At 40.9% G+C, this 72,089-nt stretch overlaps 2 protein-coding genes and 1 long non-coding RNA gene across 6 annotated transcripts; all 3 read right to left on the bottom strand.

The window, feature by feature from the left end:
• Positions 1–1,208: 1,208 nt before the first annotated feature.
• SNAPC1 (small nuclear RNA activating complex polypeptide 1) lies at positions 1,209–11,488 on the bottom strand. The gene is made up of 10 exons (XM_005149618.3): positions 11,223–11,488; positions 10,421–10,580; positions 9,069–9,209; positions 8,502–8,606; positions 7,683–7,841; positions 7,160–7,234; positions 6,434–6,496; positions 5,216–5,357; positions 3,656–3,736; positions 1,209–1,868 (listed from the first exon to the last, which is right to left on the bottom strand). Exons 1-10 carry the CDS (start codon positions 11,408–11,410, stop codon positions 1,834–1,836), a joined length of 1,149 nt encoding a protein of 382 aa, XP_005149675.2. The 5' UTR covers positions 11,411–11,488; the 3' UTR covers positions 1,209–1,833.
• A 3,331-nt stretch (positions 11,489–14,819) lies between these two features.
• Positions 14,820–47,393, bottom strand: HIF1A (hypoxia inducible factor 1 subunit alpha). 3 transcript variants are annotated; one of them, XM_034061291.1, is made up of 15 exons: positions 47,172–47,392; positions 33,152–33,342; positions 32,265–32,410; positions 32,082–32,166; positions 29,270–29,382; positions 28,000–28,202; positions 26,450–26,556; positions 26,119–26,266; positions 25,051–25,271; positions 24,590–24,870; positions 23,945–24,067; positions 23,344–23,738; positions 22,413–22,521; positions 19,855–19,981; positions 14,820–19,690 (listed from the first exon to the last, which is right to left on the bottom strand). In XM_034061291.1, exons 1-15 carry the CDS (start codon positions 47,204–47,206, stop codon positions 19,539–19,541), a joined length of 2,436 nt encoding a protein of 811 aa, XP_033917182.1. In that variant the 5' UTR covers positions 47,207–47,392; the 3' UTR covers positions 14,820–19,538. The 3 variants fall into 3 exon arrangements, 2 of the variants coding, with proteins under 2 accessions (XP_033917182.1, XP_030905356.2); XM_031049496.2 differs by lacking the exon at positions 47,172–47,392 and adding an exon at positions 45,362–45,476; XR_004549524.1 differs by lacking the exon at positions 22,413–22,521 and having other exon boundaries at positions 47,172–47,393.
• Positions 47,394–55,437: 8,044 nt separating this feature from the next.
• Positions 55,438–65,466, bottom strand: LOC115946600 (uncharacterized). 2 transcript variants are annotated; one of them, XR_004080648.2, is made up of 2 exons: positions 65,342–65,466; positions 55,438–58,110 (listed from the first exon to the last, which is right to left on the bottom strand). It is a non-coding gene; the product is annotated as an uncharacterized lncRNA (long non-coding RNA). The 2 variants fall into 2 exon arrangements; XR_004549525.1 differs by lacking the exon at positions 65,342–65,466 and adding an exon at positions 58,823–58,925.
• Positions 65,467–72,089: the final 6,623 nt, after the last annotated feature.

Here is a 72,089-nt window from a genome sequence, read left to right as displayed (position 1 = left end):
ACAAGAAGAGAAGTTAGAACCTAGAGAACAGTATTCTTGGAAGTCTAGATTTACTGTTTGGGTGGGGGAGAAGTAGTTTTGTTTGTTTTATAATGACAGCTGCTGGCTTCAAATTAAGCAATTAGGAAGTCCTGTTTGTAAAAGTCTGTAATTGCCCATCAGACTACAGCAAGGGATTTATTTTTAAGATTACACCAGCATTATGAAACTTTGCTTACTGCTGCCTCTAAATTCTCAGGATTACCATTCTGAACTATTACCACTGCATACAGTCAGCGGTTCCAAGTCTATCTTTAAGCATAACTTCCATTTTAATTTGTGTAATTTTATAAACAAATTAAAGAATGCTTGCTTTCATAATTACAACATTAAACCCATCTTTGAGCCTAGTCAAGCCTTTGCATGCTTCCAATGTGGATTTGCAAATCATTTTTAGAAGTGTGTGCAGGGAATTTAGCTGAAAATAACCTGTCAAGAAAGTAAAAAGGAATTTTTTGTAGCTGTGTTTCCTCTTAGCTTCCTTGGGAAAGATACCTGCAAGTTGGAAGGAAAACAGAAAAAGAGAAGTCACTTTCAAGTTTCTCTTCAAGGGAAAAACACAGTACCATGTAGCTGGAAGATCTAGCTTAACCTTGGTGCCTAGAAAAAGCAGAAGAGGACTGGTGCTGTATAGCTCATCCTTAAGCAATTTCCAAAGTGAAGAAACTCAAGAAATTATGAATTTGAAGCTGTAGTCCCACTATCTGCTAGAAAGAACTCTCCATCTGTATCTTTTTTAGCCAAGAAGAGATTCAAGTGCTCCACTGCATCTCATCATCACATTGCTCCACTATTACACCTCTCCTGCTATCCATTCCCTGCAATGTGAGGATACTGGAAAGCTTCCTCTATACCCACACTCAAAGCAGCGTCTGGAATTGACAAAACTGACAAACACAGTATTACCAACAGGATTCTAACTGCATCAAGATGAGCAGAAAATACTGATCAAGAAAGTCTGGTTAAGTTTTCCTTAAGAGGTCTCTTCATGTTTCTTGTATTTGCTTGCCAAAAATTAGGAGCAGAAATGCATAGAGGCAGAATGAGTTTAAACTGACAACAGAAAACCACAAGTATCAGCTTCTTCCATGCCTCTCCAGTTTATAAAGATCATTTTGAATTCCAGTCCTGGCCATGTACAGCTTAGGGTCATCTGCAGAATTAATAAATACACTTTACATTTCTTTATTTGAATACACAATGATTCCGTATCTGCTGGAGACAGAGTATAATAAAAGGCTTATCATCAAGTACACTTCCTGCACCTGTGGGATCAAACCACAATAAACATTGCTGAAGTTACACACTATAAAATGGAGCAAGCAAACCGTGAAAAATACTTTATTGTACTAATTTTCAACAGTCAATAACCTTAATTTTATGTTCAGAGACAAAAGATTACAAACATGTCTCATTTGGGGAAATATTGTGAGCTGTTCTTTTAGTGTCTCAGCTAAACCCATCATTTTAGATCAACCTGAGTTCCAAGCAATAACTCACATTATACAAACTAAATACAACAAGCAACCATGTTCTCTTTCAATCTCAAACAGAGCACAGCAACTTTGTCTCCCAAAAGAAGCATTCACCAGGTAAACAAAAGGCACCAGAGGCTGTACCAAGAGGCAGCTAAGGTATACCACATGCTACCGGTATTCCAGCATCACCTGTATTTCTGGTCCCAGACGCCTCTTGTTGTACATTCAAAGACATCCAAAACAAGCATTTTGTGTTACCTCTGACATTAACATTTTGTCATTAAAATTAATGTTAGCTTTTCTCCAACTGGATCCTCTAACATCTTCTTTTCCTCTTGGGAAGAGATACTTCTGAAAGGAAATAAAAGAGATTTTCTGACAGGCTTTTCAATCTGTCTTCCTTCATGGGAATTATTAAAGTAAAATTAACTCTGCCCAGCAAAGGAAATTAATTAGATGAGCTCTTGAGATCCCCTCCCAATTCCTCTCCCCAATGTTTTAAATATGAAAAAAATAATCTTACTGGATTATACAGCACACTATCATTCCAAGTGTCAATTACAATTCCATTGATAAACAAAATACTGTACTTCACAGCTTTCTGCTTCTCATGAACGCCTTCAAGATTTCATTGCAAGTTTGTCAAATTGAATACTCACAAAATTAAGCACAGAATACTTGAAGAGATTGCTCAGGGGTATTCTTAAAGCCCCAGAATTTTCTGGGAAATAGAAAACGTAAGAAACTTTTTGTCCACGACATCTTGAAGAATAAGTAAGTAAGTAAAATATGGTATTAAATGCTAAATGCACCACTGTGACTTCAATCTGACCATTTAAAATTTAACAAATTCATATTGTCCACAACTAAGCTGATCAGAGAATGCGGTCTCGTTTCAGTATCACAAAGCACACTTTGCTTTTAAAAAGCACAAACATAAATGTGCTACCTCACTACAAAAGTATTTTAATAATGATCATGCTTCCTTGTATGAAATATCCTTCCATTACACAAAATTTTGGATAGCAAATTAACTCCAAAAGATATACTCCTTACACTTACCTATGTCCTTCAAGATTTCCAGAAGTTGTTACTAATTCTTTGCCCCCACTTTAAGTAACCTAAGTAAACCCTAGTCTTTCAGGTTAAGAACCAGAACCTCTGGTCTATCAAATCTGCCTTCCACTCTGTAAGCAAGACTAAGCCAGTCTTAGACCAGCCAGAACTGCCAGCAGAAATCCTGCCTTTTGCTGGCCAGCTACTCTCCCAAGAACACTATCCATCTTTTGAGACATGGCAGCAAATCAGTACCCTGGCTCTTCCCAGAGCACAGCTAAACCAGGTACCTCAAGATAAGGAGGGTGCAGCATCTGTTCCATGGTGTTTATGTCCTCCTCAAGCAATACTGAGAACAGACCCTGAAGCTTCTAAAACCTCAATTTGTACTACATGCATTTGATACTTCTCAGACCAGCTCCACCATCAGCTTTGAGAAACCTGCTTTACTATTGCTTCCAAATAAAAATCACATTATTTCTAGTAACATGAGTGATATAAAAATCATCCACTCTTCTGCTGTAGTCCTCAGAATCCCATCCCAACTATGTCAGACAACTTCTAATACAGCAGAGGACACTTACTGTACATGTCTACTGGAACATAATCCTTGAAGTACTACCCAGCTGAGAGGGGGAATTACAATGCTCCCTCAGTTCCACAGAGTTGAAGCTTGAGAGGCAGGTTACATAAATTCCCAGAGCTACTAGATCAGGTATCTTCTGTGAGTGGGAGAATGACCAAAAAAACACCACTTTTCCCTATACCTTGGAACATTTCAAGGCAGACTTTCTTACAGAAGAGTAAATCTCCTTTTAACTGGACCACTTTTAACTCTGAATGCGCTATAATGCAATCTATGTTGAAAAACATGACTAGGAATTTTGCCACCATGTGAATGCACAAAGACTCAAATCAAAGCTTCAGTTTTCATGCTACAACTTACAGGCTAAAACTAATACAGATTTTGTAAGGCAGCAACACATGGTCCAAAATATCAGCTTTAGTTTCAAAAAAATATAGCATGCAGAGAACTATTATAATCCAAGTCACTGGTTTTGTTAAAATTTCAATCACTGTACCTTCTTCATCTGAGTTTTCTTCTGTGATTACAGGCATTCCAATATGCTGAGTAACAGTTTCCTTTGCCACTTGCATTTCACCTGCAGACAGATATTTAGGAAGAACTGTCATCTTTTTTTGCTTCTACATCTCAGGTCCAGCAGTTAAGATTGCTCACTTGCTCCTCTCTTGACTTTCTAGTCAAAGGCTGTAGAGAAACACCTATGTGCCACAGCACCGTCATACAGCTCCCTAAAGAAGCCCCCAATAAAAAGGAGTTAACACTATAAGTATAAAGTGTATTAATCACCAACTCAGTGCAGAGGTAATTCAAAATGCCTTATTCTGCCTCAACACTTCATCTACTGTTTTAGAATGAAGCAAAGGCAGCACTGTGTAATGCTCACATCTGAAGAGGGATTTATTTTCTCAGTGAGTTTTTTTTTCTAGGAGAAGCTAAGCAAGTCAGAAGAGAGTCTGTAACTTTGAAATTAAATCCCTGTGTTCAAAATAAAGTTAATTCAAAACTATCTTGCTGTTCAATTTTATTTAAACTTTAATAAGTAAAAACTTAAATGGCAGAACAGCTTCTATCACTTTAAAAGCTATTTTTAAAAAGTCTGCTCCTTCAATTTATTTTTATTCCTAGCTAAAATTACAGTGCTCATAAGAAAGAAAACAAAACACAAAAACAAAAAACCAGAATTGTGGAACAGAATCAAGTAAGAAACAGGCCATGGGTGTATAAAAAACCCTTCTGTCAAGAAGCGAAAAGTTAAGCCTACCTATAAACTAGACAAGTCTGGAACTATTATAATGTAATAATTGCAATATTGGGATTAAGGAAACAATTGGAAGAGAGTTTTGAAACTACAAGAGTTATTGACAAAAGATTTGTGTTCATATGGGAGGACTAAAAATTTCAGTAACAAAAGGACAAGATAAATATCAGATGGAAGGAGAATGACTGATGTGATAGTCTAAGACTACTGATGTACTAGTCTTACAAAGCAATCATTGTCATTAAGACATCAATATTATTTTCTCTTGAGAAGTATTGGAGAATATTCCTTTCAAAAGGTCACAAACAGAATAGAAACAGGCAAGTTTTACTTTGGATTTCATTAAAATAGTATAAACTATTAGAATAATAGGAAAATTACCAGATAAAGTGATTTTTATCAAAAAGATAGCTTCAAAAGGAGAAGCTGTCAGAAGAAAAAACTGACATATATCAACCTCTAATATGTCTGTTATATGGCAACAGGAGAAATTTAGACACTGCCACACAGATCATGTTTTTCCAACGTCAAGCTTTTCCAGAGAAAAAATTAGCAGAGGCATATGTGTATGAGAGAGACTACAGATTAACAAGAAACTGCATGTAATCACATTGTTAGGTAGAAACCTAACCAGACTATGGAAAACAAATTTTAGTTACATACTGGTATAACAAAGTATTTCTTTATTCTTCTACCTCTACTAATCAACAGTAAAATTTAACCCAGCTACCTCAGCTAGCAAAGCAATGGATAAACTTCTATAGTTGCTTCAGGTTCACAAATGCAATGGAGAAATACCTTTGATTCCCAAAGAATCTCTTTTCCTTGCTAGCTGTGGTCTCCTACTGGCTTTTTTACTTCGGCTTGGAGATTTCCCGTAATTCGATCCTGATTCAGAAGATTCCAATTTTACTTGTCGATGTCTTCTGGATTTGGAAGCCTAAAAGCCAAACGTACATATGAATGATACAAAAAAGCTAAACTTCTACAGCCAGATATTACTGTATGTCACCCAGTACTTTAGATATCAGCGAGGACCACAGCATCAACTTCCATGTCAGGGTGGAGGAAAAGATTGAAGGTGTGTGGGTGGATTGCCACCAGTTGCTGATCTTCAGTTTTAACAACGCAATGTGCTTCTATGATTTAATGGGTGTATCACTTAAATTCAGGCAATTAAACATTCATTTCTTTTCAAACCACTCTCTGTTGGCATCAGCCTACATTATGTTGGACACTGCTGTCCGGAAGCAAAAGGAGCACCTCTGAAAACTGTTACACCATAAAGCCTCCTTACTGTCATATTTTGCTTAGGGGCCTAGAAAACTGCCTGTTATACATTCAAGAGCTCTGTTTCATTTAATAGCGCACTTTTCAATATGAGATTTTAATCAACAAGCAAAGTTTTGATGTTTCTTGCAGGCCTGACATAAAAAAGACAAATCAACAGTATTTTTCAAGTAGCAATTATTGAAAAAATAACTGCATTGCACAAGCTACTAAGAAGGAGAAAAATAATTGTTACAGCTGAACCCAGGACATAATGTTTCCAAGACCTTCCAACTGACTTTAAAACCCCAAGATCCATTTTAACAAGCATCATTGGAGATTCCAATGTCTAAGCTTCAAGGAATTTGAGCAATAAAACTTGTAAGTATTTTTATTCCACCTACTTGAAATTCCATCTACTTAAACAGAGCATAGGCATTAAAACATACCTTGTAAATTAAAATTCCCCAAGCATAGACCATATCTGCACTGTTACCATAAATCTAACAGGAACAATAAGAGCTTCAGGTTTCCACTATGTTTTAGGAAAAGTAGAACATTCAAAGATTGAATTAAAGAGCACAATCAAAAAGATTAAATTAAAGAGCACAATTTTAACTAATTCCTTTCTAATTCATAATTTACATTTAAAGTAAATTTTATTTAAAATGCTAATTTATTAATGTAATAATTCACTACATACAAGTTTAAAACAAATACACCCCAATCCTCAAATTTTGTACCAACCTCAACAACCGCAGAATAAGACTTGTATTTGATCCTAGCCAAAGCATTTGCTCTTTCAGAACCCTGCAAAGAAACAAGAGATCAGTCAGAAAATTTTCATACCTATTATAGCAATATTTAAATGAAATTCCACATCAGACAACCACTTGAACAATATCTCACTATCACTGTTATTCTGTAACTAGTTCTATATTATTAGAATGCTGCCAAACTGTTACTTTAATAGAACAAACAAATACATTTCAAATTTCACAAAAAAGACAGCATAATTTTGATTGTCTTCACTGTTACAAAGCCCAAGAGAAGTAAACCAGCTTTAAAACTTCACATCTTACTTAAATTCAAAATTGAAATAAGCAGCCAAGTACAAGAAGAGAGATAATTCTGTAACAAAAAAAACCCATGGGTATTGCATTTAGTTGAAACTTCAGGAACCATAAAGAGTTTGACCAAGAACAAGCTCTTCCCCTCCTTATGTGAAACGGATTTTTTACTATGAGCATCTAAGAGCTATCACAGCAGTGAATGCTCAAAGATTAACACAAAACAATCTGATTTAAAAACAAAACCAGCCAAACAAGAAAAACCAACCAGCCCCATCAGCTATTCCTGGAAGTTACTTTGACACTATCAAGCCCTAACATCCACTGCTTAGCCTGTGATTTGAAGTAAAAAAAATATCAGATCTGCCTTGTGCATCATAGCAAACTAGTTAATTTTTCTTACCTCTGATTCTAGCAGATTCCCTTGTTCCTTTTTATTTAGCATTTCATCGGTTTCTTTAGCATTTAGGAATAATTTCTGGGGGGGGAAAAAAGTGGGGTTTTTTTAAATGTCTATCATATACAAGACAGCTAAAATCCAAGAATTGTGAAAAACTAAACTAATATTTACACACGTGTCCATTTTCTTCATTGATCTTACGCTATGGCCTATCCTTGATTCAAGAATAAGTGTTACAGAGGTACTTCTAGGGTCATTCTAACACCACCCATAAGTCACATCTTCCAGGGCTTACCTCTCAGCAATCATTTACATGAATATAGAGGCAGTACCACATTCCACATCCTTCACCCCATACCATAACTGCCTAGGGCTTTACTCATTCTGTGTCTTCAGTGTTAACAGTTCCTTCTACTTAAGTCTGAGATTTGCAAAGTATGCTCATAGGTAATTACACTAAGAAAGACAGCTCTTATGTTCACACAATCTGTTAAGCCGCCATAGAATAATGGTTGATATTACCTACCATTCTGTTCTGCTGCCATTCCTGATGTTCCAAGGTTATATCTTTAAGAGTAGCTACAAAATCATCTTTTATCAAGCTCAGAGCCTTGTCTGGCTGGGATTTGTCAGCTGAAATGACACACTTCATTTTCTGATAGTGGTCATGAATATTCATCAGTTCCTAAAAATAAGAGAGAGGCTCTTTTCAGGGGAAAAAAAAATATTCCAGCAATAAAGTAATATTAGACCGCAAAGAACAAAATGAGGCTTATACAAACCATTCTAAAGAGACCATTGAACTAGAAAGAGTATTAGAAACAGATTCTGTTTAGATCAGTTCAGTTTTAGGGAGCCTAACAATACCGCTACCCAGCACTGAAGAGTATCTTGCATTACGCAAACTGAGAAGGAAGTATCAATGATACTCAGGATCAGCGCTCACAGAGGATTCACTCTGATATGGTAATCTATTTTCACCTCTGAGGAAGTATTTTACTTCCTCCTTTCAAGGAAGCAGGTCTTCTCACCCTGCTGTCTCCCAGATTACTGATTTTTGTACCACTGTAGTCAGCCTTAGTGATGATACATATCTGGTTGCAGCAACTGGAAAAACCCGTAAACAAAAATCTATTATTGAGTAATAATGAGCAATAGAAGAACTTACACCTGGCTTGAATTACTCCATTTTTTTATAAAATTTAAGGCTATTACCCTAGTCTGCATTCCATAAGAAGATTTACAAAGAACAAGACTGTGCTGATTAGAGAAGCTGTACCTCTTAGACAACATCAGAAAAACAAAACAAGCCCCACCGATTAATCTGTAGTTTAAAAGTATGTACCTCCAATACATCATTAGTGATAAGGCTGTTTACTCTGTTACTCGGCTCCTTAAATTCTTCTTTAAATTCGTTTTCCTGAATCTTCTTCTTAGTTCTGTAGTTTAGCTAAATCAAAAGATAATATTTAGTAACCTAAAAGCAGACTGAAAATGCCACCTCCTCTTGAAAATTCTTACTGCATATCCAACAATCAAGAAATGCTGAAGGGCATAAAACCATCTCATCAGCAGTAATATACAGCTTTACTGTCAAGTGCTTGGAGTCAGCATTTAAATAAAAAAGATGCCCTAGTCAATAATGTAATCCAGCATCCAGACTCACTTCCACTAATGGTAAGACATCTCAGCTATAGTAAGAACATTAGATACTGAAAAAATACTTTCAGGTGAGAAACATGCTACATTCAAACATCCTCCAAGCTTCACGTCACATACCTAGCTACTTAAAGCAAGATATTACATTTCAACATAGCCTTAAAGCTAAATTAAGTGCTATTGAATTGTTAGCCATTGAAAGCTATTTTATTAAAAATTGTAAGTAATTAATTTAGTAAATGTAATAACTCACAAGCTTTGGCATTGCTGTGAAATGGAACGCTCTGGCAAGTCGCAGTGCCCTAAAAATGTATGCTGCGTCATAATGCTGGGAGTTTATCAGATCCTGTTGAAATTTATGGATTTCAGGCCAATCCTTTAGAGCGATTCTGATCTGCAACAGAACAGTTACATATTATCATACCTACCTGCGTATTTCAACTAATAAAAATTAATCCAGCTGACAACTGTGATCATGCTATAGTATACAAAATGCCTGGATGTCCAGGGTGTAGCATGTCATATGATCACAGAACTAAAGAAAGGATCCTACTATAACATGTTATTATTATCAAGATGTTAAGCAGATAAGCTTATTATACCGATATGTTAAATATTCTGACTTTATCTTCGACAGTGACATGTAACACAAGCCCTTTTTTTACACTTGCAAAAGTTAATTCTTCACCTTCTGAAATGTCTGAAAAATAATACGCACCTAGGAAAGGAGACTCCCATGTATCAGGAAACAATACTTGTACCATGGTTTGCTGCTAGTGAAATGCTCATAAAAGTATCTCTCCATTATTTCATGCTTTTGTTCTTCTCACACCTACTCTTCCCACTTCATTTTTAGTCTTTGTTAGTTTCTTTAGTAATTCCTATACTCTCTGCTAGTTGGTATACAGCAGTGGTTTTAAAAATTGCCTAAATTCATATCCATAAAAGGTACTGACTTCTCTGAAATCAAGATATGAGGCATAATGATATCCCTGTAGACTACTTAAACTTCAGTTTCTTACTTAAAGAATCTAGACTCAACTGTGAATGTGCTCAACATGTATCACATGGTTTCTAAGTAAACCACTTCTTACACGGTTTCCAACTCCTTTACATACTTGTCTCCTGTCCTAAAAGCAGCAAGGAGGCATGCCATTCCGGCATTCACACTTTCAACCTATTTATGAATTCCACTTCTGGAAATAATTCAGTCAGTCTTCATTATGTTGAAATTCTGAAGAATAACTGGGGCTGCAATGGTGTTCATCGTACAGCTGATGAGCACATCATCTGTTCCCATTTTGAAAGTTAGTAGTCTTAATTTCTTAAAAGAGAACAGCTTCCTATCTGGTAAACAAGATATCCAAGATCACAGCTACAATTTAGCAGGCATAAGCAATATTTTAGTCACCACCCCATTAAGTTCTCAAGCCCAAGGTGTTTGAAAGGATACCTTTTCCAAAGGGACCATCTGTTTCCAAATATTTTTATTTTAAAAAAGCAAGAGGAAATGCTCTACCCATTCATAATGACAAAGTAGACAAGAGACATACCATGTGTCTTATACCTAGCAACTCCTGAGAATAAAACATCAAGAATAGTTACCTTCTGTTTTGGCTGACAGAGCTGTGTACTATAGAGCCCATACAAAAGGTACAGAGCACCAACTCGAATCTGGAAAGCATACGGGGGCAAGAAGTACTGCTGTGCCACTTCTAAAGTCTTCTTTGTGAGCTTATTCCTCTCCAACGCTCTTATTCTACCACTAAAATAAATAAAAGGGAAGGAAGTTAAAGCAAGTAAAAATAAAAGTGCAGGCTTCAGAAAATCTGTAATGCACAAACATACTTTAGATATTTTAAAATATATTACCATAGGACCAACGTCCTGGGAAGTCTTGAAAGACAACCAGCCCTTAAGCTCTCACACTGTACTGCATAAAATTCTCTGTGCTAAATTAGATTTACAGCAAAAATCCAACATCCACCAATCATTTTTTAATCTTATGAGGACTGCACCAAGCTCCTAGATGTCAGCGTCCAAATCACGCATTAGTAATGCACAAAATAAACTGCGCTAATAACTGGTTTTCAGTATCACACAGGGACCGATGTTTTACTGCCATTTACCTACACACCAGCCAAACAAACCTTTCCCAAACGCCATGCCTGAAGTGAAACTCAGCTCCCTAACACACCACTTCACAGTCCCCAATATTATCCCAGGGCAAACTCAGCATCGGGGAGCTGTGCGCTTTGGGAGGGAAAGGACGGGCTCCCTGAGGTGGGGCACGGGAAGAGGGCCCGAAAGGGCAGCCGGACCCGATGCCTCTAAGGGCGGCTCGCAGCGGGCAGGCCGCGGCTGAGGCAGCCCAGGGACGGGTGGGCCCACCGACCTCCTCACTCACTAGAAAATGGTGTGGAAGCGGCGCTCCCGCCACAGCTCAGCGAAGCGCTCGAACCGGACGGTGTCAGCTTCCTGAAAGGCACCAAGCAGCTCCTCGCAGTCCACCTGCAAACCCGGCACCGAGCTCATCCTGCCACCCCGCCGCCACACACCACCTCCCCAGCGCGCCTGCGCAGCTTTCCCGCGCATGCGCGCAGCCTGCTGCCGGGGCTCTCCCGTGAGGGGCAGGGGGTGTTCCGCCCCCGTTATCTCTGTCGCCGCCGCTGCGGCTGCCGGCCCGCAGGCTCAGAGGTTTCTTTGACCAGCGCGCCTCTCAGCTGGCCCCGGGGTGCAGTCGGGCGCAGCCCGGGGAGGTGTGGGAGGAGGTCAGGAGCCACCGCTGTACACCAGCCACAGGGAGCCTGGGGATGCCGGCGGGCTCCGCCGCTGTCCGCGCGGAAGCGGCGCAGGGAGCCGGCTGTTGCGCAGCGCCGCAGGGGTCGGCAGCGCGGCGTTGCGCCCGCGCTTCGCGGCCTTGTGAACGTGAGGCGCCGCCGGTCTCCCGGGCAGGTGCCCACGGGGTCCTGCTGCCGGCCTGCCTGCGCCCCGCTGCCGAGGGCCGCTGCGGCTGAGAGACACGTTTCCGCCTCGGCGGGCAGCGGATCCTCCGGTGGCCGCCCCCCCCTCCCCCGATCTGAGGGCAGCGTGCCGCTCCCCGCATGCACACACACACGTAGGCGGCCGGGGCGAGCCGGGCGCGCGGGGAGGGGGCCGCGGCTGCCGAGCCGCACGTAGGGTGGGTGGGTGCGGCCTCGCTCGGCGGCGCGGGGCGGGCGGGGGGACTGTCGTGCCCCGCGCACGTAGGGGCGAGCGGCGGCCGAGGCGGCTGCCGAGAGGAGCGGAGCAGAGAGGAGCGCTGCGAGCCCTCGCGCCCCGAGTGAGTACGGATTTGCGGCACCCGAGAGGCGGGGGAGCCCCGGGGCGGCAGAGATGTGTGCTCTGCGGGAGCCGGGTTTCGGTGCTGCCTTCACCGGGGAAGCTCCGCAGCCCCCCAGCAGTTCCCATGGGGGTTCGGGGACGGGGCTCCGGTTTCAAAGCGCTGTTGCCAAGGTAGGCGCCCGCGGGGGGAATCGCCGCTGCGGCCGGGGCTCAGCCGGCGACGGGCTGCGGGCAGCCTGCGGTCCCCTCGCGTGGGAGCGGGGCTTAGCGGCGGCGGCACCTGCGGGGAGAGCGGGTCCGTCCCGTGGGATGAGGCGGGCTGTGAGCTGGGATCGTGGTAGTTTGTCCCTGCGCTGGGGGAACCTCGGCGGGTGGAAACGGCATGTAGAGAAAGTAAGGAATGTACGGGATGGTTAGTTGCGTGCTGCCTTCGGGGTATTTAAACCTGCAGGAGTTTCCCAATGTGTCAGGTCAAACCCTCACATTACGCTTTCCCAAATAATCGTGCACTACAAAATGGATTTTAAATTCTGCTATCTCTGCTACCGTGGTGTTTTCCAATCCACCATTAGCATCAACTAATTGAGTCAAAGGTAGCTCCGTAAAGCTATTAGCTCCTAAAGTGACAGTAGCTTCCACAATGTATCAGACACAAACCTATCTTTCCATGTTTATTATATTTCCCGTAAGGTTGCTGGAATCCAACCTCCAGCACAGCCTTTGTAGATGAGGAGGAAATGAATGGCTATCAACTAAACAGCCATTGCACTTGAGCACCACTGATTGTCACTGTTATTGATTATAGGAGCATTAGCACATGAACTGGACAGGTTTTAGCAGCTGCAGGGAAGGAAGAGCTGCATGGATTTTGGGTTGGCTGACATTTTCATCTTTCATTTGGATTAATAGTTAAGAGACACAGGGCAGTGGCCCTGTTCATCCAGTATGTGACCCTGTCTTCAAGAGATTGTACTGATTTTGAAACAGAATGCCAATGCTGTTGGGAAAACAGTTATAGCATACTCCCCCTGCAATGGAATTATGGATTAAAAGCACAAGCAGGTTAATAATTGAAATGTCACAGAGCAAGTTTGTCATTAGTTACAGGAGCTATCCCTTAAACAGAGCGGAGGAGCTTGGCTCTGGAGTGATGTTGAATGTATAAGGATTCAGTGTGCTTTCTGATTTCTGTATTTTAAGTATTGCATACTAAGTATTGAGTGTTGTGATTTCTCAGAGATGGTGTTTTAGGAAATACGAGATGGAAATGTCTTAGTTTTTGGGGCTGCATGTCATGCTGCTGTGATTGTGAAAGATGATGTAAGATATAGTGAGGATGAGGCTATTGTGCCTATATGGTAACATTTGCTAAGTCCTTGCAGAAAGAGACTGAAAATGCAGATAAATAAAAAAATAAAAGCAACAAGGTCTCTTTGTAGAATTCAATTTCTATGGTGTATATAATGAAATAGTGTCAAATTTTAGGTTAATATTCTATTATTCTTGATAAATTGTGTGTTTTCATCTAGTAATCCTTCAGTTTTTCATTAATACATTTTAGTTCTTAATACACCACCTTCCTAACAAAAAAACCCTCAAAAACCCGTGAAAAATCAGATCATGTAAGGGGGTGCTTGTTACTGTATCTTCTTTGTATTCTTATCTAAATCCTAAAGGATGAAGTCCTGTTTCCTCTATTAATTCCTAACTTATAAGTTGCAAGTTAAAAAGCCATTTTATCCTGCACAGATATAAATAACAGGGTGTTCTCTAAATGCACATTGCACAAGACAACTTTTTTCTTTTTTAATATCTTGTATGGTTGTATTCTACCCATTTTCAAATAGAAAACATTAAAATAAATCAGGTTTTAATGTATTCTCATGGAAATAAATCATGGATACATTTTATTAAATAGTATATTCAGACTTCTGTATGTACAAGCCTATATCACTAATACGAAATAACAGGATCGTACTCTACTGTGACAGCACTGGCACTTGTCTTTTGCTTTCAGACTTCCCAACTAAGCGTAAATGTTGCCAGAGACTTTCAATGAGTGCAGTAGGAAGCCCTGTTGATTTAACAAGGCAGCAGGAGTCTCAAGTTCTCGTGAAGTTATTTGCATGTACTGATAGCAAGTGAAGTCATCTGGAGAGAGCACCTTGGATTCAAAGTAGTTCCTGTTCTGTTACTAAGGGCATTTTTTTATGATTACTCAAAGAGGCCTCTTTAGCTCGTGCACGTAGTCTACTTAATTTAGGTGGGATAACCATTGTGTCCAATGTTCTATGATTCTATACTGTTCCTGGAAGTGTTCAAAAAAATGTGTAGATGAGGCCCCTAGTGACATGGTTTAGTGGTGGTCATGGCAGTCCTGGGGTAAAGGTTGGACTTGATGAGCTTAAAGGTCTTTTCCAACCTAGGTGATTCTGATTCAGTGTAAACACGATTCAGCTGTGAAAGCAAGACAGAATTTGTAAATGCTGTTGGAAAACAGACCACACGTGCTTAGTGTTAAAGTTTCTGACTTCAGTAGGAAGACCTCAAGCATGAGAGGAGTCTTAGTTATGCTGCATAGTGGGTTTTAGTTCACTTTTTTTGAAGTGGTTTTTGCCATCTGCCATCATCTTTTAGAACAGGCATAAGGGATGAACAGAAAGATCACAGATGTCACAAATTAGAAACAAACCCTCTTTTATTGAATTTTATACTGTTACACAATCAAAAAGAAATACAGTCACAAGTACATCAAAGTGTTTCAAGAGAAATATCAATTGCAACATGTTGTACTTGGCTCCAAAAAAGAATTCCATTAAAATATACCACTTCTTCATGAGAGAATACTGCTATTATTCACAAAGTCTACCACACTGTATAAATCCAGTAGCAAACTCTTTTAATTTTTGGTAACTTGCTCAAGGTAAACAGGGAAGCAGAAGGAAAATGTCAACTAATTTCTGCAATTTGGATTTTTAAAAAATATATATATCACAGTTCTCCAGAATGAAGCATTCCAGGGGGTCAAGTCCCTGTAATTGCTAATGGTACTTCTAATGAAAGCTGAATACCTAACTCATGTGAATTACTATGGAAATGGTCTTCTTACAAAATACTCTTGGCCTGTGAAATGTTTATTTTCATGCTGGCAATTAGTCTGAATAATGTGTTTAAGTGCAGTGACGTTTGTGCAAGATCTGTGTTGGGTTCAGCAGCAGCTAATCAGCAGGCTGGGAGCAGATGGGTGACAGTGGCAGGGCAATCACACTTCCCAGCTTCCACAGCTCTGTTCATCGGGGGAACAGCTCAGTCCACAGTGGATGTGGGGAGAAAGCTTGCCAACAGATACTGGTCAGACAGCCCATGTCTCTGCCTTTCACTACCCTTGGCTAGCTGCTTAATTAAACAGCTTTTTCAAATAATGAAAAAAAAACCCCACAAATCCAAACTATCAAATATACAGTATCTTAACCTGTAATGATCAGACATTTTTAAGCTGTATTTCATTGGAAGCAGGGCTGATCAATTAATCTAATATAACCTTTTAAGTCTTAAATTGTCACCAGGGTTACAGGTAAAAGCCTTAACTTGTGGTTCTCTAATGCAGTAATTACATGTGGACAGAGACACACAGGAAAGTCCTTTCCAATCCTAACTATTCTATGAAAGGAAACTTAATAGCAATTTCTTTCTGTTTCACCTGAAGGTTTTCAAAGATCAGCACAGTCCCAGCCTTGCTCACTACACAGGAGGGAGGTATGTTTGTTAGAAAGCTGTACTTTGGACTCCTTAATGTATTCAGTGTATTACACCTGAGATCAAGTTACTGGGCAGCAGACTTCAATGACTTCTTGGGAGCTGCAGCCATAGTTAGTAACTACATTCAGGTAAGGGAATGAATGATATCATAAGTACTAGTTTTAAAATTCCTTTCTTTTAATAAAGCCATCAGGGCTTGACTACTACTGCAGTGACAGTAATCTTCTGGAAGCTGATTTTGTTACAATCTCCTCACTTTATGTGGAGATGATAATTGAGGATGTTTCATATGCAGAATGAAACACTGTATCTACCTACAGTTCTTTACTGGCAAAGAACAAATGCGCTAAAATGTACTGTCTCAACATTTTAAAAAGGTAGCAAATCAAAGAAATTATTCAAAATCCCTAAGAAAAGATTTAGAAAGTAATGTATTATCATAGAATGGTTTTGGGTCGGAAGGGACCTTAAAATGATCTAGTTCCAAACCCCCTGCCATAGGCAGGGACACCCTCCACTGGACCAGGAAGATCGTCCTCCAAAGTAGGTTTAGAATCAGAACATGCATTCTGAGAGTCTAAGAAAAAAAATATATAAAAAATTAAAACAAGGCAGCTAGAAGGTGTCCTTCTAGATTCTCTGAAATTCCAGCTGCCTTTAGCAAAGCTCTCAAGGCCAGAGCAATTACTGTTACTTTTGCATATTTTCTTCAGTGCCTCTGGGAGGTTTGGCGGTTGCTTTTTTTGTAAACAAAACAAAACAGTAAACAATACAGCTACTGCAGTTCATGCCATTAACTGCTTGTTTCAGTCACTTTTACATGAACAGTAAAAACAAAATGCTATGCTTTATGTATAATTAAAAAAATATGACAGTTGGGAAGATTCTTAGATGAAACATGGCTCATTTAAATACAGAACTGCTCTCATTGAGACCAGAGATGATTCCAGCAGGCACATAACCATAAATCATGTGGGTCACTTAAATTTTCCTCCTCTAACATGGATTTTCTTTATGAAAATTTACTACCCTCTTAAAATACACTGAAGAGGAACTGACAGATCCAATAAAGTCAGGCTGTTCCAAAGTAAGGTCAAGAGAGTAGCAAAAGAACTTCAAGCATGATGGTATGAAGTTTCTCTTGGAAGATGGAAACAAAAGCAGCTTAAAACTTGCTGGGGCAGTAAGAAAAGCAGAACCCACTTGAACCTTTCACACATATCAAGACTATCTCACAGAAACATCACATCAATCCACATTGAGCTGAGCAGAAGGGATGCCCATACCAGCAGGTTCTTTACCCTAAGCCTTTAGCAACTTCACTGTTAAAACCTTTTAACTGCTGATAGAACATCATCTCCAAGACCTTACACAGCAGGGACACAGTAGTTCTGCTGTATTCATCCCAAGAACTTTATAAGCTTTGTACACTTAAAGGCTTCATTAAAAATCTGTATTCAGCAGCAGGTGTATATATATATTCAGATGTTCTCTGCACAAAGCTTCAACTCTGGCTTAGTGCACCTACATGCTTTCTCCTCTATGTGCAACTTCTACTCAAAACTTTAAGTATGCAACCATCTTCTGCTACTAGTGCCTTATCTTTTACTTTAAGCTGCAGCTAATAATCTCCATTTAGTTTAATACAGTTGTTTCAGTTTCAAAACTGCTCATTTTAGTGAAACAGTAATTTGTAAAAAACAGGTTAAAGCTTATATAATGTTATATTGATTGCAAGAGTCTAATGAAGCCAAGTTTCAAAGTAAAACCAAAATCATTCTTGTGACACTCCATGTGATGTCTTGCACTGAGATAATCTTTAAAGTAGTTTGAAGAATGCACAAATTATCTTGACCATACTTACACATGACAAGGTTCTATCAGTAGTATTGTGTTTTATGGCAGCAAAATGAGAAGTCACCTAATTATTAAAGTTATGAGTCAAGAGCACAAGAATGCAGAACAAACTTATCAAGCACCAGCTTAATTTTGTAATCATGTAGTTTTGTGAGAAAAATCTTCTACCTGATCATTCCTGTGAGTTTTACTTTTTCCTGCTTTCCAGCATTACCTTGATAAAGCTTCCAGAGACGAGCCTTTAAGCTGTTCACAAGGAAGAATCTTTCCACTCTGCAGTAACACAAATATGCTGTCTCCTCACTTTAAAGTTTGCTAACTGGTGTGATAACAGATTTAAAAGTTAAACATCTTTGGCGAGCGGTAGTACAACACTGTCTAGACTTCAGTACTGAATAGGCTAAAATAATTAACACAGAGATGTTACAATCAAAATAAGGGAGCAGTGATTTCCAATCAACTCTAATTTAAAAAGGGAACACAGATGAACAATAACCACTAACAAAAATATAAATTATCTCATTTCTCTCAGATAACACACTCCCCAAGGGGGCCTGGTCCACATATAGTTTATTGATGTAAGAAAACAATACAGTTAGTGTTAGATCCAACCACAAAGAGCAAAAGAATGAGTGAATGAAGGTTTTGTACAGTACATATAGGAAATTAAGATGTTTGTGACAACTATGTATTTCTAAATAAAAAGGCTGCTAAATATACTCAAGTTATTGAAATCTACATGAAAACATACGGATGTTAATAGCAACAAGGTGCATAAAACCAAAACATCAAAATATTGAGCAACTCGATGTACTAGATAAAATTTTGCTAACAATGCAAGATGTTTTACAATCTGCTTGAAATATCACCTATACCACACAGGGTAAGCTGAACATTTAGATTTAAGATCATACACAATATTAGCATTAACTTCAATAGCTACAAGGCAGGGGATTTTTTTTTTAAGCTGGCAAAATGACTACTTTAAGAACATCAAACTTTCCTAAATTGAGAACGAATCCAAATAAAATGCTGCTAGCCCTTTCCAGATAAAGCCTTTCCTTTGACTAACCACACTCATTTAAGTCAAAAGCATAAGACAGCATTTAAGAACAATTTATATTACAACATGACTAAAATAATGACATAATCCAGGTTTAAATACGATTTCATAGGCAAACAAAAGAGGATTCTTCTTAAAAACTAGTTTTTATAAATGCAGAATATATTGCATGAGGAACTGCTGGTATTTTTTAAGAAAATATATTGTGCGATTGTGGCTACAATGCACCGCTGCAAAGCATTGTTGTATCTTATAAAAACTATTAAAATAAAAAACTTATTTGAACATAAAGAGTAAGAGAACACAAGTCTTCCAACTACCTATGAAAAGCAGGGTGGAAGTACTGCCAGTTTTTCCTGTGTTGACATTTTACTACTAAGTTTTGGTGACCAACTCCCCAGCCAAAAAAATAAATATTCATATATTTTTTAGATCAGGTGCATATTTCAAAGCTGCTATTGCAAGAGTGTTTTAAATGTAATGGACTTAAAAGTGTATGTACCAAAGAATTATAAAAACGCACTATAGTTTTGAGTTATTGTTACATAAAGAACATATTAAAAAGACTGTCAAAATAAGTAGAAAGGGGATCAAAACTGAACTAACTGAATTAGTGCAGTACTGTAGCCAGGCTTCTAAAATCAGATATAGAAAATATAAATAGACTGCTTTAGGTGATGATTCACCAGTGTCCAAAAAAGGAACAAGTATTGTGAAAGCTCAGTTAACTTGATCCAGAGCTCTGAGCAGTTCTTCACCCTGTAGCAGGTTTCTGTTGCCTTGTATGGGAGCGTTTACTTCACAATCGTAACTCGTGAGTTGGGGTAGCCCACTTTCATCCATCGACTGCCCTAGAAGTTTACTTGCTATGTCTAAAGAGGGAGGGGAAGGAGAAAAAGTGCACTTTATTCACCACTTTTAACTTTTTCTCCGCAATTCTTCACAAAGGCGGTAAGTTTGGGTACGCTTCTGTTACTCAGTTCTCTCTCACACAACCCCCTCTGCCCCCCTCTAGGTATTAAAAGGAGAGACTGACCAGTTGATAGTAGAATGATTGTCTTTTGCTCCACTCCATTATGACCATTTGTTTTGCATCCCTTCACACGTTTCCAAGCAAGTGATGCATTTCCTCCACGGTCACCTGCCTGCTGGAATAAAGACCCCTGGAAAGAAATAAAATAAATCTTCTTTACTAAATACTGTATCTTTGTAGCCCTCCACATCCCTCTTCCAAACTAACAGTTCCTGTCACTAATTACTAGTGTAGGCATTGTCAGAATTTAAAGTGGACTTCATTCAGAACTTGGGGAGAAGTATTTCTGAGTACACTACCCTTGAGAATTATTTAAAATAAAACTGAATCAGATTTCAAAGACCTTGCTTCCCTTACAGAAAACAATTACTAAATCCTGGTTATGATCGGTTACCATCCTCAGGATTAGCATGTTCCTGTACACATACACACCCATTTAATTGCCACTGCTCTTGTGTGAGTAAGCATCAGGTTTTCACTGAAGTCTCTGATGGTTTCTTACACTGTAGTTAATAGTGTAGGAGATTCAGGAACCTTGGTAAGTCGATTCTATCTAAATTTAAGACGTAAATTCTGCTTGCACTCCAGTTACTGCCACCAAGCTGTCTGAGCCAAGCAAAGGGAATGCAGTCCTAAGCCATTCTACCACAGATACAGCTCTTTGCATATTGTTTTGACAGCAGTACAGAAGATATGGCGATTAGAAAGCTTTTAAAGGCTCCTTATGATAAGTATAAGTAAGAAGAAGCTGCCACTGAAACAGATGGGATGGAAGGAAAACACACCACCTTATATCAAATTTACTAGCAAAAGTAGTTGAATCTGCAAAGTTTTGTCTTGTTAGTAGTACTGACTGCTGCTAAAAGAGGAAAAGATATTTCAGAACACTGCCATTATCCTGAACATGTAAAACAGAAAAGAACATATGTTTTCAGGTTATAAAGCATCCATGTAATAACTCAAAAGGACAGTTGTATAATAGAAGCTAAACAACTTTAACTTAGAAATTGCATTTCATAGTAAGGTCAGTCACCTGCGTTGTTGCTGGGTTGTTTTTTTTGTTTTGGATTTTTTGGTCTTGTTTTTATTGTGAATGCAATACAGCCTTCATATTAAGAAATATATAGCTTGTATCTTCTTGTATCTGCTCGAAATAATATCACTAAGATCCAGCTACATGGAAAGTTCAGCTTCTGACTGTGCAGAAACAGTCAACATTTGCAACACTTATTTCAAATACAGAAAAAAGAAAAACATGTAGTAAAGGATGAAGTCTGAACCTTTAAGCATTAAGCATAAAAGCCTGAACACTTACAGCAGTTAATGCAGAACTGCTTGTTTTCTGTGTACTTAATGACAACTCAGGCTACTCTGAGTATTTAATCAGCAACACTAGAGGACAACTGTACCACCATGACATGAGAAAAAGGCAATGGAAGGCAATAAAGTATCTTGCAGAGCTGTGAATATTACAGAGCTACTGGAAGCAAAAACCAACATGCATAAAAGTGCAAAACACTTAGCAAATGAAATCAATAGTATGATTGTTTTAAAGTCTGCTTGACTCAGAATAAAAATAAATATACAAAAGTTCTCAGGTAATCTGGAGGACAAAAATGATAAAACCAGTATACAGCAATTTGTCTCCTGCCCAAACCAGAATGCCAATATGGGAATAATTCATAGTTCAAAAGAAAAATCATCCTGCACACGATGGATTATTACTCCTCAGAGATGGACTGCTGGAGAAACAAAGAATCTCAAAGACTACCTTGCAGTAGAGGAATTAAGAACTGTACAAAACTTAAGACAAGTGGGAATTTTCAATGAAGGCAGAAAAAGAGATAATAGGATGTAATGGCAAAGCTTAAGATTTCAAAATACTAAGAACTGACAGAGACAAAGATTACAGAGACAAAATACCCTTGGAGAAAATAACCTAGATAGCCCCAATTAAGTGACACAAACCTAAGAATACCCAAGGTTTCTTCTGAATAGCTAGAACAGACAATGATGAGCTACTCATAGTCACACACACTTAACACTACAGAGAGTGTGCATGTAATAGAAGCGGTAGTTATATATATGTGCTAGGTTATATTCTATTCCCTTATGGTTCAGATAGGCTTGTTATGTGATCAAATAAAAGAATATCAGACTCAATGAAAAAACAAAAGCATAGAAGCATAAGAACACTATATCCAATATTGACAAATATGAAAATTGAGTTTGAATTCAAAGTGAAATATGGCAATTTCACATTTAAATGTGATGTCTTCTGTGAACATATCTGTTCTTCACTAGAATATGCACAAATGTATTTCCTACCTGATCAAGAAATGTGCTTAGGTATAGAGAGCACTGTTGAAACAGCTGACAGTAAAAGAGAACTAAAAATCAGAGTATCTGTGTACACATGGGAATTTCACTACCAAGCAATTTTTTCTGTTCCCAAGATTCCAGCGCATACCAAGAACTAAAATCAGAGTCTGAACTGGTGCCTCATTTCAAAAATCGCAAGGTTAAAAGTGAATATTTTAAAATGGTAAAACAAAACTCACAATTCCAACTGCCTGAAAAAGTGAACCATCATGTTCCATTTTTCGTTTTCTCTGAGCATTATGCAAAGCTAGCATCTTTGGATTTAGTTCTTCATCCATTGCAGTAGATCTAAGAAAAATTGATTCAGGCTGTTAAGACGTTTCTACTATCCTCAAGCCATTTTGCTTTTGTGGACACACATACAACATCACAGAACTGAATTTATGAACTATACTACTTTTCTTTCATAATCAACTCATTTCAACAATCATTGTGTATGAGCATAGCAAATATTAGCTTTTCATCTTGCCATGAAGCTCAGAACGAGTTATAACAAAAATCAGTCTTTGCAGGAAAAAAAGCACAAAAGTTCAGCAATTTGCTTTCAACAGAAAGGAGGGAAGGGTGAGTGAGGAAAAGCCTATTCTGAATATTCTACGTACAGAAAAGTGTTCTATAGATCAAATTCTGATGTTTGACTTTGTAGAGTTTTCTATCATGATAAGTATCTACTACATATGCTGTGCCATCATTATGAAATATGGCTAATTTCAAACACAATAAATGCAGCACAAAGACTGCTGTCACCTCTTACCTCATAACAAAGTGGACTAGCACCAGAAAGAGCGTGTATATAACTACTTGTAAATTGCCTACTGCGCTCTTTTAAAAAGGCTGCACATCAGATACGTGAGCAGGACAAAATTATGTAAGAATCTGTATACAGTAGCTGCCTATTAAATCAGATGCTTATGTAAAAGCTACTGCAAAATTAACTTTAGGGAAACTTACTATAAACCATACTAAACTGGTTTAAAATGTCTAAATTTAAGCATATTGATTTCTACTTTGAAACAGAGTGCCAAAGACAACATATAACAGTTGGCAGGATTTAAATTTGTAATAATTTCTTCAACAGATACTAGGGCTTAAGCTTCACTTTTAAAATACCTTTTATTCAGAGTGACTGTTCGCAAACTGGGTGCTCCAGGACAAGATTTTTCTGTCTGATCCGATGTTCCTTTTCCTGCTCTGATTGGAGATGCAGTTCGACTCTTGTTCCCACTGTAAGGCGATCCTGGGGCACTACTCGTTTCATTGATTATGTGAGCAGGAGATGAAGGAACAATTAAAGTCTTCACATCATCCACACGTTCCGTCACTGGTTTTATTTCATCAGCAGTACTTGATGGTGTCTGAGCCTGCTGAAATATGGGAATGGTGGCTGCATTCTGAGAGCCAGATGAGCTGCTTTCCAGTGGAGACAGCTGATCAAAGGATCGCAACTGGAAGTCATCATCCATTGGGATATAAGGAGCCAACATCTCTAGATCTAAATCAGTTTCCTGGAAAAGACAAGAGATGAAAATTATAACAGCTGTGACTTCATGGCTTCATTACGGCTTCTCCCTTTACCAAATCCTTACAACATTTTTTTGCCATTTAACAAAAATACAGCATAGAAGAGGAAGGATGTTCCTGAAGACATTCTGAAAGAAGCACAGAGATTAAGTATTAAGATTATACAGAATTTTAAGTTAGTGTACATTACCTGAGTAGAGAATGGATTTTTTGCTTCTGTATCTATTGCAAAGAGTTTCTCCACTAATTCCAGTTTGAATTCATTAGCCATATCATTATCCACATCAAAGCAGTAGTTGTTGGGACTACTGGGCTGTGAAAACATTGTAATGCTGTTTTAAATTTCTGCCATTATATTATTTTGCACTGCATCTACAGGTTCTCTGAAAAATGTTCTAATGTAAAAGCTAACTCCAAACTATACTTGCACAAAATTCTAATGGGAAAGGAAAACACATTTATACATTCAAATTTACTCCACTCTGCAGCACACAATTTGTTGGAACTCAGAAGTGGCCTCTACAGTAATAGGTTACATCTAATTTGCTGTTTAGGGAAGTTGTTTTTGAATCATTTTTCTTCTAGAAAGACCAATCCCATGCTCTTCTTGTTTCTATCACGTAGTACTGCAAGCATTTGCAAGACTCACTTTGCTGAAGAAGTGATACTCAGTTTCAAAACTGATCTTTTTTCCTCAGATCACGGCATGAGCTTAAGTCACAATATAGAAATAATTTTCAGTTCAGGTCTTGGCTACATCCTTAACCTGATTTGCTCCATGAGTCCCAGCAGCACTTAAATTTTAATGACAGTGTATCTAAATTACATAACTAACCTCAGGTGAACTTTGGCTGGTACTTGCATCAGAAGGGCTGGTTGGTTGCTCTTGCACCTGAGGCATGGTAAAAGAAAGTTCGAGTGGCTCTGTGTTTGGCTCCAGCTTTGATACAACTTCTCTATTGAGTGCAGGATCAGCATTGCTACGAAGTGGCTTTGTAGTTTCAGAAGCAGGTAGTGGGGACATTGCCATATTTATATTCTGCAATTTCTCACTGGATGAGGGGAGCATTACATCATTATACAAAGGAACTTCATCACATTGTTGTTCATCAGACTCTATAAAATTAAAAGAAACCATCAACCTAAGTAACAGGACTGTGCATGTCTATGGACCTCATTAAATTGAAACAGCAGCTAACATACTACTAGGCAGTATACTGATACTGGGAGCTTATTTTTACTGTAAAATACTAACTTTACTAATTTGCATGCTCTCCAATTTAAACACACACCCACCATTACTGCTGAAATCTAGAGAGATAATTGTGTCTCCAGCAGCTGGGGCCAGCACAGTTAAAGCATCTGGTTCCTGCTTAAGTTTTTCAAATAGGCTGTTGGTATCTTCCAAGTCATCTTTGCCGAATATTTTGGTCATTTTCATATCAGGAGAATCCACTGGTTTCAGCATACACTCAGTTTGTCCAAGGGAAAAGATCAAGTCCTTCTGAACAATTCCACTGTCAGACAGAGAGGAAGAAAATTGTTAAAGAAGAGCTAAAAGGAATAAATTCAGGGTTAACAGTTTTGGTAGTTGGAAAGAAACATAAAAAAAAAAAAAAAAAAAAAGGAAACACTGCCCACACCACAAAATCACCAGGATAGAAGCTTTAAGAATTCTTTTTTTCTTACTCATTCTTTCCCCAAAATGTAACAGATAAAGCAAGTACCAATTGTGGTGCCATCAAGAAAAAGTCACAAAAATAAATGTGCTTTTCTGAAAGCATTCAGAAAGTAAGAAAAAAAAAGCTACTTCTAAATGAATGTGCAATACATTGATAGATTGATATTGGTACATTCACTGAAGTTTCAAAAAATGAATTTAGAACTATTGTACAGTTGTAGAAAAAGTCAACAAGTCTGATTTCAGTTGAAGCTTTCAAAAGAAATATGGAAAAAAATAGGATTAAAAAAAAAAAGACGCCATTACTGCTGCTCTGAAGTCCATGACTAAAAGTTATTAGTGAAATGAACTGCTCCAGACTGCAGGATTAGGGAGCTGTCTAAAACACACACAAACTCTCTCACTTCCATTGCAATAGTAAAGCAGCCCTACATTCATTTTCCTACAGAGATCTTCCTACTGACACTACAAGATCAAAAGTGCTTTGTTTTCAAATGCATTTCCTAATCTTTGGACTGGCGGTATTCTAAGAGAAGTTTCATTAGTAGGAAATAGTCATACCATAACACATTCAACAGGAGACCACATTCTTAAGTTGAAAAAAAAGGATGCAGTGCCATCAGAATCTGATTTTGTCTTCAGCGAAGATAATGACAAAGAATAGCAATGCACACTCAACTTACCTCAATACATAGTTTACACAAACTATGCACTGTGGCTGAGAATTCTTAGTGTTGTATATAACAGTTGCTTGAGTTTCAACCCAGACATAGCCACCTTGTTTAGCAAGCATTCTGTACTGTCCTGTTGTCACCTGCCCTTTGGTGAACACTGAAAGCAGAAAGGACACCAGCTTTAATTACAGGCAGAAAAAAAAAAATCTTGTTTTAGGGTAACTTCACTGCAGTTTCACACCTGCCATTAAAAGAAAGCCCTTATTCTTCTGTTGCTTTATCCCGGTGCTGTAGCTCATCTCTTGTACCTGGATGGCTTTAAAATGTGTCTTTTACTTACTGTCGTGGTGTGTTTTGGTCAGATGATCAGAATCCAGTGCATGATAGTACTCATAGATTGAGCGACCCAAGAGTTCCTCTGGCTCATATCCCATCAACTCTGTTATTCTTTAAAACAAGGGAAAAAATTGCTAAGTAAAAGCAGACACTGACTAGCACAACATTAAAGAATTTGAATGCTTGCACATCTAGAAAAATCCCAATACATACTACATTAGCAGCAATTTTGGTTTATTGGGAGTTTTAATTTTTAAATAAAGTGCCTTTTTTAAAATTTTAAAATAAAACTTTTTTAAAATGGAAATTTCAGCAGGCACAGGATTTTACTTCTCACTTAATATTTATAAATCATGTCCTGTGGACAGGATAAAGTAAATCCCTGCTTTCTAGCCTTCCCCCTTCCTTCTTGAAAGTAGACCAGCTACTTACAGACTATAACATCCAGCTTAAGCAAATATGGGTATTTGCTAAGATAAGATAGCCATGCATCAACTATCATAAACCTTCAACTAAAAAATCAGGAATCAGATTTATTCTTTCCCATGGCACGGGGGTTGGAACTAGACGATCTTAAGGTCCTTTCCAACCCTAACCTGTGATTCTTACCACTCAAACACTGACAGCTTTTAAAGAAAACAGTATTTTCCTCAGCCTCTAGAGGGCCCTGCTAAACAAGGGAAGGCATTTATTTTGCCTTATTCTACATGCCAAACGTGACCAAATAAGTCCTTTTCATATGACACCATAAATCCTAGAACACGAGTTACTGTAGGGGACAGAAAATAACCTGCACTGACATCTCTTTGTGTGTAACAGCAGCAACTAATTAAAAGTTCACTTTTGTTATTAAAAAAACAAAAAAACGAGCAGTAGAACATAATATCCAGTTAAAACCACAAAACTCAAACAAGAAAAAAACCTCAGGCCTATGATTTCTTTCACTTCTGTTTTTTAAATTTGTCAAGCTAAGTTTCCAGAGAATAGTAAGAGCAGTCGTGTATTTGATTTGTACCTGAACACAGACATCTCATTTTCAACAGCAAATGTATTGCATCAAAAGTACAGCTAAACTTTTGGGGGTTTTTTGGACTGAAGAAAGCAGACACTGATCTCCTGAGGAAATGAAATGGTAACAATAAAATGCATCTGATAAGTTTTACATACACACTCTTTTCAGTCACCAAAATGCACCACCATCTTTGACAAACCTAAAATCCTTCCCTTTTTTCAGTGTCCACGAGAACCTTACGATTTCAGTTTAATTACTGCCACTACACTAAAAACCAGTTTGAACAGGCAGTTAACTGCAGGCAAAAAGACTTATTCCAAAATAATAACTTACACTCTCCCTAGATTAAAAAATATGGCTTTTAAATAAGACACCCTGAGCAGTTAGTAAAAGTTGAAGTATCCCACCAATGACTCTGCTGTGCAGATGAATCAAGTTGCAAGTAAGCCTATGTAAACATATAAGGCCAACATTAACCAGCACGTACCAACCCTGCAAATCCTTCAAATGAATTCTTTTTTAAAGTACAAAATATATATTACCTTTCATCACAATATGAAAATTTCATATCAAGACTGTGACGACTGAGGAACGTTTTACTGTCCAAAGGGACCTCAATGTTGGATGGATGAGGAATAGGTTCGCAGATCAACACCAGACATGTCATGGGAGGCTTTTTGTAGCCACAGTGAGTTTGATTACCACACGTGTCATATACACGTATGTGTCCAGTGCAGTGGAGTACCTACGAGAAAGTTTTATTTTAGAAAGAGACTAGGTTCTTGTCTGTCAGACAACGCAACCCAGTAACACACCCAGAGCAAAGTCCTTCTCCTCCCTACCCCTCAACATGACAGCAACAACAGAAGGGCAGCAGTGCTCTCAGATGGATGGCTACAGGAGAGCAGCAGGTTTCCTCACACTATACAGAATGCAATGAGTACACAGGCTGCCAACAACTTCCTCTTGGGCACTAGCTTAAGCCTCACTTGATGTTTCAGTGTTTCTGTGAACTGTTCTGTGAAAGTTACATTAATGATGACACTGATAAGCAATTGCCTCACAAAGGATATCCTACTATTTAAATTGGAAAGTTATATTAACAGTAGTGACTTCCATTTTAAATCTTCTGCAGAAGTAACCAAATACATTCTCCAAGACACAATAAGTTTCACATTTTGTGGGGTGTTTTTAACCATTCTGAAGCAGAAATTGTTTATGGACAGCAGCAAAGACAACAGTTTAATCCAGAGTAATGAAATCTAAGTTATAAAGGAAAATTGTGAGCCATGACACCACTTGATACAATAAAAGGTTACTTTTTGTCCAGAGGATATAATGCATTCACTGCAGAAAGTTATCAGGCTGGGCTTTTTTTGTTCCAACCGTTACAAAAGGATAGCCAGCAGCTTTAGAAAAAATTATATTTAAGTTCTTCAGAGAGAGCTCAACTGTCACGTTTACAGTGTCAAATCAAAAGAAATCAGGTATCAGTGTAAGTGGTGTCAAATATTTTTTCTCAGAGAAGGCTTTATGCGAGCATATTTAGTAATCATAATTTCTAGTAAGCAAATGACCTCTAATTTAAAATGGAGAATTCATTAAAAGTTTTGAAAAACTAATTTTAAAACACTGTTTCAGTTACCTCCACAATGTAGTCAGCATTAAAATTCAGCATATTGAAGTAGATAGCTTCACATTAGATAGTGAAGCTCCATCTCACTACATGGAAGTCAAAATGTTGAAATACAATGTTATGACATCTGAAGAGGAAGCTGACAAACTACGTAAATATTCCTTTGCATTAGTTACCTTCCATGTAGCAGACTTGATATTCACTGTTCTTCCCCTGCTAGTCAGTGTACACTTCATTCTGAGAAAAAAGCTGCGCTCTGTATTTTGCTCTTTGCCCTTTTTCACAGGACCTAGAAAAGCAAACAGTGAACCAACTCTTAAGCTTTTGGATCATCTTTGGAAGGCATAATTCTCCAACCCTCCCCCCATGTTCTAGACTTCTGAGACTAGGAGAAGACCCAAAAAATAAATTAAAAAGATTGGTAAACCCAGAAGTGCTTTTGATAACAACACTTTTTAGAGCAAGTTTCATTGTGAGCCAACTCCACATTCCCAGGAAAAAGGAGTGAGGAGTATCAGAGACCAACTGAAAATTTAATATCCTTTAAAATTGTGAGAGGACAAGAAAAGCATGTGCAGAATGAGAAGTACTATTGAGTTGGTTTCCACTGAAATGCATCAGTAACTCACTGAAGGGAGGTTCAAATCAAATATGTTTTGGACCTGTAGCTTTTCAGGACTGCAATGTTTTAAGTTTTCCAATTCGGAGTTTACAACTCTGCTGTTCACATGCATTCAAATATTTACACTCAGAGTAAACAGAACCAAGTTTTATAACACATTATTAGCATTCTTGGAGGAGAAAATAGTCAAGAAATCCTAACACAAATTAATATTAGTCACACTAATTTTTTTAGTCTGTCTACCATCAAGCTTTAATTTTTTGTCTTTACAGGGGGAGAACCTTTCAGAGTCTATTACTAGCCAGGCTATTCTGGGAAAAGAAAATGCAAACTGATCCTAACAAGAGGGCAGCTCACTGTGCATGGCAGAAGGAAATAAAGCACCTAGGATTAAGGAGCAGTGGAAGAGCAAGTTTGCTGAGGCATGCTAAGGGGTGAGGACCAAATCATGGCAGAGGGTGGAGGTTCAGAACATGCCAGCTTCTGATACAAGTTTATACAGTAATTTGCTCTCATCCTCTATAGACAACAGCAGCTATGGAATTCTTCATGGTGGCTTGTATTCCAGCTACTAGTTTCACAAAATTCACTAGAAAAATGTTAAAAGCCCCTATGCTACATTGTCAATAGCTTCTAGCAGAGGCTAATGGGGGACAAGCCTACTTCATGCCACATCAAAATACCCTTCCTAAAGGGGAGGAGGAATAAAGCAGAGTTCAGAGAAGCAACCAAAACTTATTTTATTAAGGTTTTTTTTATAAAATAGGAGTTAAACCAATCTAGGAATTCATAGTTGAAAACCACACATTCTTGTTACCAGTCCTCATGTTTAAGGCTCTAAGAAACCACTGTAAAAGGTGGAGCAACTTTCTGAAGTCTGATTCAGCATTGGACATTATTTTGAAGACTGCCAGCTTTGAAAGTTTAAAGAACAACTTCATAAAATCAGAATGCAGTTCAGTTACTGCCAGTCACATTTATAGTCATTTGCATCCGTACAATCCCAAAGGGGAGTATTTAATGCTTAATTCAAAACCAGAATAATGCCAGTGATGTAAGAGCTGCAGTAGAATGCAACCTGGGAATTCTAATAAATATAAAAATGTACTATTATTACTGTAATTTAGACTTTTGTCTGCCGACTTCATTTGCAAGACAGATTTTGTAATAATGCTTTCCAGACATTTTATTCCAGTCTGGCCAATTTAGACACACTACAGTTGGTTTGCATGAAAAGCTCACTAATATGGCATTTTTAAGAGTAAGCTTTTGCAACAGGACATTTATATCTATATATATATATATTTTTTTTTTACACTGCTTTAGTGAAGTCATTTCCCCATCCCCTTCCAGATGCATTACTGTATCCCAGAAGGATGGGGGGGGAAAGTCTCATCAAGCCTTAGAAAGATACTTTAATACTAAGGGCAGTTTAGACAACACAAAATCAAAGTCAGGGCCCTTAATGTTATGATATCTTATCAGGTCTCTTCCATTGAGTTAAACAGAATGGCAATGTAAGATGAAAGCAGAGGTCAGGCTTGGTCATTTATCACAATCTAGATTCAGAATCCATATAACCCTTGTTTGATGAAACAGAAATTAAAGAGGTTGGATTTTGGACATCTAACAATTGAGTAAAGCAGATTTATTTGGAGGCATGCAGGTTGCCAAGTCTTTATAGTCATTAATAAACCTTTAGAAGACATAAAAGCAGTAATTCATGGGCACTGGTTAAATTCAAAAGCATACAGAATATGTGAACACAGTATTCTGCTCTCTCAGACCGAGTCAGAAATCTGTGAAAAGATACCAATTTCATGCACCAATTAAAAGGTGCAGAGAAGTATCAGTCCTAAAACCCTTTCTGGAACTATCCAAGTATTGCACAATTAAGTTTTTCAGTGTCTTAAATATAGTACCTTTTTTTTTTATTTTAACTATACCATCACAGATTCCTGGAAGAAAGCATTTGCTTTCAAATTGTCCTGTAAAGAAAAACCCAGACCACGACAAACACACCCATTTAACTTCTCCGTATCCCTCTACAGCAGTCGCTTAAGATCATTCTTATTCAAGTTACCTCTAATTTTATTCCTGCAGGCATACTAATTCTTTCAACCTTCAATAATTCCATTTCAGTCATTAATTTTGTTTGTAGTAATCAAGTCTCCTTTTTAATTAGGATACTGCAAAAACATTCTGGTTATTTCTGTTAGTATCACTGAACAAGGTTTATTTTGAGATTTAAGCACTAAAAGATAAAAGTCTGTTCTCTCAACTTTTTCTGGCAGATATCCAACTGTACTAATGCTAACAGGAATTATCCATAAATAAAATCAAACCAATTTTGTCTTTCTACTCACCATTTCTGTGTGTAAGCATTTCTCTCAGCTCTTCATGGTCACATGGATGAGTGAAATCAAATACACTGTGCCCTGTCAACTCAAACTGCAAAAAATAAGAAGCATACTGATGTCTAATTTTATATATATAAAAACATGACATTTATAGACTTGAAACAGTGTTAGGAAATGTTAGTATTTCACCTGAGTGAGTCCCATACACTTGTTCACATTTTCAGACATGTAAATCATGTCCCCATCTTCAGACAGAACCATGACAAATCCATCAAGAGCTTTCAAGTAGAAACAGTTCAGTTCCTTCTCCATTTTGGCTTCTGTCTCCAGCTCACCTACAAGCAGCCACACATTTTCACTTAATAAACACCAGCCATTCTTCACTTACTATCAGGAACAACTTCTGGCACCAGTCTGCAAGGAGTCAATCTTGGAGAACTGCTCAAAACTAGTATAATTTCCTTATCTAAATGGTCAATTAAATTTTTCAAGCTACCTAATGGTATCCCAAATCACAGAAAATCAGTGAGATTAACCCTCTGTGATTTTATGCATGAACCAATAAACCTTCTACCTTAAGGAAAAGGACTGCATAGCAAAAATGTTACCATTTATCTCAAAAAGCCATTATAAACTTCTCAGGGACTTCCTAGGAGAAGTTTCAGAGTATGGTTTACCGAAGTTACTTCTCCATATGGTATTAGGTATGCATGCATGAGTACAAATAACCAGTACAGCATCTGTGGCATGCTATACAGATACTGGTTCATAAGCTAACTCAGATACTCCTGTAGTTACATGGGTAGGTGTAACTGCAGAGACAGCTGAATGCTAACTTGCCATGATGAGCTAACTAAGATCACCAAAATAGAAAGGGGAAAAAAAAAGCCCACTAACGGGTGGCCATAATTTTCCTGTACCATCACCAACAGCCTATTTCTACTGCAAGGTCTTCCACCTTTCCACAGAAAGTATGCTACTACTGATGTATTTAACTGCTGACAGGTTTTGGAAATAGCTTGCTCTTCAATGTAACTCTAGCCCCTTTTCCAGATTCTGCTACACTATCTGCTTACCAGCATCTAGCAGCTTTCTCATGCGCAAGTAGCTGATGGTCAGTCTCATAATGGATGCCTTGTCCAGATGTGCACTCACAGTGTGGGGCAAGGGAAGCTGATGGGCAAGCTCATAGAATACTTCTGATTCCTTGCTCCTTCGGCACCGGGCTGCATCTCTTGACTTCTCTTTTCTGCGTTCCGAGCTAATCCTATATAAACAAAGTTTGGGGTTAATACAGGAAACAGAGTTCTCTTTGTAAATTAAAATTGAAATTAAGCTGCCCAGTAGCCAAGTACAGAGTTATCAAAATCAAGTAAATCAAAACCTCAGTTTAGAAGTATAACTAATTCTGTGTAGAGAGTTCTGCCATGGTTGGGCTCTGACAGAATTAAATTCAAACCCACAGAGTATTCCAACAAGACAAATTCAAACAGATATCCACATACAAGATAGATACTTCAGGAACAGTTCTGAATACTTTGACGGCTGCTTCTCTAGCCTCCAAATCCTGTTTCCTTCCTCTTTCCTAGCTCCTTAAGTCTATTCAAAATATTACAGTGTAAATTATTTCCAGCTCAATGCTCCAGCAGCCTCATGTACACTCTCCAAGTTCTTCCCTTGTTACCATCCTTATAAAGCCCACCTAACAGGTCAGATAAGCAAAGATACTGATTTAACATGAGGTGTCCTGATTTTCAAGCAATCCAAAAAGTCTCTATTCCAGTTTTCTCCAGTATAGCCCCTTCCATAGCCTCCCTTATACTGGAAAACTCTAGCTGTTAAGAAATTGCCTTATTCTCTTTCCATTAGGCTCACCTTCTCCAAGGCACATTGAGTAAAAGACAACTCACTAAAAGCAAGCACTCAAGCAGCCAAGACTCTCATTCAGTTGGTAACATGGATAGTTCTCCCTTTTCCCAGTACCCACATTGGTTCACGTTTGTCTCATGCATCTGTCATATGAGCTTTCAAGTACGCATTTTCAGATGGAAGCTCCAAATTTTTTTTTTACATTTGAACAAGAACTATGGTCCCCAAGGAAATTATGTCACTGCAGTTAAATGTGCTTTCATTTTTAAATGAACAATATAAAAGCAGACGGTATTATCGCTCATTTTTCTTTTCATATATCTTCTGAAGGCACCCTATCTTCATTTTACATACACCTGAGGTACAAAAAGGCAGCTGCACTAATCTGTAGGATCCTCTTTTTTCCACTGACTTACATGAAAAGTGTAAGATAAACATGTCTGTAAACGCTACTTTTATAATTAAAAGTCACATGCCTTTCTATATCATAAAGAGAATGTGTCACTAATTAAAAAAGAAAATAAAACACACTATTACTTATTAGCAACAATTTAGGAATTACTTTTTTCAATATCACTAGACATAAAAGTCATATACTACCATTGCCAAATTCACATTGCTAAGTTTGCAGATCTGTGCAAAAGCAATTTTTAATTAGCATGCCTCTTGCAAGAGGTACCACAAAGGATAGAAGAAAGCACTTCACAAGCTGATATTACTTGGGAAATAACGAACCAGATTAATGTAAACAAATATATACCCAAAAGAACATGCTTGCAATCATTTACCTGATGTGCTACCCACAATAGCCAAAAACTTGCCTAGTTTGTGTAGAAACATGCAAGCAACAGCACTAAAACTAACACTGAAAGCATGAACACCTTGAAACACGAAAGTTCAATAAGCTGTGATAAAGTATCAGAATCTCTTCTATGATTACCTTCATTTTTTCCAGCTTCATTAAACCATATGGTATCCCCATCCATCCCAAACCCCACCATCCTCTCCTCCTACCCTTGGCTACTGCCAGCAGAAAGAAGCACTAGAAGCCTGATTTTCAGAATGGTAAGTTTGTAGAACTAAGAATAGGATTATGTTTTCTCCTTTGGTGGCATTATCAGCCTATTAGATCACAGAAATACTATTTCTATGTAATGAGAAACATTAATAAATCAACAGTAATGGAGATCTCTGGAAAACTAACTTAGGGATTTTACCATTTTAAAAATTCCATACATACAATATTTCTATCAGCTCCCGTGAATGTAAGCTCATGTTCCTCAGAAGGGTAGCCTAAAATATCTGATAATACTTCCCATCTCGCAGATTTCTTCACATTCAATTTCCCCATGACAACAGAAGTTCCTGCTCTAGTCATGGATATCTTGGACTGAGAAGCCTGAAGCTCTTAATATACAGATATATCTGGAAACACCTATTACAAGAAGTCTGACCTTTAACAATACTGAAAAAGAAAATGGTTTTGCTATATAAGCTGGTTGATTAAACATTTCTTATTGAAGACAGGCCTAAAGGAACTTTCCTCTTCATGGAAAACTAAGGGTGGAGTGAAAACACCTCTGGATTACCTTTGTTCTGCTTCTTCGACCACAGATTCACTGACAAAATTAACACAAGTAATTATGCTGCCTTAGACAGATCCACCTTTATACCTCCGATTTTTCTTTGTTAGCTACTCATTCAAGATCCTGCAGAAAGTTAATTCTACAACAGAAACTCAAGGGAGCATTACTGGAAGTAATTGGTTTTCATCTGCCTAGGTGCCTGCAGTTTTGTCACGGCTTCCTTTTCAACTGCAGACACTTTTAAGTTAAAACCCCCATGTTTTGGCAATAACACTGCGCACTTCAAGTCTACTAGTTTGTCATGCTTGTGCAAATTACAAAGGGCATGTAGAGAACAGAATACAAGAGATTAAAATAGATGCTAACCTCACAATTTGTGATATGAGCCCCTTCCCTTATATTTTCTTTCTCAAAACCTAATGTTCCTGAAAATATTTCAGCCAGTTTCTGGATTTTTGCCTGGTTTTAGCATGCTTAGCAGCAGACTTCAACATGAACAGTCAAAATTTCTCACAAACCATTGAATTATTAATCACTGAATGAAACACTGTTCTAATCAAGCTCCCAGTGCTTCTGTTACAAAATAATCCTGGAGTAAGAGAATCAAGTGCTGCCTACTGGAGGGCTGCCTGAGCTTGTGATGGGCAAAACTCAAGGAAAAGTGCAATGCTGGTATCAACCAGTGCTGTCCAAGCAGCAGTCTCCTTTCCCTCTTACTAGGTATTTCCTTTCTAGAAAGGCTACTACTATAGACAGGTATTTAAACTGTACAGCACAACAGTTTGCTATTTTTAGCTGCTGTTTAAAACTAAGCTGTAACCAATCTGAGTAAAACCCAGCAATTTAAATAGGAAGATTAACTACCAGCTTCAAAGAGCGTTTCTTTAATGGATCAAATTAATAGAGAAAAGGTCTTTCACAAATGAGGTTTAATTACCGAGTGAAGTCAGAGTTGCCTCAACACAAGATGCCACCAACTAAAAATAAAAAATCCTTCACTATTGCAACTACTCTAGGCTTCGTTACTTACAGTTGCATAAAGTAAATGAAAAAACACACATCATCATGTGTAGCTGCCCACAAAGTTCTGTGTAGTCAATTAAAGGATGATGAATCCCTGTACAGAAAATATATTTCCTAAGTGAGCTCTCTTTCAACTAAGGGAACAGGGGAGCAAAGGAGCTCAAGGAAGCTGGACTTTAAACAGTCAGATGTGAACTGCTTGAAAATCAATTTAAATAAGTCATTTAAGGGATTTTCTGATCTGCCTCTATGTAAAGAGGGAGTTTGTCTTCACAACAGAAATAGCCATTCCGTTGAGACAACAGGAACCCAGGCTCCATTTAAAACAAAACCCAAACTTAAGAGCTGTATGCAACCTTCTGCTATCAGTCTTGCATGAAAGAAAACCTCCTAAAGACTCAGAAGAAAATCTGAGCTGAGGAGTGGATTATACATGCAATGAAAATATCAGAAATGCCAGTGCTAGGCAGGAAATTGCATGCATTTTCAGGTATGATTTTTCCTGGACAATTTCAGTGCCAGACATTCATTTCCATTTTGTATTTCTGCCACCAGAATACAGAAGCAGAGAGCAATCCAGAGCAGGTTATGCATCACAGCTCACACAAAGCAGTGTTTCACTGACAATTTTAAACCCAAACCTATGCATTTTCTATATATAAGAGATGTTCACATGCAATAGCTGAATAAACAACTGAGTTCCAACAGATATTCGAATTAGAGACCCAGAGCAAAAATGAATTTCACCACCAGGATTCACTGCAGGCTCCCACTCACTGCCTCAAATCAAAAAGGCTTTAAAATACAGCAACGTGGACAAAGTTTTACAGCAAGAACTGGCCCAATGGCCTTCAGAACAAAGCACATCAGCAGCTATCACATTTGCAGCAGAGTAACAGATGTTAACATGGCCTCTCTATTTGAATGTGCAACTTCTGTCATTGTCATGTGAACGATTTGGGTCTCTCAAACAATATATTGTTCCACACAGCATCCCAAAGACCCCTCTGCTTACCACTGCATATTTCTACACATGATTCTCCAATTAAATACACCCCACATCTTTCATCTCCTTCAGTGGAAAACTAATCAATGCCTACATTTTAAGGTGACTTGTTCCTGCTTATTTACCACTGCCTAAAGGTACCCTGAAAAATACCATCAGTAACTGATAAATTTCAGTTTAAAAGAACTAGGTTTAAAATGGTCAACAGACAAAGCTTAAAACATGTAGTATGTCAACTTTGTCTCCTTCTAGCTTTCTAAATCACCACCCACTATAAGGAAAATTTTACACTGTGTACACAATACTACATTAACACAAGAAACAAGGGGGTTCCTGTATGCTTCTTTACTGCTGTTATCTGTTTTCTAGCATTTCTCCCATTCTAACTTGCTGTTTGTCTTACCAGGTAGATTCTGCCCTAAAGATGTTTTCAATTCCCATGTAAAAGAGCTATTGTGCATGTAATAATTAATCCAGGCTCATCTTTCTTGATTTAGGTTTTGAGAACATTCTAAAAATTCATAAGTATCTTCTGATACCAATTCACATTTTTTCACTCTACAATTGTTTTCTATGATTGAGTGGATTTGTATTTATCATGGTACCTGCCCTTAAACAGTTTCATAGAATTATATCATATAGAAATAATACAATCCAAATTAATAATGTGCCTCAAATCTGCTAACATCTCATTACTGAACTTCCAACTAGTTTTCAGTTCTGCCATTAATTCTCATCATTTACCAGTACAAGATTCACACTCAGTACTTCAGTGTTAGATGCAACCTCTCCTTGGACTGTAAAACTAGCACAGGAAATACCAGGCTTAGAAGTGGATCCACGAAAACCATATCTGCTGTAACATAGCTTCATTTTTAATTCATTATGCAAAACCAAAAAGATGCAGCCATTACAGTACATGGCATCATGATGGTATCAGAAAGCAGACCCATAAGCAGCCTCTTATTTCACTTTTAATATTGAAATAATTCCTGCAGCTGGTATAAAACTTGGTCATTTTCTCACATAGCCTAAAATAGATGTTTCTGTCAGCACAGCTGTAAGCAATCCCCAGTTTGCAGCCATACTCCAGCGGAAGACATGAACACTGGTATCTTCACACCAGCCTAACTAGCTGTGTTCAGGTGAACCATCTGAAGAGCTCAACCCTAGGCATGTCCATGCCAGCTGCTCTCACCTACAGCACAACAGCACACCAAGAAAATACCAATCACATACAAGCTCATGTAAAAACAGCACAGACTGCCAAAGCCATTCATTTTTCCTGTGAGGAAAATAACAAGCAAAAAAAAAAAACCACCCACACCCAAATTTCATGTCTAATCGTAAGCATGTGATTTTCTAGACAAAAGTCTTGGTTTTTATGAATTAATGAGCATTACAGACCAATAATCCATCTCAGGAAAAGAAATCAGAAATATCTTATATACAATAAGAATTAAAAGAGATTAAACTGCAGAAACCAGCATAATAGCCAGACAAAGATGACAACACTGTATGTAAACTATTAGAACTCATTCCATTGCATATTCCCTTCTAACATAGCAATTTGATCCATTTTCATTACATAAGGGTAGTTACAGGCATTTACTCTAACCTAAATACCACCAAAAAAACCCTAAGAGAGCCAGCAGGCAGCTCAGACCAAATTAGCTACAGCAGCACAAATGTTCTGAGTGAACACTGAAACCTACTGCCGTTTGCAAAATGATGGTGGGGAAAAGCAGTGAGAAGAGAGCCCATCAAGCTACACATGAACTTCCAAAGTCAAGTCTTACTACCAAAACTGTAAAGTCTATACAAACAGCCATTCTACAGACAGATAAATTGTAGCACACAGGAACAGGCAGCAGAGCCTGAAACTCCTGAAGCCAGCACAGGACCACACACTGCAAAGATTATCCATCACCTCAATTTGGCCTTGAGCTGACTTGAAACCCCAACTACCTCCCCAGTTATGAAGTGTGATCAAGTGAAAGCTTCCAGAATTAGTATTTCCAATTCAGAACGTGAAGCAAACCTGCTGTGCCCTACTACACAATGTAACCCACTGATATTTTACCTCTGCATAGTAATTTACTGTTTTTAAATAACCACATGGCATACAAATAGCTGTTTGCCAGAAAATTCTTTCCCCCTCCCCCCCAGCTTGGTTATTCAGCTTTTTGATGTAATACAGCTTTTTAATACAGCTTTTTTTTTTTATTACCTCTAGTCTGCCCTTCAGGATGAAAGATACATTGTATTTAAATTGTGTTTATTATTACAGAAAAAAACTTCTTAAGAGAGGTATCTGGACACCCGCTTTACACAGCTAGCCACTAAGTAAGTGCTCCCCCTGCTTCAGCCCTCCTGCTTTTACTTCTACCAAGCTCACAAAAAAGATGCAAAACATAACCCTGACATATCTGTCAGGCTCTCAGTTAAGACTGCTTTAGCTAAAAACTGGTCTATCTTGCAACAGATGCAAATTCTTGATGAAGTAACTAATTTTAGTTTAAATCATGGCTTTAATATATATAATTTATGTCACTGTATTCAGGTTTTCCAGATGGGAGGCTAGGCATTTTCCCTTCACTGCTTCCATCCAAGTTCTTGTCCTTTTACCTCATGGTCCTCAACTGCTTTCAGCTAATGGGGCACTTATGATCAAAGGTTAATAAAAATATATAAATATATATATAAAAGGAAAAAAAAAAATCAAACAAACAACAGAAATAAAGAGATATAAAATCTTATTTTCCTGTATGAATAAAGAACTAACAGATCCACTAAGAAAAATACTTGCAACAACAGCTAGGACAAAAAGCCCACAGCAATGTCAGCTCAATATCCAGCAGATTCAATAGGGAACACAGGAAAAGTCCCTTCTGAAGGACGGGGCACCAAATACTCCTGTCCCCCTCTAAACCAGGTAGGCCTTCTAATTTCTTCAGCTTAGCTGGGCTGAAGCCTTTACATTTGATGTGGATTACTTCAAGTCTTCTGTTACCTTGAACACATTCTCACCTCTTCCAATGGATGTAAGCAGAGGGCAAACATAACAAGGTAAGCCTCTAGTAACTCCCTCTCTAGCTGTAACAATCCGTTTACTATTCACAAAAACACAAAACAAAACCCCCAAAAAACCCCATAATCAAAAAAAACCCACCAAACAAGCCTTGGCCTCAAATTTTTCTGTTTCTTGAAATGTATTTTCACAATTAGTACCAATCTGCTTTAGGACTGACAGGGAAATGACTCGTTCTGGCAAACAAAATGTGTCATCTTTTTCAGGTAACACTCCCAGAATTATTACAAATTGAGTTGATACGGTAATTTAGTAAGTTACTTGGTGAAATCTTCCACTGTTGTAAGTATAATAGCAAAGTTCAGTGCTGCTGATTCAGTTTCCTCTATTCTTCACTTGAACTTCAGGCTCTTTTAACATAGTGAGTTACAAGATGTAACATTTTTGCTCAGAATGCTTAACAAGCGTTCATTCACACCACACCAAATTAAACAGAAGATGCACAGCATCTCCTAACACACACACAGTTTATAATGTATTGGATGTCTTTAAGGAACAACTAATGGATCATCTCAAAGTACCAGCTCTTCAGCACCAGCAGAGCCATTTCAAATGTCCTGATACTAAAATATCTCAGTGTTTTAAAAGGCTTTGTTTTTGTACTAGTCCCAGTATTACCAGGCTTCAAAACAAACAAAAAAAAAACTTACAGATTCAGCATGTGATGAAACTCCTCTTTATCAATGCACTTACTCTTGAGATCTTAGACCAAACTGCCAAGCTGGTATGAATGGGCGTAGCTTCAACCGAGCCCATGGCTCCACATCAAAGAACCCTAAAGTGTTTGTCACCTACATAAACTGTATTAAAAAAAAAAAAAACAAAAAACAAACAACCCAAAACAAAAAACCTCATATATATATATGCTGATATGTATTCATTTGATTTCATGTTCATGTTTTTAATAATTTCAGAACTTAGTTTTTATAGAGGCTTTTATTCTAAACTAAATAATAGAAGAAAACCATAACAGTCTTTGTATTCAGAGGTAATTTGGAAACCTGTCACTTTCCTGAATTTTCAGTCATTAGTTAAAGTAAAAAGTCTTCTCTCCTGGGTCATTTCTGTCGTTACCAATGTCATTAAACCCCCAAGTGCCTCCCACTTTGGAGCAGTACTCAGTGGAACACTCAAGTTCTCCTGCATGCTTCTCCACTTGCTCTAATACAAAGGTTTCGAGAGAGAGGCTCAAAATACTCAAACTTTCTCAAATTCAGAAGAGAAAGGGCTGTTAGAACATGAAAAGATGATTAAGGTCCAAGTTCTTTCCATGCATTACCTACGTGGTTTTTCTGAGGCATGTAAACACCTGCCTATGTAACTGTGTCTGTGAAGATAAAAGGCACATTTGAGCTGATGACTTGTAATCTGGAACATTCCTTGCTTTTGGACATCAGCTTACTAGAAACAGGTTACTGTGCCTTCTTGCTACAGTTCTTGCAAGATTTGTTTTTGGTTTGAGCTGTTTGTTTGTTAAATAACACATCCTGTAATCAGATCAGTATTTGCATCTCCTTGAAAGAGCAGTATCATCAGGAAAATCTAGATGCTCTCCTATACCATTGCTGAACCATGCAGTACTTCCCTCCTGGGTTTACTTAACAATGCATATTCTACAATCATATAAAAATTATTTTGTTGGCATATCATAACACCAAGCTCTGCAAGAATAAATTGAGATAATAATGCCAAATTCTCTTCTGCAAAAGAACAAACAGAATAATCAAAAACCAGCTGTTTCTGTCATTCAATGTTCTCTTTAATACCAAAAATGTCACATGAGCCTACTTGAAATCCAACCTTTAACATAAAATGGTGCAATATTACTACTGAACAGCACAACGCACTCAAGGATCCAATTCACTGAGTTACATAGGCTCAGCAAGAGTTTTCAAGGCTTTTGGGTCAGAACCACACCAAAGGGAACAGGCACGCTCTCAAGAACCTCAGAAGGGTTTGGGCTTACACTGCAACACTTCTGACATTTGCTAGTGTTACTCATATTTACTGACTTTTTTATTTCCACTTCACCATCAGCAATCAGAGTCCTGGAAACAACCTTATAAAAATCCATGCATTACAGTTCAAGGATAGGGAGGAACAAAGGTCTACGATTGCTTTCACAATGCACCAAGAAGGAAGTAAGCACCTGCAAGTGCATACTGTAACACTGCTGACTGAAGCTTTACATGTGATAGCAGCATGGTCTTCCCTGGCATCTCTTCTGGTAGTTGTAGAAAAACAGCATGCAACTATGCCTCTCAAGGCTTACAAAGGACATAGGTTAGCATGATCTTACCTAAATAAACCCTTGATGGACATTTCTGATGAGAAACCAACCAAGAAAATTGTTACGGCAACTAAGTGAGGGAAAAAAATGGATTATCTACTTCACACCTTCACCATTAAACCAATAGTTGACTTAATTGCCAGACTGAAGTTGCTGTTAACAGTATACAGCTACACTTGTGTTGTGTCCCACCCCCCAAAATGGTCCAGGATGTGCCTCCAGAGGCACCAGAAAGGAAGAGCATTCCTACACAAGACAGAGTTGCTAAAAAAGCTTGAAGGTACTTGAAATAAAAGCCTTTTACCATCCCATCACCCTATTACAGACCACCTGACAACCAGGGCCATCTGATCACATCTATGTCTCTTCACTAAATGTGGACTGGTTGTTGGCATTTCAGGCATGCCAATCAAGAGCTCCAGACTGCAGACTGGAGACACTATGTTTTAAAAGGGCAAAGCAAGCTTTACTGTAAACAAAGACCAGAAAACCCTCCTGCTGCTTCCATCAACATACCGGCAAGCACTCACATCTTCACTGATAAAAGGCAACCAAAGCATCACCAGAGCAAAATTATGGAAAATATCTTCAGTAGGCAAATCCTCTATGGCTATTCTTTCCTGATTGTCAGTGCCTTGATCACAAGGCAAGAAGGGTAGTAGCGCTATGCTGTTGCCTTTATTTTTAGTGGGCATTCAAAGGTAATTTCTCATGGCTTTTATTGAAGGAACTCAAAAACGTTTCATGTTTGAGGAAATAGTAAAGAACAGACAGCACAGGCACTATCACAAGGTATAAGCCCCATGGCAAGATAGACAATCCATAAAAAGCCAGAAAATAGTAAAACCACCGTTCTGTAAGCCAGAAACCACCCTGCCCTTCCCATACCTGTGGGGGACACTACAGCAGATTTACTGAAAGATTTCTCCTCTTCTTACAGCACAGTAGATACAAAAGGTTTTTGTATTTGCTTTCAACTCTAGTAATGGTGGCTCAGTTCCACCAGTACTGAAAGAAACTAACAGGCAAAAAACAATGGCACATACAATCCCGAAGACCTCACACAAGTTTAAGAAAAAACAGCAGTAGCTAGTGCCCCTCAGCACCAGCAGCAAAGGACCTGGGCTTCTCAAACAGATTTTGGAGCTGGACTCAATGGCAGAGATTCAGCAGCAAAACCCTGGTCTCCCAGATAACCCCTTAGACACTAGATGTTAAATTTCAAGTCCCAGCTCCAAGAAGCTGAAAAGCTGAAGCTTTTCTGCAAGACACTCAAGTTAGGATATAAAAGTTCACTATCTTAAGATTCCGAATGAACATTCAAGGAATCACTTAAATCCTCATGCCTCTAATTTTTATTTAGCACCCATTCCATTAGAAAAATTAATTCTGGATTGGTTTAAGTTCTTCTCTGCAGCATAACAGAGTGTCTACCAGTTGCAAGCCACTACCAAAGCAATGTAACCAGTAATTCTAAATGGCTCATTTACTTAAAATGGTGCAAGAATTGCTCTGCTAATAGCGAAGTATCACATCACAGACCTGGGGGAAATCTTTCCATAGCATCTGCCATCTATGCACTAGAGTTTATTAAAATAATGTTGAGAAAAATCAGCATCCTTCCAAAAAAGTGCCTTAAATTTGAACCAAATGAGAGTCAATAAGCAAACAAAGCTCCCAACAACGCTGTTTTACCAACTCCATGCACTGAGACAAACTCACCCTGGTAGCACATGGAGGAAAACCCAGGCACACATGAAAATGATACAACTACTGAAGAATAGCTAAAATCCAAATAACTCAATACCTAATCATATTATGGATACTTCATTTCTTATGGAATCTTTCCACCTGTATGTATATGAAAAGCCCAGGACTAGATCAAAGAATGGATTCAACACATCACTATATTAATCCACACTTGAATTTACTATTATGACTAGAGTACATTTATGTAAGACTGAGACATGTAGTCGGTCAAATTCCATAATTCTGCACCTCACAGCACATAGTTAAGCAAATAACAAGCTTCACTTTAACTATCAAGAGCTAAACACTACCCAAATACAAGCACAGAGGGAGACAAGGAATAAAAGGATCGCAATGCATGCCAAAACAGAGGTGTGTAACACCTACAATCTGTCAATTTTCTATAATCAAAGAACAAGACCCAAAAGTCTTCTCCCTTAAAGGTATTCTCAACATGGACACCACAAAACCTAAACCCATCTAAAACAACCCAGGTTCTTGAGAAATGCTCAAGATTTTCAATAAGTTCTCTGGTGAGCTCATATCCTTCCTTTTTGCTTAGCCATCTTTGCTCAACTGCACATTCACAGTCCCCAGGATGAGCTTACCACAGATACAACTTTATGTTTTCGATTACAACCTTACAACAGAAATAATCTGAATGTTCCTTACCGTTTTATAAGAAACATTCCCAACTTTGAACTCTGCCTACAGGAAACAGAAAACAACGAATTCTCTTTCTTAAGCCCTGCCTTTAAGGAAGGAAGGATAAGCTTTGCATACTGATTCTGACATTCTGCAGAAAGCAGATTACATCCAGGATAAGGAAATTGCAAAAAAAGTACCCAAGTGGGACAGAATGGTAAGTAAAAAATAACAAATGCTGAAGTGAATAAAAGGGAAAAAAAAAACAACCCAAAACCCACACACACAAAAAAACAACAAAAAATCAACAAACCCCACACCAAACAAGCAAACAAAAAAAAACCAAAAAAAAAAAATCACCCTGACCAAACAGAACCAAAACCAGCAACAGAACAATTTAAGTCTCAAAAGCCCGTTCTAGACTTGCAACTAAATCAGGGCAGCCGAGCAAAGCACAGAACCATTGATGTTGCAACATTTTCTCTCAGACTTCTTAATAGCCATCAGCTTTCAGTAGAGCAAGATTACAGAGAACCGGTGCTACCCCCAGGTGCCCTACTATACGGATTTCATTAGGCTATACACACACCCCTGCACCACTGTAACAACTCCAAATCACCACCGAGGTGATACAGACCTAGAGGTGAAGCGCTGCCCGCTCCCAAGCCCAGCACCCTGCACTCCCAGCTCAGCACAAAGATCACCATCCATTTTAAAACCCAAGCGAGTCCACTTCCCGACACAACTTACGCACTTTAACACTGACGGCGTTTAACCTACTCAGATGATCCTCTGATACAACAGCTAAGAAAACCCATCTCAGAAAAAGAAAGCAACCCCCCCAAAAGGTATTGATATCGATATAAATAAACGGCGTCTTCTGCAGATGGCGATTACAGCAATTAATCCCTCCACAAAGCGCGCCGGTGGGGCACCAACGCAGAAATCTGGTCACCCAAATACTCAAACTCCCTAACTTCACCGCCTAACAAAGGCTTTTAAGACTTTTATTTCCCCCTTCTAATTTGCGCTAACAATCCTTGGTGAATAATTCATACTCCTCAACTCACATTGTCCAGCTACCCCTACACACCGCCCCCCCCCCCCCCCCAAGGGTTTAGGTTTGATGGTGTTTTTTCCAATTCATGTTTTTAGATTCCAAAAATGCCCGTTTCTACACAAAACCAGACGGCCACCGAGCCCGGGGTGATCTGCAGTAAGGCACAATCAATTCCTCCACACTCGTTTTCAGAGGCAAAGGCAGCCCGCGGTAGCTCCCTGCAGGCGCAGGGCGCGCCCCGGCTCCCCTCACAGCCCTGCGGCCGCTCCTCGCCCGACCCGGGTGTCTCGGTTTGGGCGCGCAGGCCGCCCGGGCACCGCGGCGAAGCGCGGGGAGCGGAGCGGGGCCCACACACGTCCCGCCGGGAGAAAACACAGAGCACGGTGCCAGCCGCCCGCGGAGCCATGAGCCATGAGCCGCGCCAGGCCAGCGGGACAGCTCCCGCCACACGGAGCACCCCAGCAGCGGAACCCCGGCCCGCTCCCCCCGCCGACAAAATGGCGACGTGGACGGCGGGGAGGAGAAGCAATGAAAGAGCGAAGCGCTCCGCAGGCCGGGGCAGCGCGGGGGAAGGGGAGGGGGCGGCGGTAACAAAGCAGGGGGCGGCGGGGTGCCCGGGGGACGGCGCCGGCAGCACCGGGGGGGGGGGCGGCGGGGGAGAGAGGCGGCCCCCAGGCCGGCCGGTGAGCATGGGGGCGGGCAGCGCGCTGCCGGCGCGGGCCGAGCCCCGGCGCCGCGGGAGGACAGCTCGGGAGGCCTCCGTGCGGCCGGCGGTACCTCTTCTTGTCGGTGACGCCGCCGGGGCTGTCCATGGCGGCGGGCTGGCTTCTCCTCCCGCCGGCTACCCTGGATGCGAGGCGGGCGGCTCCAACGGCAGGCGAGGGCAGATGGCGGCGCGGCCGGGAAGGCGCCGGGTCTGGGGCCGCGCGGGCTCAGCACATCGGGACAGGCTGCGGGGAGGTGCGGGCTGCGATGGGCGCAACAGCGACGGTGGGAGGCGCGGGGCTGCGCGCGGAGGAGGAGGTGGCACGGGGGCGGGCGCGGCCTGCCCGAGCCCCGCGCTGCGCCAGTGAGAAGCTGCGGCGCGGCCCGGCCCCTCGGCCGGCGGGGTCAGCTGAGCGCTCAGCTGGGAGCGGCCGGCGCCGCACGTGTGGCGCTGCGCGGGGCGGGACCTCCGCAGACCGGCCCCGGCAGACCCCAGGCCCAGGGTCTGCGGGCTGGCACCCACCGCGTCCCCGGAGCGGGGCTCGCTTGGCTTCATGCGGAGCAGCGCGGATGCGGATCGCTAAAGAGTGGCCCCAAATGGGACCAGCGCTGCCGAGAGCCCGCCGGCACGGCCGCGCGTCCGGGGACACGTCGCGTACTTCAATTTTTATGGCACAGAACTTTATTCAGAGCTTGACGCCTCTCCCAAAGGTTTCAGTCCTAAGCCCGGGACATTTACAGTTAAAGAGTTCAAGCCCTCACGCTAATTACAGGGACAGGGTGCTACGTCTCCGGGCGGGCCAGCGGGATAACGCACCGGTCATCCCGCGCACTTCCAGCAAGCTGTACAGCTTCAGGAGCCCAGGGAGATCTTGCAGGACTGGGATGCGCTGAGGCACAGCGCTCCCGCAGCCTTCCCTCCCTCTTACCCACGCAGGCCCCGACCCCGCCGGACAAGCACCTGTCCAGGCTCGCGGGACGTGGGCTCAGTCCGCAGCATCGCAGTCTCTGCCGAGGCGCGGGGATAGAGTCCTGGTCCCTCGCCCTGCCCCGGGGGCGATGGGCGCCCGGCGGCGTTGCCCCGCGCTGCCCCTGCTCCATCAGCGGCCTTCGAGGCACCATAGCGGCGGGGCCGGGCGCGCTCCCTCCCACAGCCCCATACAGCCGTTTTAAGCGTGGCGCTGGGCGTTTCTCCCCAAGGGCTTCTAGGCCTCCTGCGAAGCTCGGCTGGCCCTTGAAGCTACTGACGAGTGGGACACTTGACAGGGCCTGCCGGGCCTTACCAGGAGGCCTGGTGTTTACGATGCCACGCAGGTACTCAGAAGGAGGGAGTCAGGCCAGAGGCCAAAGCCATCGGGGCACAGGGAGAGGAAAAGTGGGGGCTGAGTCCACGTGTGGAAAATTACAGGCTCCACATTGACCTTAGCTATGTACCAAAGCTGGAGAGGTGCAGCTCCTGATGGAGGAACTCCAGAAAGCTCAGATCTTCCTTTGTGTTTTGTGGACTTCTTCCAGCAAGGACTTTTAGTGATTGTATGGAGCTGAACCTTATGAGACTACTCAGTTTGCAGCTCAGATGTAATGATACCTTTGAAAAAGCAGCTTTGACAGGCATAAGCAACAGCCCTGTGCTGCTGTGTGCATAGACAATGTAAGAACTGCAGGGCAAAGCCATGCTTTCGTACTGTACCTTCCTACTACTTCTGTGATGGGGTCCAGGCTTCCAGATAATGAGCTGTCCTTTTTGCATACGACCATGGATGTCTTGTGTTTAAGTTTTTTTTTGGAGAGGAGGGAGTAATTTATTTTAAGAAAAAGCAGGAACCATGGCATTAAACAGAAATCACAAGGAATTTCTGTATGAAATTAATTGCTTCTGCCTGCAGCAGTCAGATATACAGAAGAGGCACGGGTACTATCGACTCCTTTCATTCCTTTAAGGTTTCTCAGCCCAACGCTGACAAAGCCCAGCTTTGCTTAACTTATGAGATGTGACAATGTAATAGCCCATGGCAGTGTGGCTGTGAACTACTGGTATTTCTGTTGTTCTGTGCTCCCTGAAGCCTTGAGAAGAGAAATAATCAAAGCAAGACTCAAACTCAGGTCTCTTGCATAAGTACCAAGAAGCCCTATGTAAGAGCTCACAGACAACTTCATCTTTCAAAATGAGGTATAGAGAGTTTAAACATAGGAAGAAACTCAACCATGCACGGTAGTCATGCGCTCTTTCAGTACAGAATCACCATAAACAGCCCCTGAGGTATTTCCACAGTGAAATGGGGGCATCTGTGGCAGGTGCAGAAATGACGTGCCCCACCACCACCACTATGAGGAACACACATTAGGAGTTTTGGTAGTGAAGTGGTGTTACCCGAGATGCTTCCTGTGCCTTAGAGAAGGTGGCTGCAACTCGGAGCAGCTGTTGCAGCATCTCTAATCTGAGCATGAGGATGAAGTGGTTCCTGGTCAGCCCACCACACACAGATATGAAAGCCTCTTTTTCATTTATGACTGCAATCCCAGTGTTCACATTCCCTTCAAAGACAGAGTAGCACCAATGTGCTCCAGACCTGAGATTGCCTAGCTGTAAAGCTACAGAACCCAGCTTATCCTACTCAGTAAACTCTTATTTTCAATCCTACAGTTGTCACTCCTTTGAATGGTGTTTTTGGTGCCCATAAGCACGGACGTATCGGATCCACATGTACACCTTTATCAGCATTACCCAAATTCACATACTGTGCAATATAGCAAAAGGATTACTCTGAGTATTCAAACACTAGGTTCTGATCATTTAAAATCATTCAGGCACAAAGGTTCAAGATCCCTGAATAAAAGACACTGCAGAAAAATCCCAGTCTCCAAATCACTAACACTGCTGAAGTTGATTGTTCAAAGATATCAGACTTCCCAGTACAAACCAGCTGCAGAGCTGTAAGTGTTGTGGTCTCCTTACTAGACACATTTCTTTCATGCCAAACTTGCTTACCCCAGGCTCATAATAAAGAATGCTGCTTCAAAACCCAACTGTGTTTCAGGAGGATGTTAGTGGAAACTTGTTCTGCAATTAAGTATTTCATACTATAGCAGCTCTAGAGAGATGTTAAGCAAACACTCTCCTCCACACACATCCTCCCCCTTATTAAGCTTTTGCTTCACTCCACTAAAATTCTGCATATACATTTACTTTCCTGCTTTGCTAGTGGCTGATAACAGAAAGTTATTACAGTATACAATGCCTTAGTCACTTTTCTTGACATTTGTTGATGTGCTAAGTTCAATACTCCAACTTACGTTAAAAGAATTTCCTGACTAAAATAGTGATTGTATATGACTAATTAGGGCAAATACAGAAGCTGATGAATCAGCAAACAGCTTGGTGAGGACACTGGAAGGGATTCAGCAGCAGAACGAATCAATGTGAAGATGCTTTTGCTTCTGACCTCAGATCTGTTTGCTGATGGGTCACATCTCAGCATGATGGGTTCTGTATGCATTAACTCTCAGGATGTGTCCCCATCAACACTGATGAAACTTCTGATAATTTCAGTGGGAAGATGATCAGGGGCTTAATTGTCTCATGTATCACCCCCCTGAAGAACATTTACTATTTCTAACCATGGACTTACCAGGTGGTAAAGAGAAGTAAGACTCCTTCCATTTATCTTGGTTGAGTTCACAGCTTATATCACATGAGATGTCACTGTAACAACCTGCCTGCAGCACTGGCTTTCCTGGGCTTTTGCTTCATAGTACAGCCCCTTATATTTAGGGACTTAATATTCATTGATTCAATAAACAAGCAACATTCTACAATGAAGGGTGCATACTAGTCTATTGATATTTGACCACAAAACCTGCCTTACTCACAGCACCCCTGTGGGAGCATTTACTTGAAAGAAAAGTGCCACATGGTCTTGAATACTGTGCAGACCTATGGCTCCGCTACACAGACTGCCAGTGATCTAATGTTTGTTACTGCAACTTACTGTGCTTAATAGTGCAAGAACATGACATCTGTGGTGGTCATATCATTTCACAACAGAAAAGTGAATTGAAATTTGAAGCAAATTCAAACCAAACCTTTGGTACTGAAAGCTTAGCGCTGCTTTTTCCTAAATACGAAATATTGTCTGAAACAAAGCGTATGTGATGGGAGACACAATTTCTCTTTGGCAACTGTTATTTCCTCTGGTCTTTTCTAACCTTAGCGCTTCTCCTCCCCTTCTTGTGCCAGAATCTTTTTTATTTTCCTTTTTGCTTTTTCACAATCCACATTTTTTTAAACTATGACCACCTCTTAAACCCTGCTTGACTCAGTGCACATTTAGGCATTTGGAAATACTCTCTTGACTGTGATTTCTGCATAGACGTACACCAATGTGAGTTACAAATTCTACAGTATAATAAAAGCACTATGTCTAATTCAGAGTAATTAGATTTGGGGGAAGGATTTTCTATCCATGAAAGGAATTTACCAGATGAAAGCATAAGGCAAGCAGGCGCTCAGCAGGTTATGCTGTACTGTCTCATGAGTTGGCTGTATCCTGCCAACCCCAGGCCACTCCTGAGCAGATATTGCCAATTGTACAGTGGTTTTCCTGACGTGGACAAAAAGCAGGATGGAATTTTAAAATCATCATTACAGAAAAGATGGGTTTGTGGTCAAAGCCCTGAACAAAGACTTGGGGAGATGAGGTTTGATTCCAGGCTTCCTGTTGGACTTTACACAAGTCACTTAGAGAAAAGCTTTTGGATTTCAGTGCTGCAGTCGTTCACTACAATGCTGAGCGGAGAAGTTCACTGCGTGCTAGGCATGAAGCCTGGTTCCCCATGCTGCACACTAGGACATTTGGGGACGTGAGCAGGAGCTGCAGAAACCAACTGAGAAGGGACTGACTGAGATAAAGACAACATTGAAAAAAAGAGTTCTACTCAGACCCATGGTCTTGTCAAAGACAGGTCCAGTTTTTATCCTTCATGATATTTCTCTGTGTTCAAGATCCTCAGCTGGTAACTCAGCCCTGCAGCTAGCCACAGCAATTGAACTCAGACTAGCCAAAGTGTGGAGGGTAAAGTGCTCTCTCAGAGGCCAGAGATTCTTGTTTAGCCTCTGTCCTGTACAGCTCAGAACAGGGTTTTGGGCAAAGCTTCATTTCTTCTGTCCTTAGGGAGCTGTATCACTTTAGCCTCTTAACTGCTGTCTATAGAGAGACATTTGGGGACATGATGGAGATGGGTTTAAAACCTCTCTTCAAGCAAGACAAAAAAGAGATTTGGGCACAGGTTTTCCCCACTTGGCATTTAGAGAGTACAGGACAACTTAAACAGCAGGTTTGGTGCTCCTTGGCTTGGTCCTGAGTACTCTTAAACATACCAGGTGCTGGTTTTTTACTCCCTTTTCCTCCCCTTTGCCTCTGCTCACACAATCCAAGCACAGCTTTCTTGTGAAGCTGCAGTGACCAGCACAGCACAGTCTTTTGTCACACAGGTAAGCAGGACACCAGCTGGTTTTGCTTGTGACCAACAAAGTGTTTTTAACCTACATGTCTGCAGCAAGTAAGACACTCCCAATATGCCAATCAGCCCTAACACCTCATACCTACCCAGCTAGTTTTACTTTCTTCTTTGCCCAGCTTCCCTTTTGAAGGTACTATAAACACAAGTGAAATGCTTTGAGGACACGTAAGGGAAACCAGACAAGCCGTCAGTAGATGCAATGTGAACTGTGCAACAGTCTTTGCACAAGTTATAACCTAGAGCAGAGGGAAAATGTGTTTCTCAGAAGGAGACGTGGTTTCAATTTCATGCAAATTTCTGACTCCTACAGCTAGTTATGATCTGCAGGAACATTCTAAAAGAGGTTTCTTTTTCCTTTTCTTGATTCTTTTTGTCCATTCTCCCCACCAACCCCTTTATTATCTTACAGCCTGGACCACAAGTTTCTCACATGGAACAAAAAAGAGTCCAAAATAAATCTAAAGATGAAATTAAATAGGCTTCACTTGTAATTAAAATGGAAAGGTCACCAAGCTATTTTACCTGATCCAACACTGAGAACTGTTTCAAATTCTGGAATTTTTCTCCCTGTTTTTACATTAAAACATTATTTCTTTCCAAAGATACAGTTTCTTCAGTGTTTCTACTTAACATTTCCCCAACTTGGATACAGCTGAAACACAAAGGGCTTGAGGTTTTATTTATTTGTTTGTTTGTTTATTTTCCCACAACACATTAGAAAATGCAGTGCAAGCTTTAACGACTATGTCTGTTTTAACATGCCTTTTGGAGGACTGTAGGCATTTATGAGGGAATGAGGTAATTAATGTATTACTTAGGCATGCAAAGACAAGTTGGAAGCAGCTGTCTTTCTTCTCTTGATATGGCAACACAATTGTTAAAACAATGGCTTCTTATATCTTTTCTTTTTCTCTTTGTGTTCACAGACCATTTGAGTTGCTTAAGTCAAAACTTTAAGAGCTCACTGTATATTCAGGACCAGTGATCTCTCAAACACACTGTTCTCCATTACTTATTTGAAGTAGCAAAATGAAAATCAGTATCACAATCCCTTTAAGGAAACGCTGGTATTCAAGTAAACTTGAAAGCTCACATGTTCACATTTCAGATGCAAAATAATGACTTTCATAGTACATCAATTTCTCTTCCAGAGTCAGTTTTTCCACCTATTAAGCTAGAACCACAGCCTTTACAGATGATATTAGAAGATGTGAGTACAGCTGACTGAGCCAGCTGTGAGAAGCATCAGGTACCCCAGAGTCTGGGATCCACAAGCAGATGAAAGACCACGTCACATTGCTTTCTGCTATGTGGAAAGCCAGGTGGGTAGGTGAGGGAGGATACCTAAACCAGCGTTTCTAAGTGGCAGGGTCAAGGAACCGATCTTTGCTCTAGGCAGAAGTAAGCACTTTGCCAGCTTGATAACAACAGAGCTGAGACACAGATTACAGTTCCTTTAATTTTCTTCCAGTTAATTAAATGATCAATTGCAGTATTGGCTTTCAGCCATGGCAATGCCAGCTGAAATGAGCTCTCTAGTTTATGAGAGGCTAATCAATAGGCATCATTTGCAGTACTGATACGTTGTTTTCTTTTTTATTTTAAAGATAAATATCAAAATGCAGAGGCAAAATACTGCTGTTATTCACAGCAAATTGAGATCTTCTCAAAACCCTATAAATCCCAGTAAAGGGAAGAATCGCACAAGTAGTCACAGCTTTAGCTTAGGTTGTATTTTCACTTCTTTGCTTACCATAGACTTCCTGCATGACCACAGACAAAACACCTAGGTCCAGATATGCAAAGATATTCAGGCAACTGAAATAAAGGTCAGTTGGACTGAGATACATAAGTTGTTTGTGGATCTGATTCTTTGGAAGGAGACTGAGTTTTCCACTTACGAATGGTATAATAGGTACTTTCCAGCAGAACTGCAGTAACTCCCATCATGGAAGACAAAGGCTAAGCGAGAGCTGAGGAAAGGCAGTGACTGAACAGCTCCAGGGTATTTGACCTCAAAGCAGCATCTGGATTCTCTGTCCGGTGTCTTCTCCTTAGTGCTACCTACCTCAGCCAGCAGTAAGAGACCAACATCCCCTTTGTTCCCTTTGCAGCTGTTTCTTGGTTCAAACCATTCCCAAGAACTTTAGTTGGAGTCACTCTGGGGTGCAGGAAGGGTGAAGTGAACAAAGACCCCCAGTGCTGGGTTGAAGCATACAATAGGCTGGGGGCATTCCTATATTGTTAATGAAGAATTTGGCGATCCTGGCAGGTTACGGTAGGAGCTAATAAGCACAGCATTTGAGACCAGGAAAACCCTGGGCTTGTATGTCAAAAGATGTCAACACAGGATAGAAGAATTTTGCCAAGGAACTGAGTAAGCAAAATTGAGACCCATAATGACAAAGTTGGTGCACCAAACCTCTCTTTGCTATCTGAGATCACATGTTAAGTAATGAAACTGTTTATCAATAAGAGGCAACTTATTGATGTTCCCATGAGCGTGGGAAACAAAGATCTCATAGCAACTGGATCTAGATAAGAATGACCACAGACCTCACCATTTTCAGAACCAAATGAAAATTTGCTTATGCTGCCAGCTTTTGCTCAGTGCAAACATGTAGTACATAGAAGTATTCATGCATGGAACACAGAGAGATTCACACAGGCTAATAAAGTTTTCTTTTTCCTATTGCCTTGGCAAAGAGGAAAAAAAAGTCATGGATGCAATTTTCACCTTTAAACAGTTGAGAAACCCTCAGTTCATCATGGACAAAATACCTCACGAAAAATAAAGGACAGCAAGGTCAGAAACCAGTTAAATTTCATAACTATTTCATGGCTCCTGCCTTTATTAAAAAAAAATAATGATGCAAGAGGACTATAGCAATAGCATCTCTACTATTCATTTATAGTACTAGGACTGTTACGCAAAACAGAGAAGGCAGTACTACCAGCAATATTCCCCAGGTAAAAGCAAGAATAGGCCCGAGTACAGAAGCTCGTAGATTATTGATAGGACTAGCAGCTGAACATTAAACCACCTTCTTCCAAAGCAGCAGAAAAAGAAATCTAATTGGTGGAGTAGAGCACGGTTTCTCAAGAAGGAAGAATTTGCTCTGGTGTAACAGGAACACTTTTTTAGGGTTTTAAATTTATTTAAGCTTGTAAATAAACAAGTTAAAAACAACCCCTTAGGTACCATGATCCATAGGAGACATAATAGAGGTGAACTGAGCCAGGAATTCAGAAGCCAAAGTGTTTCAGTAGCTGTTGGAGGCATATGTATCACCATAACTGATTTATTGGGCAGGAATGCACGCCCGGCTCACCAGGTACTCTCAGCCTGACATGTCCAGAGTGCCACACCCTCACCCATCTGCCAAGCATCCCTGAGGCTCAGAGGGACAGAAAGAGGCCTGCAAGTGCCAGAGTTAGGGGAAAGAAACACCTCGGTCACATCTCTGGCTCCTCTGTGGCCAGCCTCACTCACTGAGCAATGCCCCTCACACGGCAATTTGGCATGATCTTGCTTCCCTGCAGGTATGCGCAAGGAGAGGGGGCAGAGGAGAGCCATGAGAGTTGCCTCCAGTTCACCAGGCTGCAGGAAAGGCAGGGACAGGCAGGCTGCTCTGGCCATGTGCCTTCTCAGTGGGAAATCAGAAACATAGAAACATGGCCACAATAATAAAAAAACAAAACAGCCCTCCTCCCTCAAAATACAGGCATTCAGGCTTGGCTCAAACCAAAGGTCAGCTCATTGCCAGTCCATTGACTTCTTCAGGATCACGTAGGCAGCCAGTCAGCTTCTCAGGGATACATCCCAAGTTTCCAAACCCACAGATCTGCATCATAACTGCTAATTTTCCTTGCAGGGATTTTACAGATGAAAAGTCCCTCACATGTTTTTACCCCATCAAGAAAAGACAAGTAGCTTGCATCCTACAACTTCTATTATTTTTCCCTGCAAAGGTTAAAAAAGTGGGCTGAAAAGACAAGCTGAAAACTACCCCGGAGCACTGTGTATGTAGCAAAACATAGGTATCTCATGTCCAGGAGCCTTCCTTAATTTGAAAAGTTTCCCCATGACCTCAGGGTTTCTGTAGCATGTGTGACTGTCCTACAGCCTCTGCTGCATATCATGGCAAAGAAATTACCACTGCAGCCCTGTGGAAAGAGTACTAAAGTTCTGTCTATTGTGTCTGAGATGGCACAACCGATTTACTCATTAAAGTAAGTTACAATACTGCACATCTCAGTGCAAGTACTTAATTGCTGCGTATGCATGCTCACCTGAAAAATGCTGTTGAGCAGAGGTAGCTGTTGGTCACAGGGTTATGGTCTGTGTCAGACACAGGTATGCTTCCTGAGATTGGATGTGGCCAGCTTTGAAGTGCTGGGTGTCAGTGAAATCAGGCCAAGCTCTTGCAGATTCGTAGGAGGAGTATGAAGAAAATATAATTTCCTGGAGTTAGCTAACACATCTGACCAGAGAAAGTCAATCACCTCATTGATTAGTATCTCTTCTTCTGGTGGCCCTCACTAATCTCTCCTGCCTGGGCAACTCCTCCCAAACACCTCATTACTAAACAGCAATTAAAGCATAGATACATTAGCAACACTGTATTATAAACTCCCTTGCAAGCCACGCGGTGCTGCCAAGCCTGGCTGCGACAGTGGGGCTCTGCCTGATGACTGGCTGCTTTCCCATGCCAGGCATATCGATCAGTCACTCTGAAATGATGTCAGAGTTCATGTCCCGTTATAACACAGTTTTGACCTTTACGAAGTGGCTGCAGCTTCTGCAGGGCGCGTGGTGTTAAACAGGGCCGGGCTCAGGTGACCCTCGCTGTTCCCTGCTCCCAGGCAGCTCCAGTTCCACCAGCTGTTTCATCCTCTGCTTGACTGGGCCAGATGATGTCCTTTCTTTTTTCAGATGACAGGAAGCATTCATAGTCCATCATACTGGCAATGGCATATTGCAACTCTCCAGTCAGTGCTCGCTGCAGCACCCTTGCAGGCACTTGATGTCAGGGAATATTCACCTTATCTCCAGGAACACAGGGACCAGCTGTGGAAACCTGTGTCTCCATTTACCTCACTGGGGGTGCAGCAGTTTGGAGAGGGTTTTTTGTGAAGCTGAGGTAAAGGGGTTTTGATAGGAAACTTTTGTCTCTGGTGCCTGGAGAGGGAACCAAGTGTGATAACCCTGTTGCTGCTGAGCTGGGGGCATACACATGAAAGAGGGGAGGATGGGCAGCAAGAAGGCACCAGCTCTAACTGCTGCTATACACAAAAATCTCTGTTCTCCTGCATTACCCCCCGTGAGGTTCTGCTGTGGCAGCTTCCAAGGTATGAAACAGGACACTTCTCAAACGCATGTTGAGTTTGACTCAGTTTGCCAGTACGCTGAGTGCACGTGTTTCCAGGCAAGCCATTCCTCCTCTGCTGCTCTGTCTTCTGTGTATCAGCATAGCCAAGTTCACTTCCCCTGTGGTGAAACAAGGCGATAAGGAGTTATTTTAAAGTCCTGGAGACTTGTGTGAGGGCAGGGTGAGGGCCTCCTCACTTGTTCTTACACCATTTTGGTAGAAAAGCAATGAGGTGAACCTGGGAAGAGGGAGGCTTTCCCACGGCATCCTGCTAAGCTGTCCTTGGAGGTCCCCGAGCTCCCAAACCACACAAGGGATGGAGGTGGCCTGAGAGCATGGGGATGGTAAACACATGACTCAGGCATGAAATGGTTTCAGCAGAGGGATGGTAATGCACAAGCAATAAAATGGGAGCTACCAGCACAACATTTCCTGTTAACCACATACCAGCCTCTCAGCTTTCCAAAGAGAAGACACCAGGGAGAGGGAAAAGGGATCTGCTGAGGAGCCATGGCTTGGTCTGTGCCAAAGCACTACCCTAGAAGTAAAAGATGAGAAACTTGCATCATAACCCAGAAGGGTCTGGGCACACAAGAGCTGAAGCAGACAAGAATAAGTGAATGAATAAATCAGGAACAGAAATGGGAGCAGCACTGGAGAGAGCTGAGTGAAAGCCCACAGCCTGGCAAAGCTCTGCACAGCCCTGGGGAAGCAAACACCAGTCCTGCGCAGAGCCTGAGCATGAGCCAGGGCTTTCCCTGGTGGGCGCCACTTGTTTTGCTTCTCTAGAAAGGAGAATTTGTGCCACAGCAGGTATCCGGAGTCACTCACTGTGCATGGCTGGTTTTGGAGCTGAGCTGCCATCAGGAAAGCTGGCGTTGTGGGTTGCTTTAATAAATGCTTTCTGCAAGCAGCCTTTTAATGGGCTCTTTTGCCTCTGGAGGATGTGACGTGTGGTAACAGTCTGTCTGCAGAAACACTTGCCTGTCTGTCTGCAGAAATAGTCCAAACATGGAGTTTTCTCCTCATTCACACCAAAAAAAGTGGATTTTTTTAAACTTAAAAACGTACATGCTTTTGCAGCGCGCAGGCACGGCACTGTCAGCTGCCGGGGGAGAGGTTTTCTCTCCATCACACACAGCAGGATCTGCTGCCAGGTTGCTCTATAGTAGCAGTTCTGACTGTTGCTGTTTATACTGGTGGAATATATTTTATGCTTCCCAATGCCTAGACTTACTGAAGTCCGGGACTTCTGGAAAGCCACTGGATATTAAAAAAAGGCACTAGGATTGAAACTGTAAAAATATACAATATTAATAGCAGCACTGATTTTTAAAGGCACTAACATCCATAGAAAATATAACTGCATTTCAGAAATGTTTGAAGGATGAATAGTATTCTGTGTCAAAATATGGCTCTCTGAGACAGGTGGGGAGGCAGCATCTGGGGTAGAGGGACTAAATGACATAAATGTATCTTCCTGTGTATTTTGGAACATGATTTATTTGTATTCATTGAAATGACAGCTTTCCTGGTAATTTCTTCCTTTCCCCACAAAGAAACCTTAATCTCCTTACTGGAAATTGTACTGTTTATGCAGAAAATCCTGCCTGTGAGATTGCTGGAGATCATGAGTTATGTAACCCAAACAGATGGAGCTGGAACCCTTTTTTTAATGTCAATTCATATTATAATCCCAACAGGCTGCAATCATTTATCAGCTCATTTGTCTTATAGAAAAAATAGAGTGAGGATTTTAAATGTGCATTTAATATACACTTACATAGGAACACTGTCGCTAAATACTAATGATAGTAATTACACCTATTAAGGACTTTCCTCATTCTTATGAACAGAAGGACTCTGTGTGATACACATAATAATATGTACATGATATTATGACCATCACCCTGCAAAGACATGTATGTGGTTGCATTTACACGTTGGATAGATGAGGTTATCTGCAGTGCTACTATGAAATTAGATCTGAGAGAACCTGGGAGATCAAACCGGTGAATAAGAGGGAAGGAGGAGAGCTGGAGGGAAGGAGAAGCTGGCCAGGACAGGGCAATCAGTGTGAAGAACCTGGTTAATACTGCCTTATTCAACTCTTGAGCAATATTAATTCATCCAATGATGAATCATCCATCCAGCTCCCAGCTGATCACGTGCATACACTGTAGAAGCCAATATACAATATACAATACATAGTTTTAAAATTCACATTAGCATAATAGTCCTTCTGTTAACATGATCAGGCAGATAAAATCCTAAAAGGCTCAATTACACTAGCAGAGATTTTATCCTTTTTAGCTACTAATGTGGCAGCTCTTACTTCATGTGAGTTTAAGTTAAAGAAGGAAAAAAATGATGAAAAAGGATGGGAGCGGAAGGTAACAAGTAAAGGTTATTCCAAAATAAAAGTAACATAAATTGAGCATTTAGGTGTTCTTAAAATTGAAGAGGGCTTGATCAGATGGATTTGGGAGGAAGTAAAGAAAGAAATAATTATTTGAAGCCAAGTCTAATTTTCTATCAAGCCAAAGCTCAACCAGAGCTAAAAAGAAAGTCCAACCCACTGCGTTTAAATATGGTCTCTGTACAACCACGTTACTTTTATTCTATTCTGTGGGAATTCCCCATGTGATACACTTGCATATTTGGGCCCAAACTGTGATCTAAAGCTCAAACCATGGCAAGGAGCTTTCCTAGAGGAGAGCTTTCAGGAAGCTGAGGCAGAACTCCTGAAATGACATAGTATTTTCTGCAAAAGCAAAACCAAAACAGAGGTCTCCAAGGCTGGGTTTTAAAGTCCACCCAGAGCTTGACCACTGTGGACCTGACTGTGTCCTGTGTTTAGCTGTTACAACCACCACTTTGTTAAAACACTGCCTAATTTTGCTGGAGTTTGCCAGCAAGACGTATAAGGTGGCTGGAATGGGCTCTGGTCCAGAGAATGTAATGGAGACACCAAGACCTAGCCTGTCTCCAGCACCCTCTGCTACATTTCCACGCATCTGTGGTGGCATTTCTCCTCTTTTTGGGGGACTTCTGTAAGTGCTTGCCCCCAGGGTTGTAATTTCCAGAGGCATACCTGGGTGAGATGCTGGGAGCAAGAGCTCACTTGTGTGCTGTGACTGTGGATGGTCACAAGACAAACCCTGCATTTATGATCCCATCTTTCATTTTGCTAAAGCCTGAACCCTTTCTGTAGTGAATGTTTTGCAGGGAGAAACCTAGAAAATGGAACCAGACAGAGGCTTACAACCAGGCGCTGCACCATCAGCCCTTTTCAGGTCTCACCCCTGACAATGCATCTTCCACTACAAATATTTCCAAGCAGGACAGTAAAAACCAAGTCAGCAGGAGTCAAGTTTTAAATCCAGATAAGGTTATGGCCTCTAAATTCCCTTGTCCCTTCAAACTTAATTTGTTTTCCTTGTCATATTGTATTTAAGACTGCAGAGAGAACAACAGATTTTAATGAAGCATCAAGTGATAGATATTGTTAAAAGATGGCCTGAGAGTAGAAGAAATTAAATCATTTCCAAGACAGACCCAGATTTACCCAGGGAATTGCTATTTCTTACTCACAATGCTATGCAACACTTTGACCTCCTTTCTTCTGGACTGGGGGGTTTACCTACTTAGTACTACTAATGTGAGAAAAATTATAATGGGTTTTTAATTAATTCTGGATCTTGGCCAGTGATTAATTTAGTCAGATGCTTTTCTATTAGCCAAAACTTCAAAGATCCTCTTTTCATTTTTTTCTTCACAAGGAAAGAAATGAGCTTCTGCTTGTAAATATATGTAAACATTTAACTGAACAGGATTTTGCTCAGCCTCATGAAGTGTGCTTTCTTCAGGATAGCTTTTCCCTGGATGATGTAATTTACTTGACTCTGTATTTTCTGCTCTTGCACAACTGTGTTAGTTGCTCTAAGCAGATTAATCTGAGCACCAACCTGGCATTTGCTTTGCCAAAGTTATTCAGTGCCCTGCAGAAAATAATTGCTATTTTAGGGAGGTAAAAAGATCACTTCTCTGTGCCCGAGATGACTTTCAGATGGATGTTAGTCTGTTTGTGTGTAAATAGGTCTAAAAGCCCGAAGGACTGATGGGCTGAATGAGCCAGATACTGTATTAGCAGTTACGTAATAGAAGCAGCACCAAGAGGAGAAAAAAACTGCTGATTTTTCCCCATTGTTACAATGACATCCAGAGCCAGATAATATAAAAGGCATAGAGATGATTTTAAAAGGAGCATCCCAGCACTGGCTACACTTCCTAAATCTTCAGCCTCTCAGAGCTTTTTATACTAAGAGTGTGGATTTGTGGGGGCACAGGTGAAAAGAGCGGGAGAGGAGAAATAAGGAGGTTTATTTTTAGTAGAAATTATTCTCAGACAGGGGGAAGTCAACAGACTGATAGCTTTCAGGAAACATTTTGTTTAAACCCAAAGAACAGACTGTGGGGAGCAGATTCAAGCCATCTCTGTAAGTCGCTCCAAAATGCTTCAACATCACTCCGTCAGTCTGCCCTTAAGGGTGAGATAATTACAGCTGTGTTGTCTGAATGAGGGATTTTTTGGTTCACTGATCAAAAATCCATTTTACATCAACTTGCAATGAAAATCTGAGCCCTTGTTTTGTTCGGGTTTTGGGGAAGTCAACATTTTTCCCTCTTTTTTTCTCAAAATTATTTGTGTAATTCAGGCAGTATTCAAGAAAAGACAATTTTTCATTAGTATTAAGGAGATATTAGGGGAAAAAAAATCACAAATAATTTTGCTATTGTAAAAGTACCTCCTAAATTCAGCTCAGTAGGTATTTTGTCACCCCAAAACTTCAGGCTCATGCAGTGAAATTTCTTCCTGGGTTTCTAGTGATCTCTGTGTTAATATTCAATTCCTCAATACTTCTGCTTATTAAAGACCTAGATTTAGTACATCCAATCACATCTCCCTCTTGTGGCTACTTCCCATGACTAAAACAACCTGTTATTTACTGAACATTATATGGGATTCTAGAAATTTCTTCTTTCACTCACCCTTCGTTTCCCTGCTTCACCACCATTTCTTGCCTTGTGCTTCTCAACAAGATGCCACCAATGGCACTTTGGGGCTTGGGGACACTGATATCAAACTGGAGGGTTCCACCAGCCCCATGCCAACTGGCTCATCCTTTAGACAAGCTACAAAAGATGTTAGAAAGAAAACACTTCTGTGTCTGCATGATGGGCTGCTGAACAAACCCACTAACTAGACAATGCTGATGAAACATGGACTTTATAAGCAGTTTTACCCTCCAAAGCCCTTACGGAGTTTCCCCCTTAAATGACAGAATTTTGCTGCTCCCCGCTTGGGTTTTACAAATAGCTTCTTTTATAACTGCATTTATTCTCCTGCTAACAGTTTCACAGAAATTATATTTCATTTTGATGAGAAAGCTTTTGAGCAGAAGCCAAATTGCTCCAGGCAAAGCAGATTTTGTTTTCCTACAGTTTAATCAGTAGGAAATTAAGAGGCCAATATTGTGCTGCCACAGACGTAAAGGCGAGCAGCCGCCTTTGCTTGGGTGAATTTTTTCCCTCTCTCGCTCCCCAGAACATAACTGGGAGTCAAAAGTCACTCTGTCTAACGTAAATCTGACGGTCCCAATCCTCAACCCATGTAAATCAGCATCTCTCTATTGGGAGTGGATTTATAGCCTTCATCAGTCATCAGGTGCACAGCATCCACCACAGAATAGCCCATGATCAGCTAACCTTTCTTGTTAAAAAGACAATTTTACCTTTTTAGAAGAAATTGAGAGCATGATACAAATTCCTGTTCGTGTCCTTGCCTCAAGGCAGCTCCTAAGCAGCTTCTGGCAGCAGCTGGTCAAGACAGTATGAAAAGCCACTGAAATTATATATACATATATATATTTTCATGCTGTCAGAAAGGGTCAAGGCTGGCTGCTCCAAGGGAAGGTGTTTCTAAGCAAACATTAATGTGACATTCTGTTTGCAAGGGTTGACTTAGCCACAAAAATGTGTGCCTTTTATCACACATTTTGAACTCTGTAAAAAACAAGTTTACGAGACTTCAGTCTGCTAATTCCATAGTGGAATTCAGCTCAAATTCTCCACTCAAAACATGTTTATCTCACAGGTTTTTCCTAATGCCAAACACTATAGATTAAACGCTTTTTGAGGGGTATGTATTTTGTATAGCAAATAAAGTACCTGTGTTGCTTTAAAAAGAACCTAACATCATTATCTAGTTGATGGTTTTCCAACACATGCCTGCAGAGATTTGTCCCTATAAAGGCTCACTCTACAGCAAAAGACTGATTGTGTATCCAGTACCCCATCCTTAGGAGTTAAAACTACTTGCTGGAACCCCAGGCTCTTACCAAAGGAGTTTGCAGGTTGCTAAGGAGGAATGCTGCAGGCAGCTGCCGGTCCCTGCGGTCACAGGCTTTACCACTCAGACTTTTACATGGGGCTATATGAGGTTAAAAGCAATGAGGGCTGTGCTGGCTCAGGCTTCTCCTGCCCTCTTCAAATCAGAATTAAACTGAAACTCACTTCAGTGCCAGGCCTGGCCCTGTTACTTCAACCTGGGGCAGGGGATTTCCCACCCACTTCACTGGGTTTTTAAGGGGAGACATCTGCAGACTCCAGCTCTTGCCCTGGCTCTCTGTACAGACCATGTTCATGTTCAAGCAGGCTAGATCCAGAAAGGAAGAGAGCAGCGTGGAGATGTCAATACTGACCAGGCACAGTTTGGATGCAAATAAACCCTGTTGAGAGGAAGGGGCTGAGCTGACTCCAACCCCACATGGGTCAGCCATATGCTCCAAGGGTCCCCTTTGCAGCATCCAGTGCCTGTGGCAGGGATGATCAGTGCATTCGATAGTGAAGGAGCATCTTTCAGCATTGCCTTGGTGTTAAGTGGCTCTCCTGAGAGGGCAGCCACTGATAGCTGGTCTTAGGAGAGGAAAGGGGAGGATGGTGGCATGGAAAACCCTGTCACCTTTCTCCAGGTTTCCCCATCTCGAGAGTCAGCACTTTATCATATCTCTTATGGAAACTTTTTAAAGGCTTCTTAGTTTCCCTGTGGCATCCAGCAGTTCCTGTGCTGGCTGCTAGAAGCGCCCGGGCGATACCACAGGGCTCATTTTGTCACATGGAAAAAGTTTGTATGCAAGCCACAGCAAAACTGCATTTGCCTGACTACCAGGCTGGCAGGGGGTGGTGAGCGGAGGTGGAGAGGGGTCAGTCATGTTGGGTGGGATTTGTTTGTGCGATACCCTGCTAGGAAGCGACAGACTGTATGAGCTGGATCTCAGCAGGTCTCACCTCCGAAGTGCTTCTCTGCTCCAAACTGTTGGTGTCTCCTGCCACAACTGGTGTGAGGAGGATGGGAATTGCTGCACAGAGAAAAGTCACACAGCATCTGAAACAATTAAAAAATGAAAACCATTCCTGTTTTGCCCACCACATCCTCCTGTGTAGCTCACAGCCAGCTTAGCTGAGGTTCTCCTTTTTTTTCTCCACTTGAAATCTCACAAAAGCCTTTTTTTTTGTGGGATACCTCCCCCTTTGTCCTGTGCCTGGGTACCACCACCGTGGCAGCTTCACCTCACCCTCCTGCCTGCATCAGGGCTCCCAGCTATGACACTGAGGGATTGAGGGTCAGAGAAAGACCTTTTGTCCATTTCATGCCAACAGAGGAGGCAGAGTTAAAGCTTTTAATCACCTGCTAAAATTATTGTTAAATTAGGTAGTTAACTCAGCTGTTTACTCAGCTGAGAAACCTGCTTTTCAGTTGGCAAACCTAGCTACTTGCCACCGTGTTTTGGCCGAGCCCCAAGCAAAGCCAAATGACAGTTCCTGAGTTAGAAGGGGATCCAAATGCAGGACCTTTTCCTTGCTGCTTCCCTCCTCAGGGGTGTGATCCCCATTCCCTAATCCCCACCTGCTCTGTTGCTCACACTCTATAGGGATGGCTTCCAGAGCCGGCTGATCCTGCCTGCAGCAAGGCTCCCACCTCCTCCCTCTCCCAGTCCTCAGTACAATTCCCACCCATCTCCTCAAATCCTTCTATGGCATGAATATGCATCATGCAGCTTGGGGCTTTTCCTTATACACAGTAGTGCCCTGAGTGCACCTACATCTGCTGTTATGTATAAAAAAGAAGTTGTACAGAAGTATGTTCACACATGTGAATATGGTAATGTATTACAGGAAAATATTTCTCCCACAAGTGTCCAGAAAAGAGTGGCCTGGGACTGCCTGTTGCTGACTTTTCTCATCTTTACTTCCACACACGCAGGCGAGGATTTCGTAGGCAATAACAGCTGGAAATAGATTTCTGAAGAAGTTTAAATTAAGAATATTTTCCTCTGCTTAGGCAAGCATTTGCCAGTGTAATTCTTAAATACACTTTATTACTATTAAATTTAATACCCATGAAGGATTACATATCTGCTTCTTTGCGAGTCTGACAGGATTAGGAGAGTAATGTCTACTTAGTGTTTTTAAAACATCAAACACTAACAAAGCCCTCAGCAAGAAACCTTTCTATGGGCTCAAAATGCCAGTGAATTGCCCAATGCCAGGAAATCTGATGGCATGCTCTTTAAGAAGCTCCATGTTTCAGCTGCCGCAACACATGACAGGGACAAAGCTGCTGCAGAAATCCTCTCTGCACCCAAATACTCCAAATTCTGCTCACTGACAGTACAAAACTGCTGGCTTCAACTCAGGCAGCCAGCTGGAGGAGCAGAAGCTTGCACCCCTTCTCCACAGGCTGAAGAACTCTGGCATTTGGGATTTACGTACTATTTGCAGTGCTCACATAGGAACTAATTGCTCATAGTTGCATTGTTTGTAATGATCTCTCTATTCCAGAAATACATATATGGAAAGAAAGTCAGTTCTCTTAGTCCTGAAGCTACAGATTTGTAGTGGAGATGTTGAGTTCTCAGAAGAGCAGGAAGTGAAGCTGGGATGGGATGAGCCAGGCTGGCTCAAACCCTCCTGTCATGGCAAGGACATTGGCACAAGGCCCTTCGAGGGATCTGTCTCTTTAAAATGATCCTCAGTTTCTCAAAAGAGGCTGAAAGTCAATATTGTTTGCTGTAATTAATGGCCTCTCCAGCTCAGGCACCAGCCTTAGGCAAATCCACCCCAAAAATCCCCTGGAATAACCACCACCACTTTGATGATAGCATATGAGGTGACTTGCCTTGCGTTACAGTAAATTGGCATGTGGGAAGAGCAAACCAGCCTCGCCACTTCCCTGCTCCCTCCAGAAAGCTCTCACGCAGGAATGGGATTCTCCACCCTCCATCTTCAAGGACACCGGGACTGTGCGCTGTTAGTCGGAGCCAGTAGCTGCCAGGCTCTGAAGGGCCCATAAGCACAACATATAGGTACCATGCAGGAACAGGAAAGTGTAGTTTTGATTCAGCGGCTATTAGGGTGACTCTGGGCATCTATGAAGATAAATTAGCTCTGGGTATTTCCAGGCATAAGGGTTTGGCACTGGAACTCATAGAAAAAAACACTTGAGCTAAGAAATGGTTGGGGTTTTTTTGGTATTAATATTATTACTGTGCTTTCCCTTTCACAGCTAATGAGTATTTGTCCCTGGGGAAGGGAGCATGTGTGGTAGGAAGGCTGCGGGCACTGGAGGCACCTTTAAGGGCAGAGTCTATCTGCAGAAGGTGAATGACAGTAAAGCAACACTTCCTTATAGGTACCAAATGGACCCAGTGAGGATCCACCCATCTCTGGCAAGATGTGATGGACAAGAATCCCCAGAAAGCTCATTTTCTTCTACAAAGGAGAAAGAAGAGATTACAAAATAAAAGTCACTTTAAGAGTTACCTTCAGAACTCCAGCAGCAGATTTAAATGTAATCTCCAATTACTTCTTTACCTCCACAGCTCAGCTCAAATTCCTCATAACTGTTTCCTTTACATCAAAGACACAGAAACTTGAAAAAAAACCATAATCAAAGCAGCAAACAAATCATGAAGGAAAAAGGGCTTTTTCAAGCAGTGCGCAAGCCAGGTCTCTCCTCATTTGCCTAAGGAGAGCCCAAAGACAGAGCCTTGCAGGTGCTTACTAAAAAATGGGGTCACATGGGAAGGCTCTTGGCTAAATCCTCCACCCTAAATCCCACAGCTGGGTTGGAGAGAGCCTAGTTTAAAGCTGTGCTTCCAAACCGAGCCAGTTGCATTGAAAAGACCTGGGGGTACAGGAGAAATGCTGGCCAGCCCCACAGGCAGCCAGGCATTGCGTTTGCCGGGGGCTGGGGGAAGGGTCAGACACCTTGTCAGGGGCTTCCACAGCCTGAACCTTGCCTACAATTACCCATCCCTTATTAGGTTGATGGGAAACAGGAATTTTCATGAACAGAGGCCAGGGCGAGGGGTTGTCACCATAGCACAGCTTCAGTGATACTGGTTTGAATCATCAGCTCGAAACGAGATAGCAGCACGAGCCAACAATAAATATTTCCATCCTTGGCTCAGATTTGTTGTCATTGGAGGCTGATGTGAGTGCAGGAGGACCCACAGGCACCCCATATGGGGCACAGCAGCTTTTCCACAGATGGCCTAGTGGGAAGCAGAATTTGTGGGTAATTCATTATCCAGCCCGCAGTAGTAAACGTCGCACGGTGTATACACACCCAAGACAAGACTGATTGCCCTGGCAGAGACCAGTGCAGTCCTGGGAAGTTTCCTTTGCATTAAGATCTTCTGACACTAATGTTGGTGCCTAAGCAAACATATTAGAATGACTAAAACACCAGGACTGCTAAGAATCACAGAGCACACATGCTGGAAATGTAGCTGCAAAACCAGCGCAAGGGGAAAGCAACGTACCTTTGTTTTTAAGGCTGACCCTTGGTCTCTCCTGCCTTTCCATGATTGCTCTGAGTTTGGTAAGGTGCTTATGGGTGAGCCAATACTTCCTCATGACACTTCATTGCTATTTATGAGGCAGACCTAAATATTCTAGGTTAAAAAGTACTGTGTGTAAATTATGCACGTGTGAAGAGTAATTGAATTTGATTATGTCCTTTACAGATATGGGAAGTAAAATTACAGCCTGCACTTGGTAGAATTAGTGTTATAAGGACAACTGAAACAAGAAGAAATTCAGGCTCATTGCCCATATTACTTAGTGCCTCCACACAGTACTGGAGGTTTGTTGCACAGATCTGCAGCCCAGATATTCCCATTTGCAAGAACCTGAGATTCAGGGGATTATGAAGGATGCGTGGGAGTATTAGGCAGTTCTCCATGCTGAAGGTGAAAAAGACTCTCATAGAAATACTTAATGGTCTTTGAAACAAGAATAAAGCATGCAGGATATTTTTAGAAGCTGGCCTGTACTTGCCAACACCTGCATCTGCTGATGGCAGAGGCTCCTGAGTGTTGACACCCAGAACCCCTCCTTGCCATACTGCTCTGGAGATTTACACAAGATTATCTTCTGCAGCCATGAGAAAAAGGGAAACATGAAATGCATGTGATTGGTTGAAGCAGGGAGCATGCTCTGATCAAAGCATCCCTGAAAAATTGCCTCTGAAAAACTCCAAGGACTTTGGTTCCCCTTCTGCACACCAAGAACCTGTTTGTGATTTGAAAATGCCACCTGGGAGCACCAGATGTTGTATAGTGGCAATATCCTGTAGTGTGTGAGAAGAACAGAGGTGAGACTTGTCCACAAGACTTTAACAGATCCCTTCTTTGCCCATCTCTTATCTTGGTTAAGGACATATAATCTCCAACTAAGTTACCTGGTTTGGACTTTGTTCTGGAAAGCCAAATGGTGGCTGCTGCACAAAGACACCAGCACTAGTCAGTTATGGGAATGCTGAAGTGATGCGAGTTAAAATTTCTTTGGAACTCACACTTCAAAGAAGTATGAAAATACAGAGTGATTTAGTGTTTTGCATGTTTACCTACCACTCCAAAGAATGGTTAGAAGCAGGTTGATAAGTAGGGGTTTGTAATTATCCTGTGTGTTTTTCCTTTCACCTTATTTGCTAGTTTTCCTTAGAAATAGGCATACAGGCACTGGAATGAAGCGTTTTCCCATTAAAGACTACTAATGCCAGATTGTGTAAGGTTATAGGAAATTACTTGTTATTACTTGTTTGGGTTTTGACATTAAAAATTTGTAGTGTCTGAATTTTCCAACAAGAGAAACTTAATCTTATTGTATAAGAATAATCCCAGGCCAGTAATAACATTTCTGAAGGAACCAGTAATGGAAAAGCATGTTTCTCAAAACTGTTCTCAGGACAAGAAATTTCCTAGGCAAATCTGAAACTGGAAAACATTAAAAAAGGAAAATTGAGACCAAGGGATCAGGATAGAGGGATGGCTGGAACTGCTGTTCTAGAGTGGCATCTGGGAATTCAACATGTCACTTCTGCTAGTAAGAGCAGTTAGCCATTCTTCACTAGGATGGGTAATTGCTGTGCTTTAGATTACAAAGGGTCGTTTGACATGGGAATAATAACAGTAAAACTATCAGTTTATAGGGACTGTGATATAGAAATCCACATACCAATATCCACCACCCCTCAGGCGTGGTGTGAAAGTCCAGGATGATTTTCTCTCCGTATGATTTCCGCTCCAATCCTGAGCAGGGCTTTGGAGGAGAAGCCAAGAGGCAGCCCTGGCAGCAGGCCCGCGACATAGGCAATTGTTTGGAAAGATAACAGGGCATGTTATCAGCCTAGCCCTTAGGGGTACTCTGGTTTTAGGGATACAATCAGGCATCTCCCTTGATATTCAGCTGCCACACAGGCTGGCTGGCTGCTCCCTGCTGTTCGGCAATGAACCCGGGCTCCTGTCCCCAGGACTTTCTCTTGCTTGCTAAGCATAGCTGCAGGGGCAGGCTCTTTTCCTACCCAGAACCATACATGGAAAATATATTTTGCTGACAGCATTGTATCTATCAATTCTCCTATTAAAAGAGGAGACACAAGTTTTGTTTCTGCTAAGGCTTGTATGTGCAGTAAAAGCCCTTCTATCAACAGAGGCACCAAGGAAACGAGCTGGCTGAAACCCAGCTAAACTGTACAAGATGTTATCTACCATCTCACAGCCTGTTGGATTAATGCCTGCTTGCATTGAGGGCACCCTGTTGGAGCAGGGTCTGGGACTGGGCGTCAGGAGAGAAAGGAGCCACACTTCCCTTAAGTCCTCTTCTGGGTTCTCCTTTATATCTGCCATGCCACTGTGCTATGTGCTCTCTAGGCAGGTATCCCTCCTTTCTATCAGGGTATCCTCACTGCACCCTGAAGAGAAAGCTTGGAAAAAGGCTAGACAGGGAGGAGAAAAAGAAAAAACCAAAGAGGTATTTCAGCCCTAACAAGGGCTGTAAAGAGCAGCATCAACCTGATAAACACTTTTCACTGGCAGCAGTAATGATTTGTTTGTGAAATGTTAATTTGGAGCCAGTCTGACTTAGATCTTTCTTTTCCCCTGTATTTATTGTTACCGCTCAAAGTGTTTTCCTGTGATCTAAGGGCATGTTGCAGAGCTGAGCACTGCAATAACCATGGCAGTCTTGGATTATTCACTTACCCAGCCAACAGGGAGGATCTTTGTAACAGGAGGCCAAGGGCAATTCCAATCTCATTCTGAAAAACTGCATTTCATTCAGACACCCTTTGAGGATCAGAGTTTCTCCATCCTCTGAAGCTATTGCCTTAATCTAAATTGTTATTTCAATTGCTTTCCATGAATTTAGCACTTAAAGGGATTAAGGCAAAAAAGCTTTAATTTTCCTTCTGACCTTCTAACATAATCAAAAGAAAGGTGGGACAACAGCAAAGGGATTTTAAATCAATAATTATTTGTAGTGACTGTATGTTTGTGAGCCAAATGCTGCCCCTGTCCAAATCCTTGCTCCCCGTATGGAGCAGAGTCCTCTGCCGAACTCTTCTGGCTTTGGCTCTCCAGCAGCCTCACCAACAGGACAGAACTTGCAGACAAGGCAAGAAAGCAGAGATCCAAATAAAAATCAGAGCAATGAGGCTGTTCTGCGTGAGTCCCAGCAAGCTCTCAAAATG

Source organism: Melopsittacus undulatus, chromosome 4 (assembly GCF_012275295.1).
Source record: "Melopsittacus undulatus isolate bMelUnd1 chromosome 4, bMelUnd1.mat.Z, whole genome shotgun sequence".
NCBI lineage: Eukaryota > Metazoa > Chordata > Aves > Psittaciformes > Psittaculidae > Melopsittacus > Melopsittacus undulatus.
This window is presented reverse-complemented; position numbering and strand designations above follow the sequence as displayed.

Bases quoted from the DNA above. Each gene is read 5' to 3' on its own strand.
- SNAPC1 (XM_005149618.3), bottom strand. From the start codon at position 11,410: ATGCGCGGGAAAGCTGCGCAGGCGCGCTGGGGAGGTGGTGTGTGGCGG. The intron at 7,842-8,501 runs GTACATACTTTT...TCTTATTTTTAG, and splicing joins TCACTAATGATGTATTGGAG to GAACTGATGAATATTCATGA. The intron at 3,737-5,215 runs GTATTTCTCCAT...ATCTGTCTGCAG, and splicing joins AGATTCTTTGGGAATCAAAG to GTGAAATGCAAGTGGCAAAG.
- HIF1A (XM_034061291.1), bottom strand. From the start codon at position 47,206: ATGGACAGCCCCGGCGGCGTCACCGACAAGAAGAG. The intron at 32,411-33,151 runs GTAAGCAGATAG...GGCTGCTTGTAG, and splicing joins GAGAAAGCTGCTAGATGCTG to GTGAGCTGGAGACAGAAGCC. The intron at 24,068-24,589 runs GTTAGTTATGTA...ATGTTTTCACAG, and splicing joins CCAGCCAAAGTTCACCTGAG to CCCAGTAGTCCCAACAACTA.